The sequence below is a fragment of the Lynx rufus genome, unplaced genomic scaffold (genome assembly GCF_022079265.1).
Source record: "Lynx rufus isolate CCGP_SWC_20201006 ecotype Redwood Valley unplaced genomic scaffold, mLynRuf1.p SCAF_7, whole genome shotgun sequence".
Classification (NCBI taxonomy): Eukaryota; Metazoa; Chordata; class Mammalia; order Carnivora; family Felidae; genus Lynx; species Lynx rufus.
The window spans coordinates 79,174,950-79,243,802 of record NW_025814889.1 but is presented as its reverse complement, the minus strand read 5'-3'; the positions used below and the strand labels follow the sequence as shown (position 1 = coordinate 79,243,802).

Sequence of the window (68,853 nt, the reverse complement as noted above, 5' to 3'; positions counted from 1 at the left end):
GACGGTGGCCTGAGCTGAGTGGTGGTCCTGGCTCCAGCTTGATCAGCTGTGTGGGTGGCCCTCAGTCAGTGATGGGTCAAAGCAGGCTTAGAGGACATCTGGTGCCATCTCTTAGGTTACCCAAGGGTGCACAAGTCTCTGCACCCCGCCCTACACCCTATGGGGCCTCAGTCTTTAAGTGTAAAATGGGGGCATTGGTCAGATGCCCTTGAAGTTCACTCTGGCTTTACTATTCTATAACATTATAAATATGAGGAAGTTCTAGGGAGGTGGATTTGGTGCCATCCCACCGTGATCTCTGTCCTCCACCCTTAATACCAGGGGGAGGGGTGGTAGAGTCCAGTTCACAGAGATGTTTCTCAAACACATTCACGGAGCCCGGAAGGCAGGCATCTGGCTTTCCTTGTTGCTGCAAGGTGGTCCCCAGGGGGGAGGGTTTGGAGGTGAGTCCTCAGTGGGATTCAGCCCATTTCCCCGATTCTCTTTCTAGACCCCAGAGTGGCTCCACGCTGCCTCCCTCTCGATGGCACACTCGGATTTCCTGCTGGGATCTTTTCGCTCTTCTTCTCTTCCTCACCTGGCCCCTTAGCGCTTTGATCTCCTTTGCTCTCCCCACCGAAGGCCCCACTACTTCTTCCCCTTGAGGTCATCTGTGGTTCAGCTTCGTTCAGGGGTGTGCCAAGTGGGGCGAGAAGAAGGAGGAAGGGGCTTCTAATCCTCTGGAGGGAGGGGAGACTTGCTCACTGTTGTCTGGCCTGCGGGTAGGGCAGCCACAGGATGGTTCACATTGCTAGGACTGACTTCCTCATAGCATGTCCCTTGAGTGTCCATTATGCCGAGTCCCTGCTTATTCTTGCTTTGAGTTGCATTATCAAAGGCACAGTATCCTAGTATCAGGGGCCATCGGCTCTAGGAGCAGGTGGGGGGCGGGGAGGAAGAAATTGCCCTCCCACCATATAAAGAAGGAACTTTAGAAATTTCTAAAAATCCGAGCTGTCCAATGCTGCTCACCAGCAGTGGAGGAGCTTCAGGGAGCTTCAGTGGTGGTGGCTGGATGCCCCCTACCAGGCGTCCTGGACCTGGTGGGAGGCTCACGGAATACCAGAGGGCAGACACAGAATCTATCCTGGGGGGAGCCCCGGACTCCTGTGTCTGCTCCCAGTACCCCAAGGGAGTATTTTTCTTTTTCTTCTTATTTTTTTATTTTTTTTTATTTTTTTTTTTTTAAATTTTTTTTTTTTTTCAATGTTTATTTATTTTTGGGACAGAGAGAGACAGAGCATGAAAGGGGGAGGGGCAGAGAGAGAGGGAGACACAGAATCTGAAACAGGCTCCAGGCTCCGAGCCATCAGCCCAGAGCCTGACGCGGGGCTCGAACTCACGGACCGCGAGATCGTGACCTGGCTGAAGTCGGACGCTTAACCGACTGCGCCACCCAGGCGCCCTTTTATTTTTTATTAAAAAAATTTTTTTTAACGTTTATTTATTTTTGAGACAGAGACAAAGCATGAATGGGGGAGGGGCAGAGAGAGAGAGAGACACAGAATCAGAAGCAGCCTCCAGGCCCAGAGCCGTCAGCCCAGAGCCCGACGTGGGGCTCGAACTCACAGACCGTGAGATCATGACCTGAGCCGAAGTTGGACGCTTAACCGACTGAGCCACCCAGGCGCCCCTCTTCTTATTTTTTTAATATGAAATTTATTGTCAAATTGGTTTCCATACAACACCCAGTGCTCACCCCAACAGGTGCCCTCCTCAATGCCCATCACCCACTTTCCCCGGGAGTATTTTTCTAAATACATATTTTACTTCAGAGCCCAGGTGCCTCTGATCTGTAAGCTGATACACTCAGTGTGTGACCCAAGTGGATGGGCCTGGGCTGCGTGCCTGTGGAAGGAGCGGGGACATAGGCTGGGCTTGGAAATGCGCCACTTGCCCAGATCCTGGATGGAGATGCCTGGTTAGAGTGGGGTGGTGCCTCATGGATGATTGCTGGGTTGAGCAAGAGAAGGGACTTGGACACCCTGTTTTTCGGTTTCATTTCCAAATCCTGGAGCGTCTTTCAGCCAACGATGACAATAACACCTCTATTAACCTCGTAGTTTCTCCTAGTGCCACCAAGCGCCTTCCTTCTCCAATTATTGCAGGTAGATTCTCCCTCGAGAAGCTTCACCCTCTTCTGTCCAGTGTCTCCTGGGCACTCAGATGCTCCATCTGAACCCCGTCTCTCCTTTCCCACCCCCCCCATCTCCTTCTCTGGGAAGCCTTCCTTGAATGACCCACAGTGACTGCTCGGGGCCATCGCTCCCACCCCCAGCCCCGGGGTCCAGGTCTCCGGCTGCTTCCTTGTCTTTGGGACGGGCCCAGCTCTCTTGCTGGCCTGGGAGCTCTGAGGGCAGAGTCTGGGCCTCCTTCTCCCTTGGGCTCTGCACGTGTTGGGCCCCTGTTCTCCAGCCATGTCGGAATAGGTCAGCTGGAGCCAGTGACAGATACAGTCAGGCCAAGAACATCTTGCTCCCCAAGGCCCAGCCCAGGCATGGGAGGGGATAAAAGTCTCGTGCTGGGGCCTCGGGGCAGGAACTCACACACTTCGATTATTGTCCGTCTGTCTGCCTGCAGCTGTGTGACCTTCCGTCTCTACCATGTCTCACCCCTCCTGCCAGGCCCAGAGGGGCTTCAGTGTTCGCTCGGCCTGCTCTCCTCGCTCTGGGGGCTGTGGCAGAGGCAGCTTCAGTAGCAGGAGCTTTGGTTCTTTTGGGGGGCGCAGGGGGGGCTTTCGTGGGAGGGCCTGGGCATCAGGGGGAAGGCTAGGGGTGTGGCTTGGGGAGGGCCGCTGTGGGCCTGGGCTTTCCCTGTGCCCTCCGGGGGGCATCCGGGAAGTGACCATCGACCACAGTCTGCTGACCCCCTTGAAGATTGAGATTGACTCCCAGTTCCAGGCGGTGCGGACTCAGGAGACCCAAGAGATCAGGACCCTCAACAACCAGTTTGCTTCCTTCATTGACAAGGTGAGGGTCAACTCGGCTAAGCCCCTCTCTCTGGGCCTCCCTCGGAGGAACTGTCCTCAGTGGGTTTGGGAATGGAGAAGTTTCCTTGGCTACCACTTTTCTAATCACTTCTGCAGTGAGGAAGGCTTTCCAGTGGTTTAACTGCAGTCCTGATTAGGCTGAGGCCCTGCTGTTCTATGGTTGGGGCACAGGGACAGAGAACAGTTGTTCAGCAGTGGGAAGCCCCTCCCCTGTTAGCCATCCTGATCATTTTGATGTGCTCAGAGCCTCATGCGAGGGCGTGAGGCTGCCCCTGCCCAGGCTGGATTTGGGAGGTAGGGGAAAGGTGGGCTAAGTGGTGGTGGGGGGTTCCTGGGGCTTGACTTTCCAGAGCCTGTGGCCAGGGAGTCCTACCGGAGCCTCAGGGACCCTCTGTTTGTGCTGCAGGTGCGGTTCCTGGAGCAGCAGAACAAGGTCCTGGAGACTAAGTGGCACTTGCTACAGCAGCAGGGGGTAAGCGACAGTCCCCAGGGCCTGGAGTCTTTCTTCGAGGCCTATGTGGCCCAGCTCAAGAGGTGGCTGGAGCAGCTCCAGAGAGAACGAGGGGCCCTGGATGCTGAGCTGAAGTTTTGCCAGGACCAGGAGGAGGAGTATAAGGCCAAGTAGGCAAACCCCAGTGCCTCCGGGGGCCCGGGTGGGGTCCAGGAGGATTTGGATCGGGGCTGTTGTTTGGAGGGTCTCCCACATGCTGAGCTCCCAGAGACACATGGGTGGCCTCCCTTCTGCATCCCAAGCCCTCTGATTCTCAGGGTGCCCCGCTGTCACAGGTAAGGAGGCCCCACAGTGCCTGATGCCCAGGTCTAGAGAGCCTCAGTTCCAATAGATCCAGCTACAAGGGCCACATGTCCGGTCAGGGCTGGGAGGGGCCTGTTTAAACAATGCCGTAGTGGGTTTTTCCTCGATAAATCCTGTTGAGCAAGCTGTGGGCTAAAATGACTCAGATGTTCTCTGGTCTCGGTAGTGGAAGGGAATCCATTTAGGGGGACCATCCCCAGGCTTGTGGCATGATTCACAGCTGGGCTGTGTTTCTGGGCTCCCCACCTAGGTCACCTGGTGGTGTGGAGAGAGCCCTGGACTAACCAGAGGCTTGGGTTTGGCGACTGTGAGCAAAGGGGTAGCTGTGTGGCCTTTTACCTTTGCCGGCCTCAGTTCTTTACCTGTAGGTTGGGAACATGTCACCTGCTCTTCTCATCTCCCAGAGCCATTGGGAGGATGGCTTGTGAGGCGGGGTGGGTCCTGCAAAGAGCCCAGGATTGGGACCGGGAGAGCTGGTCTTAGATCTGCTCGCGCCACCTAATTATCTACGACTTGGGCAAAGTCACGTGATCTCCCTGACACAATCCAAAATGTCCCCTTCACATGACGATTGTGAGTAGTGAGGAGAGGTGTGGGAATGTGCCTTATAGACGTGAAGGAAAGTGGCCTCATGTGGTCGGGTGGACACGGGCTGAAAGAGTGGAGAGGGTCATAGCCAGATTGTGACAATGACCTCCTGATAGGGAAGGTAGGGGAGCTGGCTGGTTATGTGTCCTGCTTGGAAGCATCTAAAGGCAAGAGGGGCCTTTTCTGGGAGGCTGTGCTTGGAGGAGGGGCATGGGTTCTGATCTCACCACCTCAGGCATCATCCTTCTGTACGTATTTGACAGGTATGAGCAAGAGGCCTACAGGCACGCCACACTTGAGAATGACTTTGTGGTCCTAAAAAAGGTGAGGGGGGGGGTGTCCAGCTGCTTCCTGCGGATCCTGAGCACCCACCATGCACCTTTAAAGCCCAATTCAGGGCTGGGAGGGCAGGGGGTGGGAATCCTAATGCAGCACATGATCTCATGCAGCCTGTAGGGGGCCCCAGGGAAATGAGATTTCTATGTAGACAGAGGGACCACAGGACAAGATCGGATGGAAGGACTGCATGATGAGCTCTGGGTGTCACTGTGGGAGAGGGTGGGGAGGGAGTGGAAGAAGCAGAACTGGTTGAGAGTAATCCGGGAAGGCTTCCTGAAGGCAGTGTGGGTCAGTGTCAGGCAAAAGGGAGAACAGGGTGGGGCGGGGTTGGAGGAGGAAGGAGTGGGTCTGCGGGGAGAGCTGTGGATGAGTATTGGGCAGTGCGCGACCAGAATTCCTGAGCCAGAGTGGGACCCACAAGCAGGAAGTGGGAGTACATGGCTTCTGTCTTCCTGTCCCCAGGATGCGGATGGGGTTTTCCTGAGCAAGATGGAGCTAGAAGGCGCACTGGAGTCTCTGCAAGGGTACTTCTGCTTCTTGAGGCATCTGTATGAAGAAGTGAGGATCCACCAATGCGGGGTGGTGGTCTGCTGAGGGCAGGTGGGAGTGAGGGGAGGGGATGGGGCCGGCAGGCTCCCTGGCCACAGTGGGAGGGGCCAGGAGGCGAAGCCTGGTTAGGGTGACTTGGATCCAGTCATGCAGACATTTGACAAGCAAATACTGAGAATGTACTGTGTGGATTGCTAGGTCCTGGAGATGCACGGGTCAATAACCAGACACAAATCACAACGCCTGCTTTCTGTTGGGAGACAGGCAATAAACAATAGACCTACTAAAGAAGTAAATTGTAGAGTACATTAGAACATGATCAGTGCTATGGCCAATAGGAAAAATCAGAGCAGGGAAAGGGGGCTTAGGAAGGTGGGGAGGGGGAAGGCAGGTGGCAATTTCAGATAGGGTGGTCAGAGTGGCCTTAATTAATTTTTTTTTTTACATTTGCTTTTTTTTTTTTTTTAATTTTTTTTTCAACGTTTATTTATTTTTGGGACAGAGAGAGACAGAGCATGAACGGGGGAGGGGCAGAGAGAGAGGGAGACACAGAATCGGAAACAGGCTCCAGGCTCTGAGCCATCAGCCCAGAGCCTGACGCGGGGCTCGAACTCACAGACCGCGAGATCGTGACCTGGCTGAAGTCGGACGCTTAACCGACTGCTCCACCCAGGCGCCCCTACGTTTGCTTTTTTTGATAGACCGAGAGAGACAGAGCACAGGTGGGGGAGGGGCAGGGAGAGAGGGAGACACAGAATCCGAAACAGGCTCCAGGCTCTGAGCTGGCAGCACAGAGCCCGATGCGGGGCTCAAACTCACAAACCACGAGATCATGACCTGAGCCGAAGTCGGACGCTTACCCGACTGAGCCACCCAGGCACCCTGAGGGGCCTTATTTGGAAGACAAAGTTTGAGAGAAGATTAGAAGGCTGGTGGGGAAGTTAACCAGGCAGGTGGAACCGGGGAATTGCAGGTGGAGCGCAGGGCCCCCAGTGGAGCACTGGTATCTTTGTGGAAATGAAGAGGCTGTGGGGGTTGGAGCAGAAGGAGCGAGAGGGAGGCAGGTGTGATAAGAAGTCAGGGCAGTGATGGGGACCAGGCGATTTCGAGCTTGCAGGACATTTACCTTTAATGTCCACGCTGCAAGAGTCATCAGACATCACCTCCTACAACCCTCCTTTTCAGGAGAGGAGACAACAGAGGGCATGCTCAGCACCACCCAGGGGAACGAGGGCTGCCCCCTGACGGAGTGTGGGCAGAAGTCAGGCATCCTGACAACCTGCCCGGGACTCCAAGGGGGAAAGGGAGCAGGGGCAGGTGGACACTGAGTCAGTCTTCCCTGCAGGAGCTGAACCAGCTCCAGACCCAGGCCAGCGACACGTCCGTGGTGCTGTCCATGGACAACAACCGCTGCTTGGACTTCAGTGACATCATCGCTGAGGTCCGTGCCCGGTACGAGGAGATTGCCCGGAACAGCAAAGCCGAGGCCGAGATGCTGTACCAGACCAAGGTGCCAGGGCCGGGGGCAGCACCGGGCTGGAAAGGGCTGTGTCTCCATGCCCATGCCCCAGGGTGGTCGTCCCCCTCGGTCCCCTTGGGGCAGTTCTGATAACCTCCTTGGGGCTCCAGGGCTGGGTGGGCATGGCCACTTCCCCTCTCCAGGAGGGGGGCAGTGAGGGAAACCAGGGGACACCAGCCCAGACTGGCGTGGGCTCATCCCACCGTGTCCTGCCTTCAGCGTTTCACCTGCATTCCGAGTGAGGATGCGAGGAGGCGAAGAATTGGGGACACGATGTTTCTCATGGTCTTGGGGTCAAAGGTGAAGGTCCTCTCAACTAATGGTGTCACCTCTGTCCCTCTCAGTACCAGGAGCTTCAGGCGTCCGCCCAGCTTCACGGGGATAGCATGAAGGAAACCAAAGTCCAGATTTCTCAGTTGCAGCAGGCGAGTCAGAGGCTGCAAAGTCAGATTGAGAACCTCAAGAAGCAGGTAAGGCTCCCAGAGCTCCCCAGGCCCTCCCGGTACTCTCTTGGTGCCAGGGTCACTGCTAGGTTTGTGTCCAGGTTTGAGTACTGGCTGAAACTTTGGATAATTTGGGTGGAGAGAACCTCAAGCCCCATTTCGGAGGAATTTGACCTCCTTCTGAATTCAAGCCTGTGTGTGTTTTGCACTGAACAACTCCAGGGGGCGCTGCTCGCGCTGCCTTTCACGGCCAGGTGTACATTTGGCTTTTGGCTCCTTGGGGGAGAGTGTTAATCCATCTGTTTTCTAGTCTTTTCGTTTGAGTCTTACTCCTCAAGCCCAGCGGAGACTCTAAGGCTAGGTGCTGACTTTCTGGGTCCCGCCTTGGGGAGTGTGAGAGCCAGGAACTCAGGGGGCAGGTGAGATGGGAAGTGGAATGGGGGTGCATGAGGGGGGCGAGCCCTCCGTAAGCAGATGCTTTAGATGCTTTGTGTGGGTTGGAGGTGATGCTGTAGGTGCCTGGTGTGGGCTGGCAGGGGGAGAGGGAGAGGGCAGCAAGGAGAGAGACATGGTTTCCTGCTAGTCCCGGAGACCTCACTTCTAGACGTGAAGGATTACAGACTCTTCAGCTCTCAGTATCTTTGCACCCACTTTCCCCAAACCCGAAGAATCGGTTTTGGGATCGGCAGAGGGTTGAGAACCGAGACGGCAGATCAGGCGGGCTCCTCACGCGCTTCAGCTTGGCAAGCAGGGCGCGTGTGACCCGTCCACTCCCCGGTGGGGCCCCCCTGGGAAAGCCCTTGGAGCTCAGGCCATTCAAAGCCCAGACGCAGTCTCCACCCATCCTCACCTGCTCTCCTGTGGGATGTGATTCGGGACCCGAGATGAAGGTGACCAGGTCCTATTCAATTTGCTGCCAGTGTTTTGTCCATAGATTTGAATTCCTTGCTTGCGAATGCCTCGGCAATGTCTATTAAAATGCAGATCCCTGGGCCTCTGTCAGACTGAGGGAATCAGTATCTAAGGGCAGAGCCCAGATACTCTCTAAGCTCAGTTCGTTTACCAGGGTGACTGAGGGTGCGGAGCCTCAGCCCAGCAGCCAGTACTTAGGAGTGCTACTCTGTCCCCACATCTGGGACCCACAGCTTCTGCCACACAGCAAGGTGCCTGTCCTGCGAGAATCCCTCTTGGGAATTCTTCCCGCCCGGCCCCATTTTCCTGCACACACATGGTGGACTGGATATCCTTGTGCCAGACCTAGGGCAGAGCCCCGCGATCTAGGACCAGACATCAGCTGTCCGGGGTTAGGGTCCCAGTTCTGCCCCTCACCGCTTTTCTGAACCTCAGTTTCTTCATTTGTAGGATAGAGATGATATTTCCCAACAACAAGGTGCTTGTGAATAGAATACAAAAGAAAAGAAAAGAATAGAAAAACATAGAATAGAATAGAATAGAATAGAATAGAATAGAATGGAATGAGACTATGCTGGGATTAGAATAATGAGAGCCTTTAGGGAATGCCTTCTTTCCTGACCCAAACAGGAAGGTAAACCCACTGGATGGCAGATTAGATAGAGAAGTTGTTCCCCTTCTGGGAGTTTTCTATCAGATCAGAGAGGTAAGCACAGAGAGTGCACATGGTTTGATATATAGTAAAACCTTGGCTTGCAAGTAACTTGTTCTGCGAGCGTTCCGCAAGGCGAGCAAACATTTCTAATATATTTTAACCTGACAAACGAGCGATGTCTGGCAATACGAGTAGTATGTGACACTGAACGTCACATGATCACAACGGAGCCAATGGTTCTTGAAATTCGCTTTGATATAGGAGTGCTTTGGATTACAAGCATGGTTCCGGAATGAATTACACTCCCATACCAAGGTTTTACTGTACTTTGATAACAGGACAAAGTGTTTGAAATGGGGCTGTTCTCAAACCATCAAGGATGGTGGTCACCCTCAAGATGAGACTTGTAGATACTGCTCCATACAGGACAGGAAGGGCATTAAGTGCCTGGGTAGAGGTAAAGTGACTCGGGTAAGGAGCTAAGGGGCAGGAGTGGGAAGAAATAGGGGAAGATCATCGGAGGAGGTGAGACAGGAAGCAGATGAGTTTGCTGTGGCTGCCGTAACAAAGTACCACCAACTTGGAGGCTTGAAAACACCAGACCGTGTATCCTCTCAGTTCTGGAGGCTAGAGGCATGCCATCGGGTGTTAGCAGGTGCACTCTCTCTGAAGGAGCTGGGCGGGGGAATCCTTCCTCGCCTTTTCCTAGCCTTTGGCGGCCCTGGGACTCCTGGGCATTCCTTGTCTTACGGTTGCATCACTCCAGTCCCTGCTTCCGTTGTCACATGGCGTCATCTCTCTGTGCTTGTCTCCGTGTTCTCTTGTCTTTTTCTAGGGACACAACTCATTGGATTTAGGGCTCATCTTGCATGCAGGATGCTATCATCTTGTGGTCCTTAATGCATTACGTTTGCAAAGACCCTCTTTCCAAATAAGACCACAGTCTGAAGTTCTGGGTGGACATGACATTTTTGGGGACACTATTCGACCCACTCGGGGAGTTAAGGAAGCAGAAGAGGCAATGCGTTCCCTTAGGATGAGAGCAACGGGGAAGTGGGGGTGACCATGGATACTTTGAGCTCATGAGATTGTGGTCTACCCTGGGCTTTAAGCTCCATCCACAGCAGGTGACTTGGGAGGCTGTATTGGGCTTGCAGCCACTTTCTCCCTCATTTCTACACCCATCCCAGAATGCCGACCTGCAGGCCACCATCGCTGATGCTGAGCAGCGTGGGGACCTGGCCCTGAAGGACGCCCAGGCCAAGCTGGAGGAGCTGGAGACTGCTCTGAGAGCGGCCAAGCAGGACCTGGCCCGGATGCTGCGGGAGTACCAGGAGCTCATGGGCATGAAGCTGGCCCTTGATGTGGAGATCGCCACCTACCGCAGGCTGCTGGAGGCCGAGGAGTGCAGGTGGGGGGCCTGGGAACTCAGCTGAGGGGGCAAAGGGCGATGGACTGCCACCGCAGTGCTCTCCTTGCTGAGGGGGATTCTGAGATTTCCTGGCACTCCGAGCCACTAAGGGCAACCCATTCTGCTGGGGGGCGGGGAGGCAGAGATTTAAAATCGGGACTGTGGGTTTTATCTGCTGATTGGGTATGTGAGCTGCTCCAAGAAGCTAAAAAGCATAGGGAATGCATTCTTTGCAGCCCTTCTTAGCATTTCCTTCTCTTGTCCTTTCTCCATCAGGATGTCTGGGGAATGCACCAGCCAGGTCACTGTCTGTGAGTATCAGGGGACTTGGGGAGAGGGGTCCCCGTGGGGAGCTGAGGACCCTGCCGTGACTCTGGCGCATTTCTTGGCAGCTGTAGGGGGAGGCAGCACCATTGTGTCTGGAGGAGCTGGTGGTGACCTGGGGGGCGCTTGTGGACTCAGAGGCGGGAAAGGCAGCTTCGGGTCTGGCTGCTCCAGCATCGTGACCGGAGGCTCCAGCGTCACCCTGGGCTCTGGGCAGGGCCCGGTTTGGGGCCCCTGCTCTGTGTCCGGCTCCGGCTTCAGCTCTGGCTCCAGCTCCGGCAGCCACACCATCCTGAAGAAGACGGTGGAGTCAAGTCTGAAGACGTCCGTCACATACTGAGTGACTTGGCAGCCGCTTGCTCCTCTTGCCTTCCAGAACCTTCTCAGCCCAGTTCCCACCTCCACTGCCCTTCCTGGCCAGCTCTGTGTCCCTTGCCCACAGCCTGAGCCAGCTCACAGGGGACTCTGCACAAGTCAATAAAATCATGCCTGCCCGCTGTTCCGAGTGTTTGCCCTGTCTCCCTTGCTCTGCCTGCTGACCCACATCTCCTTTGCCTGCTGTCCACCCCAGGCCAAGTCCACAGCACCCTGTCCTCTAGCCAGCCAGCCTCGTCCTCTCCTCCCCGCAGCCCTCAGGAGGAGCTGGGAAACCCCTGATGGGCTTGGCCAGCCAAATATTGTCCTTTGTGGGGAGGGGAGGGGCCTGAGGCCCACTGACCAGAGCCTGCGGGCTGGAATCACGGGCCAACCTGCCTACTCCTCTTCCCCTGTCTCTGGACCATTTCTCTAGCTCTTCTGTGACATGAAACAGCACCCACTTCTCCCTGAGGGGGCATCTTCCCTTCTCTCTCTCCCCTCTCCCACTCTTTCCCTTTCACGAAGTCTACTGAGTGCAAACCATACTTGAGGCACTGTGCCAGGACTGGGCTATGCTGGCAAGCTGGATCAATCCCACCCTGCCCTCCTAATGGGTTCAGTCTCTCTTTCTCTCTCTTTGAGTAAATTCTATGTCCAATGTGGGGCTCAAACTCATGACCCCAAGATCAAGAGTCACATGCTCCATAGACGGAGCCAGCCAGGTGCCCCCGGGGTTCAGCATCTTCTCCGTCCCCTTCAGTTTCTGGGTTCTCCAACATAACCCCTCCCACCCGTGAGAGCCAGATCGTCCTTCCAGAGGCCTTGGTTACCAGGGCCAGAGGCCAGCCTCCTGTAGCTAATTCAGACGGCCTCCGTTGGGGGATGGGGGTTTCTGGTGAAGTTCCCTGTGTGTCCTGCCCCTTTGTACAGTCTCCTCCAGGGACACGCTGGCTCCAGCTCCATCCGAGGTAGCAAGCTGGGTCCTGTTGCCTCAGCCCCACCTCATCTCTGAGCTTTAACCTGGCCCTTCTCCTGGACAGCAGTGCCCCCAGGAGATTAACAATTCAGCAGTGATGCTAAACACTAGCTTTAAACAGGTGATCCAAGGGCATTTAGAGGGGAGGCTGAAGGGCAGAGATGAAGGTGCCCTGTGGCGGTGTGCAGTCTCTCTGCCACTCCCTCTGGCAATTCAGCTCGGCCCCCAGGCTTGCACCTCACCCAGTAAAACAGAAGCAGGCCTGCTGCCCAGCCCATGCTCTCCGCAGAAGTCAACCTGGGAAATATAGATCACTGGGAATATCCAAAGGGCATCCCACACCTCATCCCAATCAGCTCATGGGGGCTCCTTCTAGCCCTCTGCTCTGCTCCCTGGGATGTCCTTCATTCCCTCCATCTCTGGTGATGTTTCAGTATCTCTTCTAGCTTGTTCCCTGGTAAATTGGCTGTACTCCTGACTGAACACAGCCCCTCATCCCTGTTCTTCCTTCTTCCCATGTCTGCACCGGATTTTTCTCCTCCTGGAAACCTTCTCTAATTCCCTCAGTCTGAATGCGCCAGACCCTTTCTGTCCCCGGCCCAGCCTGGCTGTACCCGTAGCTATCCTTGGCTCTGTCTCTGTCTGGTTCTTGCCTGGGACCCAGGTTTTCCCATTAGCCTGGGACCCGTGGGCAAGTTCTTCTCCTGCACCCAGGATGGGGACCAGCTGCTCAGCTTGTGCAGGGGGGCTCTGGTGGGCACTTGGGACTGAAACTCAGCCCATCCCCTTACCTCTTGACTCTCATCCCACCACCGGGCCTGTCTCAACATGAGACTGGAAAAGTCTTCTTCCCTCTTCCGTGGGAAGCTCTGCAGGAGGCCAGGAGTGTGGGCATCAGGGCCAGGTGCTAAGACGGTGGGGAGGGTCACCTTCTCCACCCGGGCCCCTACCCCAGCAGCCCGTCGGCTCCTGCATGGCTCCTCTTGTCTCCTCCCTCCCCATGTGGCTAACACCAAACTCCATGGTCTTGGCCACAGGAAGTCAGGCCGTTCCCCAACCCCCGTCCCAGTTTTAAGGGGAGGTCAGCTCTTTTCTCAGACCTGTGGATCTCTCCATCAAAAATGTCTGAGAAGGAAGCTTTTGAGCCTTCTTTAAGGGAGACAGGGGTTGGGGGTACACGGCTCAGGAGCCAGGATTCCTGGGCTTGCATCCCAGCTCTGCCACTTACTAGTGGTGTGACTTTGACCAAGCTGTGGAACCTCTCCAGTTTCCTCATCCGTGGAAAGAGATTAATAACAGCGCTTGCCTCACAGGGCTGGTGGAGGGGCGTGCCATTTGGCGTCCCAGCAGGAAACGAAATTCACCTAAAAGGTCGGCTAAATGGACTTTAATGAAAGGAGTACCTATGGAGGTGTGGGCGTGGCTAAGGACACAGAAAGGATGGAGGGGCCCAGAGGCTGGGAGCAGTGGGAAGCCACTGCCATCCCCAGAGGTAGCGAGGCTAGTGGTTTGTCCAGGACTGAGCCTTCTCCCAAGACGTGGGGCTTTCAGTGCTAAATAAGGACAATCCTGGAAGAACCAGGGTGAGGAGGCCACCCGGTGTAGAGCCGAAAGACAGGAGGAAGGAGTGACAGATGAGACAGGAGCAGGGACTCTTGGGGGGATCACTTGGAAGAAGCCATAATCATGGAAGAGGCTGGGGAGAAATACCAGTCCTCCCTTCCTCTCTCCCAGATCTCCTACTGACCCCGCCTCCTGCCCCCCATCCCCTCTGCCTTGGCCAACCCACCTGGAAGCCGGAGAGCAAGGGAGCAACCTACAAGGGTCTAGAAGGTAGATGACTGGTCTGGGGCAGGAAGGAGGTGGACGGAGCCTACCCGTCATGGACGTGAGATGTGTTACTGCACTGATGTGTCTGCCACGTAGGAAGTGCTCAGTAAATGCTGATTATAAGAACCATTGCTGTTAGTTTAGAAACTCCTATCCCTGTATGAGGGCTCCCAAGGGCAGCAAGTGTTTTCTTTACCCCGTATCTTTCCTTTTTTTTTTTCTTTTTAAAGTTTGTTTATTTATTTTGAGGGGCACCTGGGTAGCTCAGTCGGTTAAGTGTCCGACTTCGTTTCAGGTCATGATCTCGCGGTCCGTGGGTTCCAGTCCCGCATTGGGCCCTGTGCTGACAGCTCAGAGCCTGGAGCCTGCTTCGGATTCTGTGTCTCCTTCCTTGTCTGCCCCTCCCCGGCTCACGCTGTCTCTCTCTCTCTCTCAGAAATAAACATTAAAAAAATTTTTAAAAAAAGTTTATTTATTTTGAGGGGGGAGGGGCTGAGAGGAGAGAGAGAATCTGAAGCAGGTTCCCCACTATCAGCCCAGAGCCCAGCCCCACGAACCATGAGATCATGACCTGAGCCAAAATCAAGAGTCAGACACTTAATGGACTGAGCCACGCAGGTGCCTGGCACCCGTATCTTTCCTACCGCTCTGTCCCCAGCCTGGCCTATGTTGGGTGCTCAGCTGACACCATCAGCCATCTTACCTTGTCCCTCCTGCGGCAGCCTGCCATCCCCTCTGCTCTTGTGTCCTGCCACAGCGGGGGGGTGGGGGGGGTGGGACCCCAGGCAGGTGACAGTCTGCAGACACAGAAGCCCTTGGTTGGAGTGGCAGCAGAGGGGAGGAAGCGATTCCTAAGCCACAGAAAGAAGGTCTAAGCTTGGGTGTTCGGTATGAAAGCAGAGAGGACAGTCAAGGCCCCAAGAAGAAGGTCCCGGTGGCTGGGTTGGGACCCGTGAGCCCCCCATCCCCCCCACTGCCTAGGAGGGAGCATGTCTCCAAGCAGTAACTCAGAGAACAAGCCCTGGGCGGCCTGTGCCGCTGTCTGTAACCAGCTTTCAGCACAAAGCCTGGCTCAGCGTGCCAGGTCAATGACATGAGGCTGTCGTTCCTGGGGAGCGGTGGAATGTTTGTTTGTAGCCGACGCTACTCCCACCTCCCGGGCTGCCCTGACTCAGACGGCTGACATCACTCCCCTCCCCACCTTCCCCAGAAGCCCCACTCCCCGCATCCCCTCCCGCCTTCCCCCTCCCACACCCCTGCAGGGAGAGATAAAGGAGGCTGAGAAAGTGATCACAGCCTCGGGGACTGCAGGCAAAGGTCAGTGGGAAGTAATGGCTCAGTCCTGGGATGGCTGGCCAAGGCTTTTTGAAAGGATTTCCCCTGCGGGCTCTGCTTATAGGCAGAGGCAAAGGAGGCCCAGAGAGGTTGAGAGAGCAGCCCCAGGACACACAGCTCAGTGGAGATTCCGTCCCAGCCTGGCTTGCCCCAGTGCCTTGTATCCGAGCTCCTAGCAGGGAGGAAGAGCCTCTCTTGGGCAGTAAGGGTCTAGTTCTCTGAGTGCCCTTCACCCCATCCCTCCTGGGTGTTAGGTTTGACCTAACTTGCAGCCTCTCACGGTGGTCCTGGGAAAGAGTCCCACAGCCTCCCCTGGGCCTGGAGTGGGCCCGCTCTCCGCCTGACTTCCTTGGGTTGTGGAGCAGGCCATGTCCTTTCCTTTGGGATCCTGGGGACACAAGTGGCCACAGCCCCAGCTCCCTGCCCAGCCACTGTGGGAGAAGCACGGCAAGCACTGTGTCTGCTCCTTCCCTCAGGCGAGTTTCTCTCACCTCTCTGGGCCCATTTTCCAGTTTTCCAGCTAAAAGCTCAAGCGGGGAGGAGGGACATCTCTGAAGTTACCCCCTCAACGTTGTCTCAGTCCTAACGGCTGACACCTCCAAGTCTTCCTTTGGGGCTGTGCCTGGGACTGTGTGAAGTGATTGAAAAGCCTCCGGCCCTTGGGATTCAAGCATCAGGATCCTTGGGGGCTGGGAAGATGAGAATGTTGGGACGCCCCGTGGGCCTCTTGTGGTCTTTGTTGGACACGTACTTCTCAGATCTGTACTTATGTCCAGTCCGAATGGGGCCTCCAGCCCCCTCCAAAGTGGCTGGGCCCTTCTGGGGGTGCTCAGCTGCAGGGCAGAGGGTTGGGGGTCTCAGGTGATGGTCAAAGCCCTCCATCTCTCTTCGGTCCCTAGAAGAATGTGCTTTTCCCCACTCATCTCCCTGGTCTCGGGGACCCCACCCAGCAGACCATCTGCCCGTGTATGACTGAAGAGCAGACTGTTCCCGCCCCCGCTCTGTCACCTGTGCCCCCCACCCTGGACCTGCCAGGAGGCAGTGAGGCCGTGGGTTGGGAGGCTGGGACTGGAGCAGGCCTGGGCACCCTCTCCCCAGCCCATTGCTCAATCTTCCTTCCCTTACCGCCTGTGCAGCCATGGGCCCTGGGGCCTTGGCTTACGACAGGGGCCTGGGCCAAATCCCACAGAACAGAGCCCCATTGATGGCGGCCATCAGAGCTGAGTAGGAGGAGACCAAGCCAGCCACTGGGTGGTGGGGGTGGCCGTGGGAGACTGTATCATCCTGTTCCAAGTCAGGAGAGCCCCGGGGGGAGAAGGTGGCATCCTGCCCCACACAGTCTCGGCTCAGCCCCAGCTCTGGAGCACAGGTGATAACTGGGCAGCCCCTCCCTCCCACTGGGGGAGAGGGGACTCCCCTGGCCCCCGGGGCCCCTCCCTCTCTTCCTGGGGCAATGGGGCAGGAGTGTCTGTGGAGCCCAGGAGCCAGCCCAACCGGGAAAAGATAAAAAGCCCTTCAGTGTCACAGAAGCTCACTGCGTTCCCTCACAGCTCTCTCAGCCTGTGCTCCGGCCCCCCTGACAGCCATGAGGTCCTCTATGTCTCGGCAGACATACTCCACTAAAGGAGGCTTTAGCTCTAACTCTGCAGGTGGAGGAGGCGGGGTCCCGGGCCCACACCAGCTTCAGCTCGGTGACGGTGTCCCGGAGCAGTGGCAGTGCTGGGGGAACCCGCTGTGGCCCCAGCAAGGGGGGCTTTGGCAGCCGAAGCCTCTATAACTTGGGGGGCAGCAAGAGCATCTCGGTCAGTGTGGCTGGAGGGGCCTCCTCAGGGAGGGCCCCGGGGGGCTTCGGCTTTGGCGGTGGGGCCTATGGGGGCCTGGGCGCCGGCAGGCAGACATTCGGGCCTGCCTGTCCTCCCGGAGGCATCCAGGAGGTCACTGTCAACCAGAGCCTGCTGACCCCTCTCAACGTGGAGATAGACCCGGAGATCCAGCGGGTTCGTACCCAGGAGCGGGAGCAGATCAAGACCCTCAACAACAAGTTCGCCTCCTTCATTGACAAGGTGAGCCTGGGTGGAAGGAGGCCGGGAGGGGCCCTTGGAGTAGAAGCAGGGTCCCTAAGAGAGGGTGGGCTGGGCAGAGGCTGATGTAGCCCATGTGCAGTGTGGCGGGGTTGATGGAATGACTTTTAGAGCTCTCCCGCCTGCGCCTGGGATGCCCAGACGTGGATGGCTGGAGACAGTCTTCTGGATCTTACTGTCATTGCTCAGGTGAATCTCAATTCTGCTCAGGAGGTCTGCGGCCAAGCCCACCTTGACTGTGGTGCAGCCTTTTCTCTGGCCATCATTAACACGGTCACACAGCAGCCTATCACACAGTGAAGGGGCAGACTGTCCTCACTACTCCTCTTAACAGGGTGGTCCTTATTGCCTCTTGTCATTTCACCGCTGGGAAAACTGGTTCAAAGGTCACACATGTTATCCAAGGAGCCCCATCTGTTTCCTGTTCTCTCAGTTTTGGAGAAGGCCTAAGGACAAAGATGTGATTGGGCGTGATAGAGGGGGTTGTCCTGGGAGAAGTCACCTTTCTCTTCTATTCCCACTTGCTCTTCTGGCCAAGAAGCTCAAGTGGGGATGAATGGTGAAGAGGGTGGTCACCAGAGCTAGGGGTATAGAGTTTGGTCTGTTCCAGATCGGGGGCGTCCTGACTCTTTCCCTGGCCTCCAGGCTGACCACGTGGCTCTTGTACTGCCCTCCGGCATTTTCAGGTCCATTTCACTGTATCGTCTACTTCTACTCCAACCCCCCAGGTAGAGGGACCATGATGGGGAAAATCATGGCAGATGGCCACACCTTGGTTCAGTGATGTGTGGGTTCCCAGAGAACATTCATGTCCTTTTCTGACGTGAAACCTAGTGTCCCATGAGGAATCAGAATAGGTGATATTGTGTCTATTTTAAAGAAGAGAAAACAGAAGTCTAGAGGGGTCAAGAGATTTCCCCAGGCTCACACGGATACTTGGAGGCAGAGGTGGGCCTGAAACTCAGGTTCATGGGTCCTATGGTCCTTGGCATTAAGAGGCCCTGTCACCGCTTGTGGCAGGTGCACCTGATGCATGGTTCCCAGGCCATGTGATTTAGGGCCTGGGGTGCTGTGGAGGTGGGACCTGGAGAAACCAGATGGTGGAAGGTGAAGCAAGCTATTCCGCCCACCTCCTCACCTTCTCCCCTAGTGACTTTTGGTCCTCCTGTGGGACTGTCCCAGAGGTCAGACAAGCAAAAACCTCTCCCAGGCTCTCAGCATCACAGTCTAGGACGTGGTCTGTGTGGTTGTCCCTGCCGGCCGGGCAGAGAAGCCCCCCAGAGCCCACCCCTGAGCTCCCTTCTAAGTCTTTAGAGATAGGACTGGGCATCTAGAGTTAAAATTTTAAAAAAAATGTCAAATTTACAGAAAAGTTACAAGCACAGTACAACATATTTCTAACTATTTTTTCACCCAGATGCACCCATTTTTAAAATTTAATTTAATTTTATTTCCAATACAGTTAACCTACAGTGTTATATTAGCTTCAGGTGAACAGTATAGTGATTCAACAGCTCTACACATCACCCTGTGCTCATCATGACAAGTGCCCTCCTCAGACCCTGTCCCCTACTTCACCCACCTCCTCTCTGGTAACCATCGGCTTGTTCTCTCGAGTTAAGAGTCTTTTTCTTGGTTTCTCTCTCTCTCTCTCTCTCTCTATTTTCTTTTCTTTTTTGTTCTTTTTCTTAAATTCCACACGTGAGTGAAATCATATGGTCTTGTCTTTCTCTGACAGACTTATTTTGCTTTAGATTCACCAATGTTTACATTTTGTCACATTTGCTTTCTCTGTATATGTGTGCGTGTCCACACGTCCATACATACATGTTTGTATATATGCATACATACATTCACATACACTATATACGCATTTGCATTAAAAAAATTTTTTTTAATGTTTATTTTTGAGAGAGAAAGAGACAGAGTGCAAGCGGGGGAGGGGCAGAGAGAAAGGGAGACACAGAATCCGAAACAGGTTCCAGGCTCTGAGCTTGTTAGCACAGAGCCTGATGCGGGGCTTGAACTCACAGACCGCGAGATCACGACCTGAGCTGAAGTCGGACACTTAACTGCCTGAGCCACCCAGGTGCCCCCATCATCTGCATTTTTAACAGTTGATTTTGATGCAGAATGAGAGTTCACAAACATTGATCTAGTCCAGTGTAATCAGTGTAAGTAGGAAAGGGAGATGCAGAGAGAAGTGACTTGACCATCACCAACCACCAAATGACTGAGCTGGGGCTTTGATGGTTTATTAACTCTTTAGAGTCTTGTCATTGGCTTGGACTGTCTTTTTCCAGCAAAGAATGTTTTCTCAGGAACTCCTCCCCTTGGCAATGTGTAGTCTGCACTGGCCCTGTGATGTCCTGGTCGGGGATGGGTGGTGGTGATGGGCCCAGTCCTGGGTCCCTCCTGGGGCCAGAGGAATGGTACCAGCCCACCACCCTTCTTGCTCTGGCTCAGGTGCGGTTTCTGGAGCAGCAGAATAAGGTGCTGGAGACCAAGTGGGCACTGCTGCAGGAGCAGGGCCAGAACACGGGTGTCACCAGGAACAACCTGGAGCCCCTCTTTGAGAGCTACTTGGGCAACCTGCGGAGGCAGCTGGACAGCCTCCAGAGCGATCGGGGGAGGCTGGACTCAGAGCTGAGAAATGTGCAGGATCTCCTTGAGGACTTCAAGAGCAAGTAAGGAGGACTGGACAGGCTGGGAGCTTGTGGGGGTGGGGAGGGGACAGCGTGGGAAATCACCCCATTCCCAGGCTCCTGGGACCCACCCGGGGCAGTGCCCAGACAGAGCTACTCCCCTTGGGTGTCCAGGCTCTGGACCCATTGCGTCCTGGAGAATTGTCCCACTTACTTGTGTATTGTTCCTCATTGTAAAAACTCTAAGGTAGGGAGGACAGTGCAATGAACATTTATGTCCTCATTACTCAGCTTTAATAATTCTTAACTCGTAGCCCATCTTGTTTTATTTCTACATCTACTTGATTTTTCCCTTACCTTATTGTCTTGAAGCAAATCCCAGCCATCGTGTGATTCCATTCACAAATATTTGCTGGCTATATTCGTAGAGCCTATCTGCATAACTTGACTTAATAAAACATAAACACAATGCCATAATCACACCTAAAACTTTAAAATTAAAAAAAAATTTAATGTTTGTTTTATTTTTGAGAGAGAGACAGGGACAGAGTGCTAACAGGGGAGGGGCAGAGAGAGAGAGAGAGAGAGAGAGAGAATCCAAAGCAGGATTTGAGCTGTCAGCACAGAGCCCGACATGGGGCTCGAAATCATGAACCGCGGGATCGTGACCTGAGCTGAAGTTGGACGCTTAGCCAACTGAGCCACCTAGACACCTCACACACCTAAAACTTTCAAAAGAGTAATTCTCCAATATCATCTACTGTCCGTTCATTATGAATTTCCAATTGTCCATACATGTCCTAAGTTTTAAAAATACAGTTTGTTTGAATCAAGACCCAAATAAAGTTCACATATTATGATCAGTTGATATGTATATTTGTCATTTTAGGGCCCAATCTTTCATAACTTTTCCAATAACTCGATACTGGCAATTTCTAACCCTTCAAGTCTCAGCAAAAGCAGTTGGAGAGAAGTTAGTTGTTTTAATTTTTTTTTTCAATGTTTATTTATTTTTGGGACAGAGAGAGACAGAGCATGAACGGGGGAGGGGCAGAGAGAGAGGGAGACACAGAATCGGAAACATGCTCCAGGCTCTGAGCCATCAGCCCAGAGCCCGACGCGGGGCTCGAACTCACGGACCGCGAGATCGTGACCTGGCTGAAGTCGGACGCTTAACCGACTGTGCCACCCAGGCGCCCCGAGAAGTTAGTTGTTTTAAAAGATGTCCCGTCTGTTGAAAGTGAAAGCAAAGATGAGCCACTGTGGACACATCTTTGCCTGTTCTTATAAAAGCCTCCTCAGGGCTCTGATCCAAGGAGATAGTTGTTCTTGGTCGCCATATTATTGCACAAATTCTGTGTCCATTTCCTCAAAGGGGGGCGGGGCAGGAATATTTAAAGACTGTACCCCAAGTTTCTTCACTGGTGGGCTGTATCACAGAACTCCTTCTCAAAGGTGTTCTTAGATAACGTGGGACCCAACGGGGCTTAAAGCCGAGTGGGTTAAATGTCCCAAAAGGCAGAACCTGGCTGAGCCTGGCCTGAGTCTTCCTGTGTAACAGGTATGAGGATGAAATCAACAAGCGCACTGCAGCGGAGAACGAGTTTGTGGTGCTCAAGAAGGTGAGCAGGGTGGCAGGGAGTGGGGGAGGTGGTTTTTGGGCTTGCCAGGGTGCTGGGCTGACTCAGAGGGAGGTGAGAGTCCTGGGGGCTGAGGCATCTGCCCTGCTGTCTCTCTTGCCCCCAGGATGTGGATGCTGCGTACATGAGCCGGATGGATCTACACGGCAAAGTAGGCACCTTGACCGAGGAGCTCGACTTCCTAAACCACCTCTATGAACTGGTGAGATGGCAATGGACAGAGACAATTACATTTACATATGGCATTGGGGATTCCCCCGCAGGTCTGATCTGAATTCACCAGTGCAATTTAATTGAGGGAATATAGAACCTGGGCCTTTAATTAATACAGGCTTCCATGTATCAGGTGCTAAGGATGGGTCAGACACTGGGCTAAGCTTTATATGATCCTCTCAACAAAGCCACAATATAGATACCATTATTGTTTCCATTTTATAGTCAGGGACACTGAGGCTCAGAGTAGCTTCCTCATGGTTACATAGCTAGTTAGATGCAGTGCTGGAAATAAAGCCTGGTTCTTGGACTTCTTCAAAGTCTGACTCTTATCCCTGTGTTAGACCGTTTTCCTTCTAGACCATTTGTAATGGAGCAAGGGTTGGAGGAGCAGAGATGGACAGAGAGGGGATGGAGATTCCAGGTTGGCTTGGGAGTTGAGGTATGGGTAGTGGGTAGATTGTAGAATCCAGGCCGGGTCCCAGGAAACAAGGGGCTTTGAAGACCAGGCTAAGAGGGCTGAAGTTAACCCGAGTTGATCCTAGCATCTCAGACTCAGACTTGGAAGGGACCTTGTGGCCCCCCTTCCCCTCCATGCTGGAGCCCTTCCTCAAACATCGCTGATAGGAGTCATGTAGTCTCGACTTGAATGCTTTTAGTGTCAGGGAACTCACTATTTTTTAGGGCAGGCATTTTCATTGTTGATCAAATTAGAAAGCTGACTTCAATCTTCTTCCCGTGACTTCTGTTCTTGATTGGGCCTGCTTCTGCCCTCCAGGCTGCACACATCCGTGTGGCATGTGCTTTCCTATGGCAGCACTTTAGAGGTCAGGATGCTTAGGTGACTGCCATCTGTGGCATATGAAGAAGCTGAGGAAATAGGGTTCTGATCTCAGACTTTGGAAAACAGGGGAGGTAGGGAGGGCGGTTACAGACTTGCATTCCTGCAGCCTAATGTCGCACTAGTTTATGTGTCATCTTTAGAAGTCACTTCACGATATTTGATCCTTCATAAAAACCCTGGAGTTTTTCACATGAGTGCTTCCAAGTGAGGTATGTATCTGTTTGCTTCCAGCTTCCAAAGACAGGAAGTTGGCCGTTGAATTTTTGTAACCGAAGAGTTAATGAGTCCCATTTCTCCTGTGAAATGTCATTGTGGTTTCATCCCATTGTCTGGGCAACTAGACACTATTGGGCACTTTGAAACTTGATTTCCCCCATCCGTATGTTGGAGATACCCAGTTGGGTAATTGGATATATTTATTGATGATGCCCCAGCTTTGGGTTCTCTCTGGACCTGGTCAACTTTCAGTTCAGTGGGGTGATAACATTTCAGTGTAAGTGACTGGTAAGCACATTAAAGCAGACGGGGCCAAGAACGGAGTCCTAGTGCAAGACCTAGGCCTTCAGTGGTGCCTTTCTCCCAGGCTGACCTCATTCCACCAATCAATAATTTATGATTCAAGTGGCTCAGCTACTGTAAAATCTAGGTGACCACATCATTATCTGGCCCACATCTTTCTGTCTTGTGTTCAAGAAGTTGTTGGTCAAGCAATATCTGTGACGGTCCCTTAGCATTTTAGTAAGACAACCATAGTAGAAAGTGAAATCCATTTGGCTTGGCCTTTCCTTAGGGAAGTCTTGCTGGCTCCTTGCCTCTTACTTATATTTTGTATTTCTAGAGGTTCATAGGAAGATGACATCAAATTTAAGTTGAGAAAGTCTAAATATCATCCCCTCAAAGATGAGGACATTTGCCGTGTCTGGGGTTCTGGAACCTGTCCTACTCTCCATATTTCTCATGGATCTCTGGGAGTGTTCATCCCCTTGGCAATGCCATGGCCTTCTAGGATATGCTCCTTTGGCCTGGACCCCTGAGATCCCCAACAAGGCCAAGGCCTCTCATACTCTCTGTGTCTCTCTTGGTTTTCCATTTCTTCTCCAGCATGCTGCTCTTTCTAGGTTGATGATTGTTCTCTTTGATGGGAAAGAGGCAAATGACGTAGCAGTTGAGTTATTGGTGTTTTGGGTTAGTCCAATGCTGCCTCTGTTCTTTTCACTAGAGCTTACCTACAGCCCTTGTCTACTGGCCTCAGCATTTCCCCTGGCTCATCCATGGCTGTGTTTTTCTCCTTCCAACATCTCCATCTGCCCTGTCAGAATGGAACTTGTTGGGGAGTGTTCTGTGCCATCATGATGATTTCCTAGGTGCCTCCCCACTTTTTTCCTTGCTGGACCACTGATGGTCATTCATTGCTTGCGGATTCCTCATTCTCCTCTCTTAGATTCTTTTTGCTTTTGGGCCAGGTCAACGGTGCCCACCCCCTCTTCTCTGAATGGACAACAATTGGCTTTCTTACTGTCTAAGACCCATGTCTGCATGCTCAGTGTTTCTTTCCTTTGCGGTCCCTTATTCATTTAACACATATTACTGAGTAGCTTCCACATGGCACCAGAAGGACAAAGTCCCTGCTTTGGGGGCCCTGTATCTCCAGTTACCATGTGGTGAGGCTGTGCTGGGACAGAGACAAGGTATATGGAGCAGGTTGAGCCTGATTCTTCCTGGGAGAGCTGTGGGAGCTTCAGAAGAGACAGGATTTGAGACGAATTTTGAGGGAAGGGCAGGAATTCTAAAGGAAGAGCAGGAAGGGCCTGCTAGCCAGGGTCCAGCCTGCACAGTGACACGGAGGCAGCATAGAGCGCCTTGTGTTTGGGGAGCAGCATGGATGTTCACCCCTTCCTCTTCACCCATCCCACATTTTTTTTAATTTTATAGAGAGAGATAGAGTGAGTGGGGGAGAGGAGAAGAGGGAGAGAGAGAGAGAGAGAGAGAGAGAGAGAATCTCAAGCAGGCTCCACACTCAGTGCAGAGCGTGATGTGGGGCTTGATCTCATGACCCTGGGGTCACGACCTGAGCCAAAAGCAAGAGTCAGATGCTCAACCTACTAAACCACCCTGGCGCCTCTGGATGAGATATTTGATTGGCGCTGGGGTTTGGGCAGTTTGTTGGCAGCCCAGGGCAGGAAGGACCATGGGAGAGACGGAGGCAGACCTCAGCTGGGAGCCAATGCACGTGGTGTAGCGATAGAGTTGAACCCAAAGCCAGAACACAGAAACTAAGCTGCTGTTCATGACATCTTTAAATGCCTGTTTCTATGTCAAAGTTGATGGTCCTAGAAACCCAGGAAGGGTCCAAGAATATCACCATGGTCTATAAATGTCAGTATATTCTAGAGGAAACGATTTGGGATTTGTCGCTCAACTGACTGGTTCCAGTTGGGCTCCAGGACAGGACTGGATGACCTTGGATGTGTCACTTCTCTTCTCCAAGACTCTTTCCTCACCAACTTCCGTCAGGACCACCATGAATGATGCTGCAGGTTGTTAACTGGCTGAGTGGAGAGTGGGATTCGAATGAGGCCCACGGTCAGCTCCCTGGGCCCCACCAGCTGCTTCCACTCAGAGGGGAGACTTTTCCCAACTTGACAAAAGCACCCTGTGCGCCAGTCATGGCCTTGCCTGCCTCCCAGGGCTTTCTGATGATGAAAGGGACTGGTGGACGTGCTGGCTGAATGCCTGGCACCAGGGTTAAGGGCAGTGAGTATGCATTCTTTCCCCTTCTTTAATCTCTTGGAAACTTGTAAATGCACAAAAAGAAATGTCTTTACCAAAATGAGAGCGCCATTTCACAGCCAGGGAGAATGATGCTTTTCCTTCTAGGCTGGAGCCTGGGGCAGAGCACAGGCCTCCTGATGCCACCTGGGGACCCCGTCCTTCACCCTTCAGCTGTCTCCTGGGGGCCTGGAGCAGGGGCACCGCTGGCAGCTCTCTCTTTTTCCGCAGGAGCTGAGCCAAGTGCAGACCCACGTGTCTGACACCAATGTCATCCTTTCCATGGACAACAATCGCAGACTTGACCTGGATAGCATCATTGCTGAGGTCAAGGCCCAGTATGAGCTGATTGCCCAGAGGAGCAGGGCTGAGGCTGAGGCTTGGTACCAGACCAAGGTGAGGAGAATGGCCGGTCAGGTGTATGGGCTGGGACTGGACACAGAACATCCCCCATCGTGAGAGGCCTGGGGCCAGACACACCCAGCCTCCTCAGGGCCCCTAGTCACCCAGGAGGGCCGGGAACTGACAGCTCACAACAGCCACCTTTTTGGTCTCTAGTATGAAGAGCTGCAGGTGACAGCTGGGAAGCATGGGGACAACCTGCGGGACACTAAGAATGAGATTGCTGAGCTCACCCGCACTGTCCAGAGGCTGCAGGGTGAGGTGGATGCAGTTAAGAAGCAGGTGAGCCTTTGGCTGGGAGCCTGGGGGTCAGGCCTGGGTTGGCGGAGGTGGGGACCTTCTCACTGTCATGCTGAGGGGGTCAGAGCTGCTCTTTTCCTGATGGATGGGACACACTCAAACACTGGATCAATGTACTCCTTTTACAGGACAGGAAACTGAGGCCTGGGGAAGGTCACATGGCATATTAGTGGTAGAGCAGTTGGGACAACGTCCTCCAAGGTGGTTGGTCCCATGTCCAGGGGGTCAGAGCAGGAGGCTGAGGGTTCAAGTGTTCAGGTCCTAGATGCTGATTCCATTTAGGGCGTGGCTAAAAAAGCAAGGACTTTTCCCCGTATCAGGGTGAAGCACCTGGTGAACGGTGAGGTTACATTATTTATTTTATCTCTTTTGAGGCACTGGGTTGAGTTGCAGCAGGAAAGGCTAAGGTTAGACTTCAGTAAGGACTTCCCCAGTGGTGCTACAAGACCCTGCTTATGTAATAGTATCTCTTCTCTCAGAGGAATATTTCTGCTTTCCTTCCAGCTCGGTTAGTCAGGGTGGGTGGGGTGGGTGGGGGATGGTGACGTCTGGTTTGAGGGCAGAGAGGTGGATGTGATGACCCTGGAGGGTGTCCCCAACCCCTCTCATCCCCTGGGCAGTGCCAGCAACTGCAGAATGCCATCGCAGAAGCGGAACAGCGTGGGGATCTGGCGCTGAAGGATGCTCAGAAGAAGCTTGGGGACCTGGACACGGCCCTGCACCAGGCCAAGGAGGACCTAGCCCGGCTGCTGCGTGACTACCAGGCCCTCATGAATGTCAAGCTGGCCCTGGATGTGGAGATCGCCACCTACCGCAAGTTGCTGGAGAGCGAGGAGAGCAGGTGGGGGCCCCTCCTGCTTCAGAGGGCTTCCCAGCCCTGCCCTGGGGAGAGCTTGACCGCCTCTGCCATGCGTTTCCTCGGTTAGCACAGCCATCGGTAATCCTTAGGGTGTCTGGAATCCCTGTAAGAGTGAGCCTTCTCCTTCCAACACCAGGTGCCACCACCTTTGGAGCTTCGAGAAAAAATGAATCATCTCTGTCCTTGGGAAGGCACGAGATGTAAAGAAATTCCCCTCAGCCAGAAACTGGGTGTTTTTTGGCATGGGCTGTTTGCTGTCTGTGGTGTGTGTGCAGAGGGAAGTGAGGACGGCGCAGGACGGGGCCACTTGGCTCGCCCTGGCTCTGCTTTCTCTGCAGCAGTGGCTGGAAGGGCCACGACGTGTTTCTCGTGTCTCCTGGTCTTGTCTTGCGGGCCCTGGCTCGAGAGATGACCCACTGAGTTGACCCATTGTAAAGGCAGAGAGAGGGAAGGAGGGAGTCGGGGAGACAGAGGGTTTTCGCTTGGGCTCCGGGGACACCTGACCCTTCTCCTGGTCTTTCTGCTTCTGCAGGATGTCTGGAGAGTGCCCCAGTGCAGTCAGCATTTGTGAGTATTTTGCTGCCTTCCCCTGCCCCAGGCCCAGCCCCGTCCTCTGCTCAGTCCACTCAATCTATCCTTGGCCGGGAGCCCATGTTCCCCCCGCCTGAGCCCCTGGAGACCAGTTGGGGGGTTCCCAGAGAATGAGCTTCCCGCCCCACCTTCTCCATCAGTGTTCCATGGCTCCACGGCCTGCGTTTGTTGCTGTCCCTCACTGGTTTCTCCAAGTCCCCGGCCCTCCTCCAGCACGGCTGCCCTACCTCACCCAGACCCTTTGTCTTGCAGCGGTGACTGGCAACTCCACCACTGTGTGCGGAAGCGGTGCCGCCGGCTTCGGGGGTGGCATGTCCCTGGGCGGGAGTGGGGGTGCTGGCAAGGGCGGGTTCAGCACCAGTGTGGGCTACAGCACCAAGGGAGGGCCCGTCTCTGGGGGTACCTCCATCCTGCGGAAGACCACCACGGTCAAGACGTCCAGCCGGAGGTATTAGCTGCCCAGCCTCGCAAGCGGGGCTCCTGCCGTTTTCTCCTTGCTCTACTCACCGCACCTCTGCTGCCCTCCCTGCCTACCTCCATAGGAGCGGGAACAGCTCCTGGACCACAGGTCCAGTGTTACTTGCATGCCAGACTCTTTGCACGTGATCTGCATTTTGGGAAGGCTCAAATCTGCCCAGGTTTTCTCCTTGCTTCTGCAATGTGATGGGAGGGGGGCGGGGGTTAAGGCTACCATCTTGAGTGATGTATTTGAGTGCTTTGGGAGTGATTTTTGACAACCGAGAGGAGGCTAGATTTCCCTCAGTTCCTCTGCTTGTCTGCTCTGCACTCGGGACAGGCTGGGGGGAGGAAGGAGGGAAGTTGGGAATGGTCCCCGAAGGCCTTTCAACCTCCCCGGGCTCCCACCAACCCCCAATCCCTTTCCAAATTTACCCACCCCACCTCCCCTGTCTGTGCCTGTGATGTATCTCAATAAATGGTAACTGCAGCTAGATGTCTGTGGCTCCAGTCTCTCCTGCCCCCGGGGAACTGAAATTGTCAACCACATGCTCATTATGCCCCCATGCTAATTACCGTGTTAAAAGCACATCCACTGATAACCATCACCACTGTAGGCCTGGCTCTTACTCTCTCCCTTGTGGAATTCACAGGGGGAGACTTGAGGGAATATCTAAGTTGTTCAAGGCAGAACCCAGCCACTGAGCATCTGCCTATTACCGGCCCATCCCCTGATGCTGTTGAGCCCTCTGTTAAGGGGCTCAACTTGGCCTTCAGAACTGGGCCGACTTGGCTTCAAATCCCGGTTCTGCCACTTACTGTGTGACCTTGGGCAAGTCACTTAACCGCTGAGCCCCAGTTTCCTCCTTCATAAAAGCAAGGTGTGATGAGGACATGTGTAAATCACCTGGCTAATGAGGGTCTTAACAGGAACCAGTTCTCTTCACTTGCTTTCCCTCTGGCTCCTGGTTTCCCAAGTAATTCATCATCGTGGCCTCAGATAGCTTCTCTCTCAGCCCTCATATCTGGTCATTAAGAAAAATCCACATTTTTCCAACAACAGCAGAATACACATTTTTCTCAAGCACACACAGAACAATTTTCTAGGGTAGATCATATGTCAGGCCACAAAACAAGTCTTGGCAAATTCGGGAAGATTGAAATCATACCAAGTGTCTTCTCTGGCCACAATGGTATGAAACTAGAAGTCAGTAATAGGAGGAGAACTGAGAAATTCACAAACACATGGAAATGAAACAGTAGTTTCCTCAACAACTAATGGATCATAAAAGAAATTCAAAGGAAAATAAAAAAGTATCTTGAGACAAATAATAATGGAAAAAAAAAACTTATGGGATACTGCAGAAGTAGTTCTCAGAGGAAATTTTATAGCTATAAACACATATGTCAAGGAAATAAGAGGGGCTCATGAGTGGCTCAGTCGGTTAAGCATCTGACTTCGGGCCAGGTCATGATCTTACGGTTCATGAGTTTGAGCCCCATGTTGGGCTCTGTGCTGACAGCTCAGAGCCTGGAGCCTGCTTCAGATTCTGTGTCTCCCTCTCTCTCTGCCCATCCCCTGCTCACGCTCCGTCTCTCTCCCTCAACATTAAAATAAACCTTAAAGAAAAAAAAGAACATAGAAAGACTTTAACTAAACCACCTAACTTTACACCTTAAGTAACTAGAAAAAGAAGAACAAACTAAGCCCAAAGTCAGCAGAAGGAAGAAAACGATAAAGATTAGAGTAGAAACAAATGAAATAAAGAATAGGAGAACAGTAGAAAAGACTAACCAAACTAAGAGTTCTATCTTTGACCCTTCAAACAAAATTGACAAACCTTTAGCTGGACTTCCCAAGGAAAAGAGAGAGAGGATCCAAATTAACAAAATTATAAGTGAAAAAGGAGGTACAATAACGGATCCCATGGAAATGCAAAGGATCATAAGAGGCTCCTCTGAACACTCATATGACAAAAAACTGGACACCCTGGAAGAAATGGCTGCATTCCTAGAAACATACAACCTACCAAGACCAAATCAGAAAGAAATACAAAATCTGAACAGACCAATTACTAAGTAAGGAGATTGAATCAGTAATCAAAAATCTCCTAACAAAAAAAAGTCCAGGACCAGATGGCCTCACTGGTGAATTAAACATTTAAAGAAGAATGAATGCCAGTCCTTCTCAAACTCTTACAAAAAATAGAAGAGGAGGGAACACTCCCAACTATTCTACCAGGCCAGCCTACCTTGATACCAAAGGCAGACAAGGGCACTACAAGAAAAGAAAAATACAGGCCAATATCCCTGATAAACATAGTTGCCAACATTCTCAAGAAAATTCTAGCAAACTGAACTCAGCAGCACATTAAAAGGATGCTACACTATTGGGGCTCCTAGGTGGTTCAGTTGGTTAAGTGTTTGACTCTTGATTTTGGCTCAGGTCATGATCTCATGGTTCAGAAGATCAAGTCCTGGGTTGGGTTCTGCACTGACAGCATGGGGCCTGCTTGGGATTCTCTCTCTCTTCCTCTTCCCTGCTTGTGCACATGTGCTGTCTCTCCAAATAAATAAATAAGCTTAAAAAAAAGGGCCTTACATTGTGATCAAGTGGGATTTATCTCTGGCATACAAGATTGGTTCAAAATACACAAATCAATAAATGTGATACATCACATTAATATAATGAAAGATAGGGACGCTCGGGTGGCTCAGTCAGTTAAGCGTCTGTCTTTGGCTCACAGTTTGTGAGTTCGAGCCCCACAATGGGCTCTGTGCTGACAGCTCAGAGCCGGGATCCTGCTTCAGGTTCTGCCTCTGTTCTCTCTGCCCCTCCCCTGCTCATGCTCTGTCTTTCTTTCTACCTCAAAAACAAATAAACCTTAAAAAACTAAAAAAATATATAATGTAAGATAAAAATCATATGATCATCTCAATGAATGTAGGAAAAGCTTTTGAAAAAACTCAACACCCATTCATAGTAAAAACTGTCAGCAAACAGGGCCACATATAACAAGCCCACAGGTAGCATCATACTCAATGGTGAATAATTAAAAGTTTTTCTTCTTGGATCACGATCAACACAAGGGTGCCCTCTCTTACCATTCCTATTCAACAAAGTACTAGAAGTCCTAGCCTGAGACATCAGGCAACAAAAAGAAATAGAAGCTGTCAGAATTGGAAAAGGAAGAAGTAAAATGGTCTCTCTTTGCAGATGACATGGTTTTATATATAGAAAATCTTAAAGACTCCACCAAATAACCGTTAGATCTAATCAATGCATTCAGTAAAGTTGCAGGGCACAAAATCAACATACAAAAGTCAGTAGTGTTTCTACACACTAATGATGAATTATCTGAAAGAGAAATTATGAAAATGATCTCACTTACAATAGCATCAAAACCAATAAAATACTTAGGAAGAAACTTAAGCAAGGCAGTGACAGATCTGTACACTGGAAGCTGTAAGACATTGATGAAAGAAATTGGATAAGACATAAATACATGGAAAGATATCTGTGTTCATGGATTGGAAGAATTTAATATTGTTAGAATGTCCATACTACTCAAAGCCATCTATAGATTCAATACAATCCCTATCAAGGTTCCAATAGTAATTTTTTTTTTTTTTTACGAAAGTAGAAAAAACAGTCATAAAATTTGTATGGAACTACAAAGGAGTGCAAATAGTCAAAGCAATCCTGAGAAAGAAGACCAAAGCTGGAGGCATCACACTTCCTGATCTCAAAGTATACTATGAAGTTATAGTAATTAAAACAGTATGGCACCAGTGTAAAAACAGACTCAGAGACCAATAGAACAGAATCAAGAGCCCAGAAATAAACCCATTTATGCATATACAGTCAACTAATATTGATAAGGGAGCCAAGAATACTCAATGGAGAAAAGACATTATCTTCAATAAATAGTGCTGGGGGAATTGGGTATTCACATAAAAGAATAAAACTATCTCATAGCACCCACAAAAGTGAATTCTTTAATGGATTAAAAACTTAAAGGTAAGACCCGAAACCATAAAACCATAAAACTCCTAGAAGGAAAAACAGGGAAAAAGCCTCTTGACAGGGTCTTGGCAATGATGTTTTGTGGGTTTGACACGTAAAGCATAAACAACAAAATAAAAAATAAACAAGTAGGACTCTATCAAACTAAAAGCTTCCACACAGCAAAAGAAACAATCAACAAAATGAGAAGGCCACCATGGATTGGGAAAAAATATTTGCAAATCACATATACGATCCAAATTATATAAATAACCTTTACAACTCAAAAGCAAAAAAATCCAAATAACCCAATTAAAAAATGGCCAGAGGACCTGAATAGACATTTTCCCAAAGAGGAAATTAAAATAGTCCACAGGTACATGAAAAGATGTTCAATGTCCCTTATCTTCAGGGAAATGCAAAGCAAAACAACAATGAGATATCACCTCCCACCTGTTTGAATGGCCCCCATCACAAAGCAAGAGATACAAATGTGGGCGAGGATGTGGAGGATAAGGGAAACCTCGTGCACTGTTGATGAGAATGTAGATTGGTGCAGCCACTATGGAAAACAGTGCGTAGTGTCCTCAAAAAATGAAAAATAGAACTCTCCAGATGATCTCGTAATTCCACTCCTGGGAATGTATTTGAAGGAAACAAAATCACTATGTGGAAGAGATCTCTGCACTCCATGTTCATTGCAGCATTATTTTTTTTAAGTAAATGTTTATTTATTTTTGAGAGAGAGAGAGAGAGAGCGCATGGGAAGGGCAGAGAGAGAGGGAGACGAGAATCCCAAGCAGGGGAGGCTATTAAGGCTCAGGGAAACTAACTCTCACACCAGCAGCCATATGGCTGGTTAGTGGCTTCTAGGGCTGCTGATATCAAGCCGTATGTCCCTTTCCTGTGAGGCTATCTCTGTCCCACCCCTGCTTCCCTCTCTCTCCAAATCTTCTCGTCCTTCCCCTATCGTGGCTCTCAGAGTCACCCCTTTCCCTCTTCATCTCCACAGCTCCCTACTCTGAGCTTGGACCTCACTCCTCAATCTACACCCAACTGGTCTATGCCCTCCACCCCCCCAAACCTTACTACCAAATCAGGAGAGTGGCCTCCTGTGTTGAGGCTATCATTGTATCCACCCCATCCCGGACAACCTTAGACCTCCTGATGATTCATCTGAACCCCTCTTGGTGGATGTCCCCTGTACTCTGAGCCTGGTCACCCCATCCTCCTTGGAAGAGCCCAGACATGCCCCATGAAAGCTTCCTCTAGGGTTACGGGAAGGTCTGCAGACGGGCTGTGAGCCAAACCCTAAACCACAGCTTAGGAACACAAAGACTTAGTGCTCGGCAAAACCAGTTCCACCTTACCAAACTGGGTGGTCTCCAGCTTGGGAAGACAGTCACACTTTCAGAGTGATGTTTCTCGTTGCAGGGGTGGATCGTAGGCCACCCCTGATGTCCAGCGCCTTCTAGGAATAACAGCTACTGTCCCCTGAGTGCTTACTGTGGGCTGGAGCCACTGTCAACGCTCTAGCCGATCCACTCCCAACAGCCTCTGATAGAAGTACTGTTATCATCTTGATCTTGCAGATGAGGAAGCTGAGGCACCGAATGGCTAAGTAACTTGTCTAAGGGCACTCAGCCAGTAAGTAGCAGAGCTGGGCATGGAACCTAAACAATCTGATTCCAAACCCCAAGTTCTTAACAGCTGGGTTATGCTGCTTTTACGGAGAAAGATACAGAGGACGGGATGCCGAAGCTGGAAGGGGACTTTGGATGCGATCCAGTCCAAACTTTTGATTTTATATGTAAGAAAACTAGGGTTGAGAGCTGGGAGGACTTGCTAATGGTTGAATAGAACAAGCAAACAGTTTTACTGAAATTATATTTACAGCTTAAAAACTCGAGATATTTGGGTTATCATGCAATAAAGCACAAGGATTCTATCACTTGTCCGGAAGGTCCACTAACAACAACGTGTTCCTTAGAAATACTTGTTGAAGGCTGGGAATGACCAGCACACAGGGGTTCCCACACAGAGCTCCTGGAGCCTGAAGACCCCAGGGACCGTTTGGGGTGGGAGTGGGGTGGGGTGGAGGCTAGCCCGTGAGAAACCCACACTTCCCTGCTCCTAACAGCAGTCGGTCAGAGTATGTCTCCTTTTGTCTGTTTTACAAGTGGGGCTATGCAAGTCTTGGATGGCAAGAATGGTTTTGCCATCCATATGTGTCAGGTCGTCCCTGCTTGCACGTGCCCAGGGTGGGAAAACCTCCCCTCCCCCATTCTAGGAGTCCTCACCTCTCACTGTTCTTCCTGGCCCCTTCCTTGAATGCCGACTGCTCCTTTCCTACCAAGTCTCTGATCCCCAAGTTGACTCTGGCTGCCCGAAGGGTGACTCAGGCCCAGTGTGCGGCCGAGGTCCAGTGACAGTGACTGCAGGCACAAGGGCACGGATCGGCCAGGAAGGGCGGGGTACTTTCTCACAGCGCCAGCCAGCTTTGGGGCTGCGTGAACGACCTCGGGATCTCTGTAATCCCAGGCTGAATTCGAGTGCACACCTGCCTCACTCAGAAAGCCCTAAACAAACACACCCTCCTGCCCCTGCTCCACACCCCTGTCAGCGAGCCATCCTCTTTTTAAGTGTTCTCTTTTTTTTAAAAAAAAATTAAAGTTTATTGCTTATTTTTGAGAGAAAGAGAGAGAGAGAGAGAGAGCAAGTAGGGGAGGGAGGGGCAGGGAGAGAGGGAGACACAGAATCTGAAGCAGGCTCCAGGCTCTGAGCTGTCAGCACAAAGCCCGACGCGGGGCTCGAACCCACTGACCCTGGGATCATGACCCGAGCTGAAGTCGGTCGCTTCACCATGGTTAAGCGTCTGACTTCAGCTCGGGTCCTGATCTCCTGGCCCAACAACCTCTTTGATGAGAGTGGGAACAGTGGCTGGAGGACAAAGGGTCACCGAGGACAATAGCGGAAGCTGGGGGGTGGGATGGCAGCCAGCTTTTAGACTTCGCTGTCTGGTAGAGTCACCTTGCTCCACCTCCTGAGTCCAGCCTATGTGGGCAGCAGCCGTCTCTCCCTTTTCTAGGGAATGACCCTCATGTGTGCTTCTGTCACTCCAGGAAAAATCTGCCCCTGCAGACGGGAGGCATGTCTACCTTCGGTTTCCCATGTTACAGTTTGAGGGGCTTGTGAACTTCTGGCAATTCTGACTTAATAAAGGCACAGACTATGGCTGTAGTCTAGAACTTTCTTCCTGTTTGGCTTGGGTTTATTGTAGGATGTGTAATTAAGTTAATTTGCTTTTAATGAAAAAAAATTAAACAATTTTTGTAGGTGCATACCTTATTTTTTTAATGCTTCAGGTTTTTATTTAAATTCTAGTTAGTTAACATATAGGGTCATATTGGTTTCAGGAATAGAATTGAGTGATTCGTCACTTACATACAGCACCCAGTCACAAGTGCCCTCCTTAATGCCATCACCTACCTCGCCCACCCCCATCAACCTTCAGTTTATTCTCTGTATGTAAGAGTCTTTTATGGTTTGTCTCTCTCTCTTTTGTTTCTTTTCTCTATGTTCATCTGTTTTGTTTCTTAAATTCCACATTTGAGTGAAATCATATGGTATCTGTCTTTCTCTGACTGACTTATTTTGCTTAGCATAGTACCTTCCAGTTCCATCTAGGTTGTTGCAAATGGCAAGATTTCATTCTTTTTGATTGCGGAGTAATATTCCCTTACACACACACACACACACACACACACACACACACACCACATCTTCTTTATCCATCAGAATGGCTAACATGAACAACACAGGAAACAGCAGATGTGAAGAAAGGGGAACCCTCTTACACTGTTGGTGGGAATGCAAACTGGTGCAGCCACTCTGGAAAACAGCGTGGGGTTTTCTCAAAAAGTTAAAATAGAACCACCCTACTACCCAGCAATTGCACTATTCACCCAAAGGTTACGAAAATATGGATTCGAAGGGGGCACGCACCCTGATGTTTATACCCTGATGTTTGTCTACAGTAGCCAAATTATGGAAAAAGCCCAAATGTAATTACATTAATTTGGATCTGGTTAATTGAACGACACAGAATCGCTCCCTTGGGACAATGTCTTACCTAATTGGATACTTGCAAGGACGAGGTAATGTAAACAGAACAACCAATCATGTAACGAGAGAAAGGGCAGAAGGAGCAGAGACAGCTCTATAGAGCATGCTCGTTAAGGACCCTGTTGATGCCCTGTTGGATTATAAACTATGGTTCTGTAGAAGTTGCTGTATGTTTGTTTTTCTTTTTTCCTGCAGGTATTGTGTGAGGCAGAGTCACTGATGTCAAGTGGTATAGAGGTTAAGGTCATTAGACTTTGCAGTTAGACGGATAGGACTGGTTTCCGACTGCCATCACTTCCTAGCTGTGTGACCTCAGGCAAGTTGCATAACCTCTCTGAGCCTCAAATGCCTGCAGCCCTAAACTGAGCATAGCAACACCTCTTTTACAGGGTTGTTGTAAGGAATGGAACTGTTATCAGAAAAGCACCCAGTGTCCCGCACATAATGGCAACTGTAAATGACAGTCTCTTCTACCTGGAAAGCATTAAGCCCTTTCCTTTGTTTTATTTTTTGTCTCAGGGTGGTGTGTGCCTTAGCATTAGCTTCATGAGCAGTACCTCAATTGAGAAGCACCCACAGGCACAAAATAAGTTGAATGTTATATATCATCTCGCCCCAAATCCCTTCCATCCCCACTTGCGTTCTCTTCTAGGCTCTGGGCACGAGTGGACACAACTCCAGGTGCAACACCACATCATTTTCTCCTAGCATGGGAGTGTCACAGTCACAGACGACAAGGCACAATGGACATCTCAGGAGCCTCCTTGGGGCTTCACCTCTGCAGATATAAACCTTCCTCCTAGCCAGGAAGGTTCTCGTCAACCGTTCAGGGGCAAGAGGATGGAGCTGTGAGTGGGAGGTGTGGAGACCCAGGTGAGGCAGCCGGGGTCTGAGCTCAGGCTGCAATCCTGGTGGCCTTCCTGTCTCCTCTCAGGGCAGGACAGCCGAGCATCAGACCTCAGCTCCACAAAGGGGGTGGCGCCAGATCTCCTCTGCTCCTATAGCTGCAGCCCCAGACACCTGGAGTAGCTCTGCCTTCCTACCCAGCCATGCCCATACCTGCGGTCAGGGTGGAGGGCAGTAGACCCTGGGATACCAGTGCCCTCAGAGCCCCCTTGACCTGAATGGTCGGGTCAGCCAGGTTTGTTCAGGTGACCAATTCTGGACTGGCTGCTGTAGAAATTAGACAAGCGGCTTCACGCTGGGCAGGGTGATATGGTGAGAGGCCAGGGGCACCGAGCCTCTGGGATGAGACTGATGCGGGTTCCAGTCCTGGCTCCACCACGTGCTACTGCGTGACCTTGCGGAGACCCTTTAGGAAGACAGAATGGTGCCCTGTGTGCAAAGCACTCAGCACAGGGAGGGCACGAAGCTGGCGTTCAATAAATACTCATGGAAGGAGGGAGTGAAGTGTCAGCGGCATCCCTTGTAGGAAGTGGTCCTCGCTCTAGGGTGCTCACTTACTCCAGGGGGATGGACTACCCAGTGGGTTTTCTTCCGTGGACCTTCCATGGAGCCTGGGAGCCTCCTGTCTTCACGGCCACGGCTCCTCCACCCCCCTTCCACCTGAACCCTGACAGGTGGAGCTCCGCAGAGGCTGAGGTAGGTGGGACTGAGGGGGGGGGGTGTTACAGATCAGAAGGAGAGAGGGGATGGGGGAGGGGAGGGGGAGAGGAGAGAGCCCCCCGCCAGTCCATTCTTCCGTGCAGCCCCGTCCCTGGGAACTGGACCCACCGCCTCCTTCTTTGCACCCCACGGGCCCTGCCCTTTCTCTCTGCAGGGAGGGAGCTGTTCATTTCTGCCGTGGCCAGCTTTCCGTAGGTCATGGTCAGCTCCGGCCTGTGGGAATTACCCAGGCCCCAATCACTGCTGTGCCTCAGATTTGCAACGGCAGTCTCATCAGGGCTTTAGAAGAGGAGGAGGACCACAGATTTGTCTAATTTCTCATCTTAAGTGGCAATGGCAAGGTCTGGGCCGGGTAGGAATGAATGTCCACTGACCTACTACGTGCCAGGCCCCGTAGGTACGTAAGAGGCAGGTGTCGAGTTTCTAGATGAGAAGATGGTTTGAATGCATTCAGCTAAAGTGAGATAAGTCATACAGAGAAAGACAGATACCATATGTTTTCACTCTTATGTGGATCCTGAGAAACTTAACAGAAGGCCATGGGGGAGGGGAAGGAGAAAAAAAGAGAGGGAGGAAGCCAAACCATAAGAGACTCTTAAAAACTGAGAATAAACTGAGGGTTGTTGGGGGGGGTGGGAGGGAGGGGAAAGTGGGTGATGGGCATTGAGGAGGGCACCTTTTGGGATGAGCACTGGGTATGGTATGGAAACCAATTTGCCAATAAATTTCACATTAAAAAAATAAATAAAAATAAAAAAAAAACAATGAATGCATTCAGCTAGTTAGTGGCACCAGGTGGGATTTGAACACAGATCCATGTCACTTAGTGGGGAAGAGTTTAAGTTAGGGCTTAAAAACTAGGATTTTGCACTTATTTTCACTCATTTATTTCTGTTTATTTATTTTTGAGAGAGAGAGAGAGAGAGAGAGACAGAGTGCAAGCAGGGGAGGGACAGAGAAAGAGAGGGAGACACAGAATCCGAAGCAGGCTCCAGGCTCTGAGCTGTCAGCACAGAGCCCCCGACATGGGGCTTCAACCCTTGAACCATAAGATCATGACCTGAGCCGATGTCGGACGCTTAACTCAGGCACCCAGATGCCCCTGGGATTTTGTGTTAAAAACATTGCTCTGAGAAGGGGCTCACGGGCTTCACTGTTCTGCTAAAGGGGTCCTCAGCACCAAAAGAGTTACAAACTCCTGCCCCGAATGCGGGGGTCATTACAGGAAAACAGAACATGCCCTGTCCCGGTGGAGTGGAGGGAACAGCTGGGCAGCAAACGGAGCAGTGGGGCACACGCCGTAGGGATGGGACCCAGGCTGGAGAGCGCTGATCTAGAACCCCACAAACACAGACACGAACAGAGGCCAGAGAAGGAACCTGAGTCTTGAGGGCCAGAGACAGAGTTCTGTCTCCTCAGTCCCCAGCTCCACGCCTGGCACATAGTAGGGTCTCGACAACCGTGTCAAGTTGAGGTGAGTCTTGATCTAGGTTTGGAAGGCCATAAGGCTGGAATAGGGGTTTCTCCTTTTGTGTGTGCACGTGGGCCCCAAGTGTGCGTGGAGGAATAATAACGAGGAGAATAAACATGGGGGCAGCTTCTGACGGTGTACGATTATCATCTCGTTGCATCTTGAGAGGAGCTGCAGGTAAATGTTTGTATTATTTCCAACTTCCGGGGGAAGCATCTGAGCCCAGGGCAGTGACTCGCTCCAGGTTTGCGGAGCAGGGGAGGGCGGGCCCTGCACTTGAACCCAGGCCCTCGGTTTCCAAAATCTGTGGAATGAGAGAATGGGCAATGGGCCATCTTGTGTGGAGCCGGGGGGGAGCCCCTGAGAGGCTGTTGAGATGGAAGGGGCAGTGGGTGGGGGCCCCTAAGGGCTGGGTCCAGGCAGGGGCCTGTGATTCAGGAGGCCCTGGGGCACCGGTTCAGGTTCTCCTGGAGGGGAGTGTGTTGGGATCCTGTAACCTGTGCCCTCCGAATGACATCTGTAGGTGTGTTTAGTGACATACTCAGCAGGTACGGGAAGGATGGGCCTGTGCCAAAGGCCAAGCCCAGAGATGTTTCAGATTTTTCCCTTTATGCCCCTGCAACCAAGCCCTGCTGCTTCAGCACATATAAGAGACCCAGACTGGGGCTGCAGCATTCACGGGCCTGGCCCCTCGAGTTTCTCTGAGAAAGCCAAGCTCGCTCTCCTCTCCGCAACCATGATCTCCAGACAGCAGTGCGTCCGAGGCGGGTCCCAGGGCTTTAGCTGTGTCTCGGCTGTCGTCGGCGGGGGCAAGAGGCCTGCCTTCAGCTCAGTCTCCACGTCTGGGGGCACGGGCCGCTGCTCCTCTGGGGGCTTCGGCAGCAGGAGCCTCTACAATCTTGGGGGGAGAAAGAGCATCGCCATCAGCATGGCCGGGTCCCGGCAAGGCGCTGGCTTCGGGGCTGCTGGAGGTTTTGGCGTTGGCAACTTTGGTAGTGGATTTGGGGGTTCTTTTGGTGGACGGGGTGGTCCTGGCTTCCCCGTCTGCCCTGCTGGGGGGATTCAGGAGGTCACCATCAACCAGAGCCTGCTGACTCCACTCCACGTGGAGATCGACCCCGAGATCCAGAAGGTCCGGACTGAGGAGCGGGAGCAGATCAAGACCCTCAACAACAAGTTCGCGTCTTTCATCGACAAGGTGAGCCACCCCTTTGGCCAGACACGGTGCTAGAAACCAGGGGTCCTGTGTCCTGGGCTTCCAGACCTGAGCCTGCCACAGCGTTGGGAACCACTGAACTTCTCTGGGCCTCTGTTTTCCAGCCGTTAAAGGGGGCTCATTCCTCCAAGTCTTCCTCTTTTGTCCATGGGGGTGGGAAGACAGGCTACTCAGAGCAATGCAGTGTTGGGAGTCTTCTTAGACGTGCTCTGTGACACTGGGCAAATTGCTCAACTTTGCTGAGTCCAGGCATCCCTGTTATACGGTTTCCCTGGGTGCATTGTTTCCCTGCTGTTTTCTCAGGTTTGGTTTTGGAAGTAACGTGGCTAATAATCTAATGATTAGCCAAAATTAGTTATAGTTAATATAAGAATTTAACTATTGGCACTTTTGTTGTTGGAGCAGAAGAAAACCACGCTGGTTTCCCAAAGGCAAAAGGGACCAATGGGACCCTGGAGAGTCATCTTCTTCATCCTCCTGACTCTGGGCAGACTTGCTCATTTCTGGGTCTGTTAGAGAGGAGGGGTTGGGTCTCTCCTTTTCTCTTTGTACTTTAACTTCCTTTTCCATGCAGGGTCTAGAGATTCAAGTCCCCCCCCCTTTTTTTTTTAGATTTATTTATTTTTGAGAGAGAGAGAGAGAGAGAGACGGAATGTGAGTGGGGGAGAGGTAGGGAGAGACGGAGACACAGAATGCCGAGCTGTCAGTACAGAGCCCGATGCGGGGCTCGATCTCATGAACCGCGAGGTCACCACCTGAGCCAAAGTTGGATGCTCAACCGACTGAGCCACCCAGGCACCCCTAGAGATTCACGTCCTTGAAGCTCAGTTACAGCCAAGTATGATGGATGATAGCAAGCAGATAAGCCCAGATTTCTAAGTCATCTGAAGATTAATGATTTAGTGGATGAGTGTAGTACATTTAGTCAAGGGTGCCTTGATTGTCTGTGCATCGAAATCTCAATCCTCTTAGAACGTACAGGGCAAGAATGAACAATCTTGGAGTAGACTGAGTGGGAACGTTTTCTCTTCTTACTAGTTGGATAAGCCGTCAGTAGCTTAAAGAGGCTTTATGGTGACTCTAGGACACGCAGATATAAAAGCAAGGCCCAGAGTTCGGTGCTTCCTTGTCTCATCTCCCCTCATCGCATCTTGTGGGTTCAGACTGTGATCAGTCACCCTTACCTGCTTTTCTTTCAGCTCTGAAGCACATACAGTGGGAATATTGTGCCAAACTGCTACCTTGGCTTATCTTGTTGGATCTCTTCGTAGAGAGAGGGAAGGTTCAGGGAAGTCCCCTTGGAGAGTGAGCCTGGCCGAGACTGGGAATGTGTCTAGGGCCTTGGTGCTAACTATTGATACTCAGTTGTGCACAGGTTTAAAGAGACACCTCAGGCCCATTTATTCCAAAAATCTTCAGCGAACTTATCGTGCCTTTGCCTTGGGTCAGCATCACTTTGAATGCAAGAGTTCCCAGACTGTGGTTTTATCTCCTAGTTTTGTTTATTTTATTATTGCATAGAAGTTCAATGTTCTTCTCAGCAAGTTGCCTCAGGGCCTCTGGGTCCCTGTGGTCAGGAAGTGGTGCCTGCAACACATGCGTTCCATTGTTGCCATGGAGCAGGGCCGCCATGTTGACCCCAATGGATGGTGCCTGGAGTTGTGACATGGTGGCCCTACTTGTATGGCTTTTGGGTCACCTGGGTGGCTGTGGCCAATCCTCCTGCCAAAGCTTCATTCAGGCCCTCATGGGCTGGCCGGTGCCTTTTTAACACAGGTGCGGTTCTTAGAGCAACAGAATAAGGTCCTGGAGACCAAGTGGAACCTCCTCCAGCAGCAGACGACCACTACATCCAGCAAAAACCTTGAGCCCCTCTTTGAGGCCTACATCAGTGTCCTGAGGAAGCAGCTGGATACCTTGGCCAATGACAAAGGACGGCTGCAGTCTGAGCTGAAGTCCACGCAGGACAGCGTGGAGGACTTCAAGACCAAGTATGTGTGGAGCACGGAGGGACACCGCCTGCCAATATCTGCCCAGCCACACCCCAGGGTCCCTGGGTTCCAGTCCAGTCATTTAGAATCTCAGCCTCTGAAGAGATCCCAAAAGCGTCAGGAAGGTTTTGTAGTTTGTTCCCCTGCATCCACATGGTCCCATTAAAAAATGGTGTGAGGCCTTGTTGCCCCAAATAGAAAATGAGTGATGCATTTGGGGAATTGGGCTTGCTGCATACAAACAAGATCAGAAACTGCACAGATGAAAAGTAGTAGGACATGGTCAGAAGAATACAGGTTGTAGAGACAGACAGACCTTGTTTGAATACTGATTCCTCCACTTACTAGCTGTGTGATCTTGGGTAACTTGTTTAACCTCTCTGAGCCTTAGTTTTCTTCATCTTTAAAATAGGTTAATAATCCTACCTTTTAGCTTTTGAGAATTAAATGAAATTAAATAAGATCGAGAAAAGAGGTAGCATAGCAATGGATATAACATGAACATTTAATGCAGTACCTCTTACTATACTTACTATGGTGTAGACCTGAGAAAATACTGATCCGCTCTCTCCATTCGCTCTCACACCAAACAAAGAGAGCTGGAGCACTGGCAGCATTCCTGAGAATTTAATCCACCAAAGGGTCAGCCCTTCTATAAAGATAAAACCAACCAGACCATGCGGGGTTCTCCTCTTCACGCCTTATTTCTTGAAGACAGTCTTTATAAAGTTTGCTTTTTCACTTCTCTGAATAAACCAGGGTCTAGACTGGTCTCTCATACATGGTAATTAACAAATGTAAGTTGAATGAGCATTTGCATGAAAACAGCAAAATGCAGCCAATTACTTGGATATTTCCAAAGAGTTAGATGTTTGAAAGCCATCAGCAGAGATCGGGGAAACACTAGCTCACTGTGCGGCTTTTGTCTTTTCCTTCCCACCCCTCCCCCCAGGTATGAGGATGAGATCAGTAAGCGGACGACTGCCGAGAATGACTTTGTGGTCCTCAAGAAGGTAAGAGATGAAGGGTGGGAGGGGCTATGAGGGTATCCCTTCCCTCGAGAGTGGTCTTTGGCTGGAATCATGGGTTTGGTTCATCTCGGCCTCATCTTTACTCCACTTGGTACTCTCCAGATCTATGTGGTCAAAGGAGTGGGTAACTGCACCAGACCCTAAGGAGCTGAAGTTGGGAATAAAAGCCCACTTGGATAAGTAGTTTCCATTTCTGCAGCTGGCTTTAGGGGCAGAGTATGTCAGACGATGAGTCCTTTGTCACCTCACCTGTACTGAGAAGACTTCCCTACATGCTTCTTTGTGTGTCATCTTTGTGTGTCACTTGACATTCGTTCCCTTGCCCCGCTTGTGATTTCTGTACCTTTGTCTCTTATCCCCCACCTCTGCAGGATGTGGACATCGCGTACATGACCAAGGTGGAGTTGGAGGCCAAGGTGGATGCTCTGAACGATGAGATCAACTTCCTGAGGGTCCTCTTTGCTGCGGTGAGGACTCCATCCCCGTCCATTCAAAGAAGGCAGTCCCTCATGTGTGAGGCTGCTGCAGGCATTCACAGTTCTTTGAAAGGACTCCAGCTCCCTTACTTGCTGAGGGCACTCCCAGCAAGGTCATGGGTAGAAAGAATTGAAGTGAGAGACTCAACTCGGAGGTTTTTGAAACCAGATGTGGTCTTAGGAGGAGTGATTAGATCCAAGATTGCATGGGATGGAATGTCTTGCTGTCCAGCGTTTCCCTGGTGAAATGAATCCATTCATTGATCACCTGCTTATGGTTCCCAGAGAGCAGCAAAGACCAGAAGCATTACTTTTTTTGTCTTGAAATGTCACCACCAATCACCTGATTTCTACATAAAAACTTACCGCTCTCCCTACACATTGGGATGCCAACCCTACTTCCATCTGAGTCTGTGGCATGGCCATTTCCATCACCGCAGTGGATTTCTGGTGTCAGAGATTAAGGAAGACTCTGGGGAAACTGACACGAGACATTTTCCCTGCAGGAGCTGTGCCAGATGCAGACTCATGTTTCAGACACGTCCGTGGTCCTGTCCATGGACAACAACCGGAACCTGGACCTGGACAGCATCATCGCTGAGGTCCGCGCCCAGTATGAGGAGATCGCCCAGAAGAGCAAGGCGGAGGCTGAGGCGCTGTACCAGACCAAGGTGGGTATTGGGGACCTCTCAGGAGCTGGGGGTGGTTTCTGGGACTCTGCTTTTGATGTTTGTGAGCAGGTGATCACCACTCAAGCCTGAGAGATGTCAGAGATGAACTCATGTCCCGGGCATCACTGGTCCTGGTCTAATTTGAGATTACATGATATTTTGTATTATCCTTGCCACCTATTCTTGCTGACTTCACTTGAGAGTAGACCCTACCCAAACAGCCCTGACCCTTCATTCCCTGTGTTTTCCTGGATATTAGGTCCAACAGCTCCAGATCTCAGTTGACCAACATGGTGACAGCCTGAAGAACACCAAGAGTGAGATCTCAGAGCTCAACAGGATGATCCAGAGGCTGCGGGCTGAGATTGAGAATGTCAAGAAGCAGGTAAGTGTCACCACCTTCTAGCCATGGAACAGGGCCAGGGCAGGTGTCTCCATAGCAGACAAACAGATCTGGTAGCAGGCCAGGAGATCCTAAGCTTGTGTGCAGGGGATTTGTGACTCCTTATGTAAACCACACTCAGGTCTTCTTAGCAATGTTCTACTTAACCCGACATGACACCCTGGTAAATAAGGTTTCTTGGCTCTTTTTCATTGGTTTTTGCTCATCTTTATCTAATCAGTCTGGTAGGGATGTTGGCGGGCCCTGGTGGTAGTAAAGGAAATGTATGAATAGGACAGGTGGGGAGAAGGACAGAATCCTGACATCTTAGCCCAAGTGAAGCTGGCACAGCAGAGGGGCAGATAGAGAAGGCTTGACATTAGGGCACTGATGATTGCCTCTTCAATGCTGTTGTCTACAGTGCCAGACTCTGCAGGCATCCGTGGCTGATGCAGAGCAGCGTGGGGAGCTGGCCCTCAAAGATGCCTACAGCAAGCGCACAGAGCTGGAGGCCGCCCTGCAGAAGGCCAAGGAGGAGCTGGCCCGGATGCTGCGGGACTACCAGGAGCTCATGAGCGTGAAGCTGGCCCTGGACGTGGAGATCGCCACCTACCGCAAGCTGCTGGAGGGCGAGGAGTGCAGGTGGGACGGGCAAGGCAGAGAGGGAAGGTGAGGGACGGAGATATTCTGGAGCCTTGAGTTTGCACCTCTGCTGGGCCACCTGCTTCAGTGCTGCATGGGTGCGTTATGAAGCAGGGCAGTGTGGACAACAGGTTCACATTCAGACCTTCAACTTGGCTACATAAGGATGGGATATGTGTTTGAGACCCGCTCATTGAACGGAGCCTGGCTCCGGGCTCTGCTGTGACTCACTGCTCTTTCTCTCCCCCACAGAATGTCTGGAGAATGCCAGAGTGCCCTGAGCATCTGTAAGTACCTTCCACCCCTTCCATGGCCTTTTGTTCACCCTGGTTCGGGCGAGACCCCTGGGTGCCAGTGTTGTTGGAATAACCATACCCTTTGTGTCTCTCCTGCAGCTGTGGTTGGTGGTGGCGCTAGTGCTGGGACCATCGGCGGAGGATTAGGAAGCTGCTCTGGGTTTGGCCTGGGCAGTGGCTTTGGCTCTGGCTCCGGAAGTGGCTTTGGGTTTGGTGGCGGTGTCTGTGGCAGTTCTGGCAGCAAGATCATCTCTACCAGCACCATGATCAAGAGGTCCCACCGATAGAGGAGACAAGGTCCCTGCAGCCCTTGAGCCCAGCTGGGCCCAGCCCTGGTATCTCTGTGCTTCTTTCACCCCTGCCTCCACCCTCCCTCTCTGGGGCTCATCCTCCCAGTGTCACCTCAGTGTGGACTCTGCCCTCCTGGAGTTTGGTATCTTCCTCTCGATTTGGTCCTGGTTACCACCTGGAATGAAAGGGGTGTCAGCTGATTCTTCACCTCCTACAGGCAGAGGAGAACACAACCAGGGTCACGTATGTCCCCTCCCAGCCCGTGGCCCCAGATATCTCTCTACATCAGGACCAAACTCCTCTGTTAGTTGGCAGCAACCTGGCCTGCAAGGTCAGGACAGGAACCACTCAGGGTCCCATCCACCTCTTCTCCTCCCCTCTATCCATTTTGGGTGAATCTCTAATAAAACGCTTTTGTCATTCACTCTGAGTCATTGTCCTTGTTCCCTGGGGAGAAGTCTCCAGAATTCAGGTGGGAGCAAAGGAGGCTGGGGCCTGAGGGATATGTCTGCACAGATCAAGGTCATCATCTAATCTGGGGAAGACGTGCTGTGTGTGGAGTCTGAAGGCTGCTCCAGAACAGGGGCACAGACTCCCAACAACCAACAAGTACACAAAGATGGAAGACAATCAGAGCAGGTCCATCTCAGTGTGGAGGCTGCAGTGAGCCTGAAGGGAAGGGGTAGAGGAGAGGCAGTCAGGGGGTCTCCAATGAATATGGAATGAGAGGTTAGGGAGCTTATGGAGAGTTTATACTCAGTGTCTAGCAAGGCCTCCCAACTTTCATGAAACTCCACGCATGGGACTCAATCTAACTGGACCAGCAAGGGTTTCTGGAACTTCTTCCAAGAATCAACAAGATCCCGATTGCTGGATGGAGGGATGGAAGCATGTTGTTCTCGCAGAGCTTTCATGCCCTGCCCACTTTCCCATCTCAGGTGATTATGTCTAAGGTTATGTCCATACTGCTGTCCCTGAGTGGTGAGGACGTGGGGGACGGGAGGCAGTTCTGCTAGAGCGGTAGAAGGCGAGGCTGCCTGATTGGGCCAGCCCTGGAGAAATGAAGATGAGGTGAGGGCAGTGAGAGGTGGGGGTCTGGTTATAGCATTTGTGGACACCCTGTTTCTATATTGGACCAATTTCAAGCTATGCCGAGGAGCATAATTTTCCTGCACCGTTCCCCGTGTGGTCTGACCTAAATCCCTCCGACTGCAGATGCAGGAGGCACTCGTTCCCTTGGCCACTCAGTTGGAGCTTCCCACCCTGGACTGCCAGGCAATTCATTCAGACTCCAGTCCCCGCAGCACAGTGCCCATGGGGCCCTTATTGCATGCAGACAGAAGGGCACACGGGTTGCCCAGGGCCTGTCCCTGCCCAAGTGGCCTTCACACAGACCTGGAGGTGGGCTCAGGGCAGCATGGGCAGGCAACAAAGCATTAATCTCAGGGGCTTGTGCTCCCTGGGCTGGAAAGGCTGGTCCTTCTTCAGCCCTGCCCTAATCTCCCCTTTGTCTTGGGGCTCACCCCCATGTGTCAGACCAGGAAGTCTTTGACTTCTTCCCACCACTGAGCCCCTCCCCTGGGAACATGCTGAATTGGCTCTTTTCTAAGTTCCTGGAGCTGGGAGGAGGAGTCAAAGGTTAGCAGTAAGAGAGGGACTTCTCAAGTTCACCCACCAGGAAGGTTCGGGTTGTAATGGGCCACCCTGAGGAGCTGGGGGCAGATTACCGAATTTCTCATACCCGCTGAGCAAGTCAAGTGTGGGACTAGCCAGCCTGAGTGGCACCGCTAGGCCTCCAGGGCCTCTTTAGTTGGATATAATGGTTTACACAGGAAACTCAGGTCAAGTGCGTGTGTGTCTTTGAATAAATGTGTTTCTGCAGGAAAGTGGTTATGTGAGTTTGTTTGTGTTTCATTTCTGTAAAGAAGACTCCTGGTTCACCTACAAGAAGAAAAGCATTCCTGTTGGTCTCTGTTACCAGAACAATCCAGGGGAGTGGATCCTGGCCATGAGCCATAGGTCTGGAGCTGGCTGGCTATTGAAAGGGGATTATTATTTGTGGGGAAAGTCCAACTCTGAGATGATAGGCACCGCTCTTCTCTTAGATCTTTGAACTGGATCTGGCCAGCTCTTTGTGTTCAGGGAGCTATGGAGACACAGACTGTATTACTTACCCTTTGGAAGGCCCTGCAGTCTCCACACCCTCCCCCCACCCCCAAATGCTTTAACGTGAGGAGTACTAAAACCACTTCTCACATTGTAATGGCCCAAATGTGGGTTGGCAGATGTTTAACTCATTATATTTGGTTCATCTGCCTTGACCCCCACTCTTCAAGCTCTTGACCTCCAGCCTTGGCTGCAACCTCACTGGTGGTTTGGCTCAGGCTCCAGGCTCACAAGCAATGACCTTATTTGCATAGATCCCTCCCCCTTTGCCAAGACCCTCTGCTCTGAGTCCAGCCCTCCCAGTTTCAGAAAATTCTTGCCAACACTTCTGAAGTCTTCCTGCCTTGTTGCTAGTAAAACTGAAGGATATAACAGAGAGGGATTTATTTAGTGTTGCCCCCTTGTGGGATTTTGGTCTTGCCTGCTATGGGGACTCAGGTTTTGGATTCTAGGACCAGAGGACCTCAGAATAAGGCAGGTCCACTGCCATGTCTTGAGTGATGGTCAAGGTTTAATGAGACAGCGATCTAGGGAAATAACTAAGGGAGCTGTGTCCTCCTTTGTTAGCCCTTGAGGCAAGGGAATAGTGGGTCCAGCCAGGGCAAAGAGAAGGAGCAAGCTGAAGGAAGAAGCCATTTTAGCACCTGTTCCACCCTTTTGCTGTTTGAAGGTAGAGACTTAACAGTCATCTTTCTATCCCATGGAAAGAAGGCTGGGAGTGTAGGACCATGGCCATGAAGGGTCTTGGTGGGAGCCCCAGGACTCAGGCTTGTTGCTGCCCATGGTTTCTTGCATCTGTGGGGTTTTTACTTGAAGTGCTGTGGATTTGGTCCTCAAAAATTCAAAGGAGAAGCTAGATGAGCTAGGAAGAGGTTTTAGGGAGAAAGAGTTTGGATTGCCATTTGCCATTCACCTGTCCGTCATCCACCATCCATCCATCTACTGTCTATCCAACTGTCCATCCAACCATCCACCCATCCATCCACCCATTTATTAGCTTTTCAATTTTCTAGGGCAAGGACTGTGTTTATTCATTTTGATATTTCAAGGCCAGTGTGCTTGTCACATAGTAGATATTTCACAAATGTTGGTTTAATGAACCAATGTGAGTTGGTTTAATGAACGGATGTCCTAGGCAATGTTCTAATAAGAATTAGACGATTCTTTCAAGGAGTTTTCAATCAGGGTAATGATGTCTAGATAAAAACATGCACATATATAACCTGGAAGAGATGGAGAGGGAACTCTGGGCCACTTGCTTTTGGGGTGTGGCCTTCAGGCCCAGGGTGTGCTTTGGATTCACATCTGGGAAGTGCCACATGTGCACCTCTCTCCCCTTCAGGCAGCTATAATGCTAAACCTTGGCCCTGCTCTGCCTCCTTTCCCACTCTTGTTTACTGTGAGCAAACGTTCTGGGGCCCAGCAGGTTTGTCGTCACTCCCTTATTTCCTGGTAGAATCGTCTTTCCCCTAGCGACATCCATTCCTTCGATATTTGCTGCGTGCTTTCCTTATGCTGGGTGCTGTCTCCTTGGACTAATTACATAGTATCCTGTGGTCCCCTTATTTCCCACCGTGATAGCACCCTCTGCCTGGTGTCCAACTGGATTCCCTCAAAGCTGCAGCAGAGAGGAGAGCCCTGCTTTTCAAATCATTGCCCGGAAAAATACATTTAAATTTCCTGTTAACTTTCTCTTTCCCAGGTTAAACGATCACTTGACCTTCCCCCCCCCCCCTGCCTCTTTTAGTTTTTGTTTCAGGAAATTTATTTCATAACTTCCTAAGTTGTTTTTGGAATCTCCCATGGAGGACAAGATGGGATTTCTGCTACTGACAATCTCCAGTTTGAGAAGCGTACTGGACAAACACGATTCAGCACAAACATGGTGGAGAGCTCCTATCACTCAGGACAATCTTGCTTAGATAAAGCATTATTGAGGGCGAGCCTCCCTCTCGGTTTTATTGTCTTTTTTATCTTCTCTGTAAGTCTGCTTTGCGGCCATTGTTCTTTCAGTTTATTCTTACAGCGGGACGTGGAAGTGAGTTTTTTAAAATCAGGATGCAAGTTTCTGTCTTGGAAGGTAAAGAAGGTGAAATGGGTCTCAACACAGTCTGCCTTGACCTCATAACCTACTCTCTACACAGCTGCCAGACTCATCCTTTTACAAGTCACCTCACGTCGGGGCACCTGGGTGGCTGTCAGTTAAACGTCCAACTTCGGCTCAGGTCATGATCCTGCAGTCAGCGGGTTCGAGGCCTGAGTTGGGCTGTGCGGACAGCTCAGAGCCTGGAGTCTGCTTCAGATTCTGTGTCACCCTCTCTCTGACCCTCCCCTGCTCATGCTCTGTCTCTCTTTCCTGAAACCCTTCAGTGACATCTCCTCTCACCTCTTCCCTCATTCTGCTTCAGCTCTGCTGGCCCCATGCCGTTCCTCAAATGCTCCCCATTCTCCTGCCTCAGCCTCAGGGCCTTTGCACTTGTGGTTCTCTCTGCCCAGGACACCCTTTACTCACATGTTTGCATGTCTTGTTCCTTCACTGTGTTTGGATTATCTGCTCAGGTCCCCTTAGACCACTCTCTATGAGATAGCACCCCTTGTCATGTCTACCCCCCTTTCCTGCTGTATTTACTTGGTAGTGCCTTCCACTGCCTGACAAACATGTATTTATTTCTTTATTGTCTGTTTCCCACTGGCATTGTGGACTCTAGAAGAGTGGGGACTCATCTATTGTGTCCACTATTGCTTTCCTGGTGCCTAGAATGGTGCTTGGTAAATAGTTAAGTGCTCAATAAGTATTCATTTTATAAGTAGACAGAGCCCAGGAAGGCTGATTAGAGCTGATGTTTGCATCTGTGGAAGAAGAAGGATATTAAGTCAAGAATATGATGGAGAATGCAGGGTGCTTGGGTCCTTGCTAGAGCAATTAATTCATTGAATTAACCTGTGAATGTTCCAGAGCAACAGAAGGGGCCCTACCTATTCTCACATTAGGACAGAAGCACATCTCAAAGTGACACACAATGACAAATGGAAAATAATAGTGACTGTTTCCTGAGTACTCAGTATGTGTAGGTACCATCCTTAGAGTTTGCCATGCATTATTTAATTCAATGCTTGCGACAACTGTGGAAGATTAATTTGCTGTTATTATCATCTTACAGAGGAGGAAACTAAGGCTTGGAGAAGCTTAGTAACTTGCCCAAGAACACAAGTGAGAAGCAGAGCCAGGATTCAAGCCCAGGACTGCCTGGTTTACCTGGGCAAAGCCCCTATCTTATCTCCAGGTGGGACCCACATGAGCCAACAGTTAAAGAAAGGGACAGAACCTTAACCTGCAGTGAAAGAAGCACAGCGTCCACATCACAGACAGTGAGGGTCCTCCTAGGGGTTTTGCCACACACCACGTCACCCCTGAGCATTATATCTTCATTAGGCACTGTGATTTTAAGAGTTGCGTGGACAGAATGAAGAGTCCTGGAAGGCACGTGCACAGAAAGAAGACTGGGAGGAGGGTCTGGGTGTATTGAACCTAGAGAACAGCTTCTGGAAAGTCAACAGCATTTTCTAATATTGGAATAGTCGTTGTGCAGAAGTCAGGGAGCTTTGTGTGTATGACTCTGGAGGGTCAGACAAGAGCGAAGTCATGTCAGTTCAGTTCACATCCGTTGAAGGCCTGATGGGACCAGATGCTGATGGACACAAAGGCAGGGAGGGCTGGCAGTGACAGCACACAGAGGGGAGTGGTCCCGCGGGGAGCTCCGGCAGGGGACAGTGAGCCCTGCGTAACGGACAGTGGAAGAGGCTGATCGGTAGGAGTTTGAGACCTGGGGCTTAAAGATCTCAGGTGGTTGTTGGGTTACTGCCAGGGTTCTGACCCTCCAAATGCACACACGTGTCCGTAGACTGAATAAATCAAATGTCTTTCACACACGTGTGTTACCCTTTTGAAATGTAGGCGAGTATAAAAGGCAATTTTAATGTTTATTTATTTTGAGGGAGAGAGGCAGAGTTGAATTCACAGTAAAAATAGATGTTCTCAAATGACCCTGAAAGGATAGAGTCTAACCTACGTGAAGGTCAATATAATTTTTAAAAAATGTTTATTTATTCTTGAGAGAGAGAGAGAGACAGAGCGTGAGTGGGGAGGGATCAGAGAGAGGGAGACACAGAATCCGAAGCAGGCTCCAGGCTCTGAGTTGTCAGCAGAGAGCCTAACATGGGGCTTGAACTCATGAACCGCGAGATCATGACCTGAGCTGAAGTTGGACGCTTAACCAACTGAGCCGCCCAGGTGCCCCTGTCAATATAATTTTTAATGTCAAAAGGGGCCTTCAGATCTGGAGATGGGTGGGTGCCGTGGTGGTATGGTGGTCAGGTGGGTGAGACCCCTGCCAACCCCAACTTCACTGATTCCATGAAGAAGAGGTAGGCTCCTACTGGAGTAGAGGGCATTGAAACTAGAGCCAAGAAGAACTTCCTCAGCTCAGGGTGATGGCTTGCTGGCCTGGGAAGACCAGAAGATTTGATGAACAGCCTTCCATGGGGATCCCGAAGAGCAAAGAAAGGCTGCAGGGAAGTGAGGGGACCACCTGGAGGCAGAGGAGTGCTCTGGCTGGCTTCCTGGGTGCAGCACCCTATGAGGCTCTGATTTTATACACTGTAACACAGTGAGTCACTCATTTTTCTAGGGAGAAAGAACCTAGGGTATTTAGTTAAGCTTCAAATAATCCAGGTGTTCAGGGTGAGTGTAAACCAACAAGTGTTTTCTCCAAATATTTTTTGGGTCCCCAGGTCCAGAGGGCTGGGCTGGACCATCATAAATTTCAACTTGGGATTGCTTCCTCCCCTGGCATCACCTGTATCACTCATGACTCTCCAATCAGAATTGACGTTCTAGTCATACTAAGGCACTCCCAATCCCTGGTTTACTTCCGGTTCCCTCGTGAGCGATGTCCGCTCTGAAACCCTGGCTGTAGAGTAAGAATAGATTAAGCCCTTCCTCTCACTCCTTCTGCCCCTGGCTGGGGAGGTCCCAGCCCTAGTACTAGGTGATGACTGTGGTGGCTGTGGCTTTGCTTCTCAAAGATTCTTCTCCAAGCTAATTCCCTCTGGAGGAATGGCAAGTATGGCTCAGGATCAGCGGGCTCTGGTCATGGCTGCCCCCAGTGGGGGGCAGTTGGGGATCTTGATTCACTGGGAGTTTTAGAATCCCAAGGATCCATTCCCTAGACTTCAGGGCTGGCACCTGGCCATGCAGCAGCCTTGTTCTGTCTGGCACAAAAGGCAGGCCTTCCATCCGTTCTGCCTTCCAGGTCTATCTCATCACTGAATTGATCAAGGCTCATGCTTGCAAATATGAGCATCCATTCTGTCTTATGTAAACTGAAAATAATATATGAAAGGACATTATTGCTCGTTTGCTCTCTGGGAGCTGGGTAGCTTGGAACCATGCACAGCCGCACCTGGAGGCGTCTCTGGTGACAACAGTGTGACCACTGTTGCTGCACCGATGATGCCTGAGGCAAAACGACAACATCCCACCTCTGCCCATGGAGGCCCAGATGTCTCCATCATTGCACCCTCCAAGAAGCTAAACTGTTCTGTCTGTCCATGGCTGTCTCCTTACATTGTCTATATCAGAATCCAAAATCTCACGAGGGTCTACCTCATTGGAACACTGTAGGTCACAGTCCTGGCTTCCAGGTGCAAAGCAATTTGGGAATGTGTTTTCTGGATTTTGTCCTAGGAAGGTGGGGATCACAATGTGGGAAATGACTGAAACGTAGGAAAGGTGTTCACAGATGTTGCGTGGTCACAAATGACAAAAGTCCACCACGGTCTCCATTTTCTGAATCCAACTGTGCTTGTTTTCAACACTGAGCCTTGGCTCATGACCTCCTGGGATGAAATGCTTTTCCTTCTGTCTAATCCTGCCTTCCTTGAAAGCTCTGGCCCATGTCTCTTCAGGAAGCCTTCCCATGCGACTCTGTTTTTTCTGACTCTTCATGCCCTCAGAGCACTCATTACACAGCACGTAGTTTTACAGTCTTGCTTTGTTTGGCTTGCCTAGACTGTGAGCTCTTTGAAAACCATTCTCTCTGTCACATGGCGACTGAGGAGTCTAGGCTCAGTAAACACTTCTCATACTTGTTCACTGGTTTCTCTTTGGTAGGCTGGCAGCTGAAGTCCGCTTCCCCTCACCCCAGGTCATGGAGTTGATATCTATCTAGCTATCTATCGGGCCACAAACTGTGCTCACATCCCCTGTAGGGCCGCCATGGATAAGTGCAAATGGACTCATCATTTTATGGGGCCGGTTCTTTGATGGGTGCGGAGGCTGAAATTCTCTGCGTGGGTTGCAAACACAAACAGTTAACAATACTAGTGAACACCGCTTGAACTCAGGTAGTGTGCTAGGTACTTTCCAGGCATGACAATGACCTTATGAGAGAGGCATCATTAAAAACTTAATTTTTTCGATAAGGAAACTGAGGCACAGAGAACCTGCTCATGGATGTGCCATGACAAAGCTGAGATTTAAACACTGGGCCTGTGTACACCTGAACTAATATGACATTGTACGTCAGTTATATCTCATTAAAAAAAAAAACATCAAACAACTGGGTCTATTTGGCCTCAAAGTGCACACTCTTTAATATTAAGAAAAAGAAATATGGCCTAATTTTTTTGTGATATGCAGCTTTGGTCATGGTTAGTCATGGGGTGGGGCTGGCCCAACTCTGGGTTTGGTTCATTCTTTAAAGTCTAGTTCTTCGGAGGGAGCCAAGTGGAGGAGCATGTCTGTGTGCGGCCACGCTCTGGGCCGTGGGCTCACTTCACATGTCATTAAGCCTTGGGCAACAGCTCTGGAAGGTCAGGGATCTAGTTCAGACCTGCTAGAGAGGAAATCCCAGTACTGGGCAGGGGGCAGATTGTAGGACCTCAAATGCCCAGTCAACTTCAAGCTGATTCTGTGATTGATTGATTCTTTTTAAAATTTTAAATTTTTAAAAGATTTAAAAAAATTAAAGTATAATTGACATACAGTATTATATTCATGTGCAACATAGTGTACAACATAGTGATTCCAAAATTACATACATTACAAAACGCTCAGCACGATAAGTGTAATTACCACCTGTCACCGTAAAAAGGCTTGCAAGACTATTGACTTCACAGGCCCCAGGCTCGTTTATTTGATAACTGGAAGTTCATATCTCTTAATCCCCTTCACCTGTTTTGTTCATCCCCCCACCCCTCTGATTGAGTGATTGTTCTTTTTTTCCTTTTTTAGGATGACCATTTTTAAAAACATTTTTTTTCTTTACATTTATTTATTTATTTTTTTTTAAAATTTTTTTTTTTCAACGTTTATTTATTTTTGGGACAGAGAGAGACAGAGCATGAACGGGGGAGGGGCAGAGAGAGAGGGAGACACAGAATCGGAAACAGGCTCCAGGCTCCGAGCCATCAGCCCAGAGCCCGACGCGGGGCTCGAACTCACGGACCGCGAGATCGTGACCTGGCTGAAGTCGGACGCTTAACCGACTGCGCCACCCAGGCGCCCCTACATTTATTTATTTTTGATAGAGAGACAGAGCACAAGTGGGGGAGGGGCAGAGAGAGAAGGAGACACAGAATCGAAAGCAGGCTCCAGGCTTTGAGCTGTCAGCATAGAGCCCAACGTGGGGCTCGAACCCACAAATCGCGAGATCATGACCTGAGCCGAAGTCGGACGCTTAAACTGACTGAGCCACCCAGGTGCCCCTAGGATGACCACTTTTTAAAAAAGTTTTTATTTTAATTCTAGTAGAGTTAACATACAGTTAACAGATGTACAATATAGTGATCCAACTATTCCATACCTCCCCCAGTGCTCATACCGACAAGTACGTGCCTTAATTGATTGAGTGGTTCCTGATTGATTGATCAGTGATTCTTGATACTGTGATTCTACAACATTTTTTCCATTGGAAAAGAGGCGACACTCATTTTGCATGTATATTTTCTTAAGCTGTACACCAAATTTGAGGTGTCCAGATTCCTCATGTTGAGATGATCTCAATTAACTTGGGGTACCTCATGTAATGGGATTTGAATTCTTTTTTAGAAAGTTTATTTATTTTGAGAGAGAGAGAGAGAGAGAGAGTGCGAGTATGTAAGCAGGAGAGGGGCAGAAAGAGAGGGAGAGAGAATCCCAAGCAGGTTCTGTGCTGTCAGCACAGAGCCCAGTGCAGGGCTTGATTTCACGAGCTGTGAGATCATGACCTGAGCCAAAATCAAGAGTCAGGTGCTTAACTGACTGAGCCACTCAGGCACCCCATGAACCCATTTTTGACCAGTTTTATTTGGTTGTAATCCAGGAAAGGCTTAATTTATTCATTAATTCATCAGTTAATTGATTGACTCATTCAACCAAACAATTTTTTATCAGCACCTGTTATTGGCAAAGCACTGTGCTAAGAACGAAGGGATCCAGTACATTACCAAGACTATAAACTCCCGGAAAGCTTACGGCTTTATTCCGGGGAAGGGGCCAAGAGGATGCATAGCCTGGGGGCAACAAATGGGCGAGAGAAGGACAAAATAGGAGAACCAGGTCACTGAAGAAAATTTCATTTCCTCTGCACTCGGGCCATTCCCAGCCCCACCCAGCATTGAAACATCCCCTGTCCTTTCCTCCTTTTTCCTAATCTGAGACAGCTGCTGCCAAGGCTGCATAGGTTACACCCTTAGCAGGGCCTAACGTGCAGCAGACTGAACGAAAAAAGGCCTGTCCTGGAGAGATAAGCGGCTAATTTGGCAGGAAGGCTTTCCTCTTGGACAAGCCAAGCCCAGTACCTAAGCCTCTGAAAAACACCAGGCTGGCAGTTCTCAGGCTTTTGGAGTCAGACACGTATGGCAGTGCTGGGGCCCTGCCAGGTCTGTTTTCCCGAGGCCGGGGGTGGGGTATGGATGCTGAGGCCACAGACTTCTAGGAGCACAGCCCCTCAGCCCGAGGAGCGGTCTCACAGGGGATCCATGTATTTTGTTCACCAATGAGTCTCTGTACCTTGCACAGTGCCGGGCACGAGGTAGGCCATCTGTACCTATTTGTTGAATTGGTGGTAGAACTGGTGTTTGAATCTCTAGTCCTCTGGGTCTTGGGCTGAAACCAGAGAAGTGCCCAACATGTGGGGAGCAAGAAAGGAAGCTTTAGAGCTACACCAAAATGTGGAATAGTGTATGGTTCCTCTGGGAAGTTTTCAAAACAAACAAACGAGCAAACCAATAAACATTTCTCATACTGAATGTTGCTACCGGCTCATCAAAGCGCATAGGTGTTTACTGCCCCTTTTCTCAGAAAACAGTCATGAATCCCAATACCTCTGTCTCCTGAACTACAGCCTGGGATGGGCGGCAGGGGGCGGGGAGGCAGGAGGCAGAGTTTTCAGGGATCTGAGCTTTGTTTCCAGAAAGGGAGGCAGGGAGGTCATCCTTTCACCCCAAATCCAGCACAGAGTGGGGCCCGCCGGGGACACTCCATGACCATGTGTTGTCTGTGGAGTGAACTGAGTCACCCCTTCTGTTGAGATACTTCCCTTGAGTGCTTGGGTGGGCTTCATTGTTTCCACTACCCAGACAACCAGAACGTCCCCCACCCACCTTTCACTCCATTCTTGTCACAGCTGAGGGCAGACAAATGGCCGTTGGGCACCTGGCAAGGAGGAGTGTGCCTCTTGGGTCCTGTCAGACAAAGCTAAGGAGGTGGCCATGCCCAAGCATGGGGCAGTGCCGGGAGCCACCCCCTGCCAGGTAAGCCTGCCACCTTAGCATTTTTACCATTTCAGATTATTTTCAAGGTGTGTTTAGTAGCCTGGAACAAACTTATTGCCTTGGAGGCAAACCCAACCCATGACTATTTGGGATTAATTATCTCTCCTTCGTTTGAGCCCAGCAACCTCCTTGATGTATATAAAGGGATTTATTTTGCACAGGCCTTCAGTTCCCTTCCCTCTTCCTCTGACTCTCAGTGTCCTGCTTAACTCTGGTACTTTTCCTTCACCAAGCTCCCTCACCATGAGCAGACAAGTCAGCAAGACATCTGGCGGCGGCGGCCAGGGCTTCTCGGGTCGCTCTGCCGTGGTCTCAGGAAGCAGCAGGATGAGCTGTGTGGCCCGCTCGGGGGGAGCCAGCGGAGGGGCCTGCGGGTTCCGGGGTGGGGCGGGTGGCTTTGGCAGTCGCAGCCTCTACAGCCTGGGTGGCAACAAGAGCATCTCCATCAGCGTGGCCGGTGGCTCCCGGGCTGGTGGCTTTGGGGGAGGGCGTAGCAGCTGTGGCAGTGGCTTTGGGGGTGGCTATGGAGGTGGCTTTGGTGGTGGCTTTGGTGGTGGCAGAGGAATGGGAGGTGGCTTTGGAGGGGCTGGTGGCTTTGGAGGGGCTGGTGGCTTTGGAGGGGCCGGTGGCTTTGGAGGGCCCAGTGGCTTTGGAGGGGCTGGTGGCTTTGGAGGGCCCAGTGGCTTTGGAGGGCCTGGTGGCTTTGGAGGGCCCGGTGGCTTTGGTCCTGGTGGCTTCCCTGGGGGAATCCAGGAAGTGACTGTGAACCAGAGCCTCCTGCAGCCCCTCAATGTGGAGATCGACCCCCAGATTGGGCAAGTAAAGACCCAGGAGCGCGAGCAGATCAAGACCCTCAACAACAAGTTCGCTTCCTTCATCGACAAGGTGATGAAACTCTGACCGGGCCCCCATTTCCAGGCTGGGACTTTGAGTTTAACATTTAGGATCAATCTTGGATGAGCCAGGCTGGAGGGAGATGGTTAGGAAGAGTCTAGGATCTTGGAAGATGTTCAGGGCTGATGAGTTTGCTGACATGGTCACCTGAGTAGGAAAGACAATGGGCTCCTCTTTGGACCTGGACATCCTAAGTCCTACCTGTCTGGCTCCCTGCTCAAGCCTCCCGCCTATTGCCTTATCTATGCCCAGGCTGGCAGCATTGGGAACACATGGAAAGAGCCATGGCTACTGGCAGGAAAGGGTCTGACCCAGGAGTGGGCGTTTATCAGACATGAGGCTTCCCAGGAGACCTGTTCCCTCCACGCTGCTGTGCCGGGCAAAGGAGACACATGCCCTGGAGAAGGGATTAGAGGGGCTTACCTGGAAACTTTAGTCTCAACAGGGCTGCAGAGGAGCTAGCAACCAGTCTGCACCCCTAACTGACCAGGTCAGAAGGAGAAGGGTGCTTGGTGTCCCCCAGACCAGGGTAGCTCACAGCTGTGGGCTCTCTCCTGTGGTGCTGATTGCGGCATTTCAATCCGTATCAGCTCCCAGTGATTCACATCCTTTGAAGGGCTGAGCGTCAGCAAGGCTTTAGGTAGGAAGAATGCCGCTGAGGCTCAAGCACATTTCTGCAGAGTGTACTGTCATTTTGGACCTTGAGATAGAGTCACGAAGTCCCCGGGGAACACCGAGGGGTCATCTTTGCCATTCTGCTTCTGGACAGGGGCTACTTCCAGATTCCCCACCCATTTCTCCTCCTTCTGTAACTTTCCAAAGTGGTGCTGGATCTTTAACGGCCTGACCAGAGCGGCCGTCCGCCCGTAGCCTCTCCAGCTACAGCAGAAGCCTAGCTTCGCATCCCTTCTGGGCCTCTGTGCCGGGGGATGGGGGGATTCAGAGGCTCAGTCCCACCTGAGCCGGGGCCCCTCTGCTCCTCTGCCACAAGTGTTGCCTGATGCGGCTCCCCCCCCCCCCCCCCCCCCCCCCCCCCGACGCGCGGCAGGTGCGGTTCCTGGAGCAGCAGAACAAGGTCCTGGAGACCAAGTGGAACCTGCTCCAGCAGCAGGGCACAAATTCCATCACGGGCACCAGCAACCTGGAGCCCCTTTTTGAGACCTACATCAACAACCAGCGGAGCTACTTGGACAGCATCCTGGGGGAGAGGGGCCGCCTGGACTCGGAGCTGAGGAATATGCAGGACCTGGTGGAGGACTTCAAGAAGAAGTGAGTGACAGAGACAGGAGTGCGGCAGCCCTGTGTCAGAGCCCCGGCCCTTACTGCTCTCCTCCCACCCGCTGGCAGTGGTGCCAATGAGCTCATCTTCCTCTCCTGACCTTCGCAGAGGGCAGCTCGATTCGCTGGGCTCCCCACTCGCCCTCCTTCCCCAAGGACGAGTAAAGTCATGGCAAGTGGGATGAGTTTAGGGCTGAGGAAGCGCTTCCTCATGATCCCGGCTGGGGAAGATTCGGGTTCTAGGATCTGAAGATTGCCGGGACAACTCAGGGCATGCTGACTGACGGTCCGGTTTCCTTGGGACCGAGGGGTTTCCCAGGAGGTGGGACTTCCAGTGCTAAAACCAGGCCAGTGTGCTTGGACAGACTGGAGTGGCTGGTCCTCCTAGCTAATAAGGGGTGAGTAAAGAGGGTGTGTTCAGCTAAGAGGGGCAGCAGAGGGATGGAGAGATGAACTTTCAGAGTTTCAGACAAAAGTGTTTATGACTACCTCGAAACCCAAACTCAGCTATTTCTTTTTAATTACAGATATGAGGATGAAATCAATAAACGTACAGCTGCTGAGAATGAATTTGTGACCCTGAAGAAGGTAAGGCTGTGTGTGGGGTTCCCGGGGCTTGTGGACACGCACGGGTTTCCAGCTGAGCTGGGGGAACCTTCCCACTCCACTGCCACAGAGCTGCCGAGTTCCGGCAGTTGGAGCAAAAAAACAGAAGCCAGGTGCGTCGTAGTCTGGAAAGATCCCCAAGAGTCAGTTCATTGGTTTTTCATTTTTGAGTAACCATCCCAGTGAGACACGAGTCACTCCTTCACGTGGAGACCAGTCTCGGACAAGGGCCGGTCAATCACCAGCCTGTCCTGACCCTTTCCTGTGGCACGTGCAGTTTGTTGTTTGTTCCTTGTGGGGCACGAGGCCTTAATGCTTCTGTCTTTCTCAGGACGTGGACACCGCCTACATGAACAAGGTGGAGCTTCAGGCCAAAGTAGATGCCTTAATGGATGAAATCAACTTCCTGACGACCCTCTATGACATGGTGACGTTTCCTACTAAGAGGGGAGCCAGGGAGGGTGAGATATCCTCAGAGGCTGGGCTGCTTTGGTATCTAGGGCCCAGGAAGACTGAGCCTAGAGATAGGGCTGGCCCCTTGTTGGGGTTCCACAGGATGGACAATAGACACGGGTTCTCTGAGGGGCTGGGGGGCAGGGTGGGGCAGATGCACATTCAGAACTGAGCTGGAGAATGGGTCTATTGTTCAGGAGTCTCTCTGCAAGACTCTGCTTGAGAAGTAACAGGCCTCTCTGTGTTGGTAGGAGCTGTCCCAGATGCAGAGCCACGTCAGCGACACCTCCGTGGTCCTGTCCATGGACAACAACCGCAGCCTGGACCTGGACAGCATCATCGCTGAGGTCAAGGCCCAGTATGAGGACATTGCCCAGAGGAGCAAGGCGGAGGCCGAGGCCCTGTACCAGACGAAGGTGGGAGCTAGGCACCTCCCAGAGGATCCCTTGAGGGTCTCAGGGAGGCTGTGGCCTGTGGGGACTGCTGGGTGGTGGGTCCCTGGTGGTCACTGGGTGGACCCCTCTCGCTTCTGCCCTCTGGAGACATCCTTCTAATGGCTGTTTGGCTATCCCTGGAGGAAGGTGGTTCCACTGTCCCTTGCCAGGCCACATGGGACTGGTTCTAGCTTGTTCAGAGACTGCAGGGTAGGGGAATTCCTACCACGGTGACCCAGATATTCTCTTCCCTGCTGCCACAGAAGTGTCCCTGCTGAAATAGGGTTCAATGTCATTTTAACAAATGCTTACTAAGCACCTCAAGGTTGGGTGGGTGATGTTAGGGATAGAGAAACAAGTCAGGCAAAGCTGCGTTAACACCCGATCTTCCCTTCTGTTCTCCAGCTTGGGGAGCTGCAGACCACGGCCGGCAGGCATGGAGATGACCTGAAGAACACCAAGAGTGAGATCTCTGAGCTCAACAGAATGATCCAGAGGCTGCGGGCCGAGATCGAGAATGTTAAGAAGCAGGTGGGAGGGCAATGCATATAGGCGCCTGGGTGGACCAGTGGGGAGTGGGGCTGGGATCTCAGGACTCCTAGTCTGGAATGGACTGCTGGGGTCATCTCAGGCAGCATTGACCTCCGGCAAGTTCAAAGACTGAGCCAGTCCAGATGGCTGGTAATCCATGGGGAAAATATCTCCATAGATGAGGAAAAGATAGAGGTACTGGGGAGAGGGGGATGTTGCCTGGCTTTCAGATGCTTGCTATGGGGTAAGCCATGGTAAGACTCAGAGAGCCTGGGACCCTCCTGCTAGGCTCATCTCTTCCCCTGCCTCCCCCCCTGCCCCCATCCCCCAGAACGCCAACCTGCAGGTGGCCATCACCGAAGCTGAGCAGCGTGGGGAGCTGGCCCTCAAGGATGCCAATGCCAAGCTCCAAGAGCTACAGGCCGCCCTGCAGCAGGCCAAAGATGACCTGGCCCGGCTGCTGAAGGACTACCAGGAGCTGATGAACGTGAAGCTGGCCCTGGACGTGGAGATCGCCACCTACCGCAAGCTGCTGGAGGGCGAGGAGTGCAGGTGGGGCTTCCAATTCACTCTCCCTACCTTTCCTGACCTGGCGCACATGCTGAGGGTCAGATGAGTGACTAAGTGAATGGGAATGGAGGCCTTTTGTATAGAGAGAGGACCCATCATTGTCAGTAGGCCCTGAAGAGGCCTTCACCCGCCCACTCTCTCCATAGATGGCCAAAGTGCACTCACGACCAAGGGCGCACAGGGGTTCTGAATGAAACAGAATCTTTGGGCAGGGAGGCAGGTGCCTTTTCTGGCTGGCATCCCTCTGTGGACAAGGCTAGGGTACTGCTCTGCTTGGCTTCTGAATTCAGTTCAGGTTGCAATTCATCACCTTCATCCATGAAAAATTGCTGGTTATTTGCTTTGTGACAGAGCTATTTCTCTGGCTTTGTCCTGTAGGATGTCTGGAGAGTGCCAGAGTGCTGTGAGCATCTGTAAGTAGCCAGAATAACCATGACCGTGAGAACCGAATCTGAAATACCTGCAATCACACAGGGCAGTAGCACCTTATTTAAAAAAAAAATTTTTTTTTCTATGGAAGTTGGAGAGGTTTTCCGTGGGCAGAAGGGGCAGCAGACCTGCTTCTGTAATTATTTTGGGTTCAGGGCACTATTAATAGATGTCTATGGGATGCGGAGTATGCAGTAGGGAGCCTATTCATGGGAGGAGAAATTCTGGATCGTCTCCAGCGTGGGGGGCGGGGCATCAAGAGTTGACCACGAGTAGAAGGAACTATTGGGAAAATTCATAACCACTTAGCACTATGGGATGAGCACCCTATGCCATTAGAACGTGTCACAATGATCAAGCGGTGCAAAGCTGCCTTGGTCGCCTCCCCGTCATCCCGGGCCCCGTGGGTCATTAATTATGATACAGCTAGGAGGGCGAGGGGCGCTGATCGTGGTTCTGTCCTCTCCCCGGCAGCGGTGGTCAGCGGCGGCGGCGCTGCAGGTGGTTACGGCGGCGGCTACGGCGGCGGCTTCGGCGGCGGCTTCGGCCGGGCAGGCGGCGGAGGCGGCGGCAGCGGCAGCGGCAGCGGCTTCAGCTTCGGCGGCGGCAGCGGCAGCGGCAGCGGCATCGGCATCGGCATTGGCAGCGGCAGCGGCATCGGCGGCAGCGGTTTCGGCTTCGGCGGCGGCAGCGGCAGCGGCATCGGAGGCAGCGGCTTCGGCTTAGGAGGCGGCAGCGGCGGCTTCGGCTCCGGAGCTCGCTGCGGGGTCAGTGGCGGAGGCTTCAGCTCGGGCAGCAGCCGGGGCGGCAGCGTCAAGTTCTCCCAGTCTTCGCAGCGCTTCTCCAGATAAACACCGCGCGCTGCAGCGCCTCGCGCCCCCAGCCAGCCTCTGCTCCCCGCCCATGTCAGCGACATCCTCAGTGCCACCCCCCACTCCTGACCCCAGCCCACCCTCCCGGGGCCCGCTCTCTGGGGGCTGGAAGACCCGGGGCACTGGATCCTCCATCCAGACTCCTGGCCGAGCGCTGCCGTGAGAATTTCAGGCGCCCTCTCGGGCTCCGGTCTGTGCCTGTGATTGTCCACGTGTGGCCTCAGCCACCGCCTTCTCCTGCCCTTGGGGTCCCCCCCGCCCCTGGTGGAATGGTCACCACTGCTGATGTATATAACACAGGGACCCCTCTGCCAACCGTTCTGTCGCCAATAAAGTGCATTGTGTTTCACATCAGGCCTCGGGGCCTCCCTGGCCGCCTTTCTCCCCATTGGACTGACTCCTCTCGCTCCGTGCCAGTGGGCTGTGCTGTTCACAGAACAGCTGGAGTGCTCTTCCTCCGCGACTAAGGCAGTTACTCCCGACTGTCCTGTCCACTGTATCAAAACGGGCAAGAGCTGGCGGTTCATTTGTTCTTTGAGCGCTCGGGGCCTGGTGGGAGGACATTCCAGGAGGCGTTGTGGCCTCAGTTCTTAGAGGGGAAGGTCTGACCATGCACACATCGATTCACTCCTGGCCTTCTCTCATTTGGGGGAACCTAAGAGGACCTTGAGTGGCTGAGGGGTTTGGGGACAGAGGGTTTCTTTCCTTGGCCCTGGTCCCTACTCCAGCTGACATCCTGAAAGCTTTCTCCTTATCAAGGTGCACTTGGGAAAGTGTGAGCTGCTAGAACTCCAGGGCTGCAGGGATTTCTTGAGAGTCACCTATCTCAAAGTTGGGCCCAAACAACGCCAGTCTGCTGACAGAGCTCTGCAAAAAAAAAAAAAAAAAAAAAAAAAAAAAAGCCTTCTGTGTCCATTACATCTTTCCTCCTGGGAATACGTATTAGAGTTTCTGAGAAGTTTTGTAGCAAAGAATACCTGTTAGCTGTCTTTAACCAGGCATTTCCCACAGAGGCCTCCCTTCTGGGTAGACGACTACCGACCCCTCAGAAAATGTCCTGCACCCGTCTGCATGCACTCTGGGTCCTTAGGTGGTGCGCCAGCCATGGAAACTTCCAGCACCAGGAAGCCCTGATAAAGTGTTAGCTGGCCATGGCAGTGCTGTCTGGAAGGTCATGGCTGGAAGAAATTCAGGCACAAGGAGTCCAGGAGCTTCGTTTGCAAAGGAGGAGACTGAGGCTCAGAGAGGTGGAGAGGCTTGCTTAAGGTCATAGAGCGTCTGAGGGTCTGAGCCGGGAGTACAGCCAGGTATCCTGAGTCTCGAGCTCCTTCCACTGGCCCACACTGTCTCTGAGACTACAGTGGCTGTCCTCCTGGCATGGCCAGCTGCCTGGGTACCCAGAGAACACACAGGCAATGGAGTAGAAACATTTAGCCAAGCCAGGCCAGGGAAGCAATATATCCAACTCAGGCCAAAGCTGAATTTCTTTCAGAGAAGGGAAATGACAATTAAACAAAGAAAACCAGAAACTGGGGCTTGAGGATTCATATGGAAATCGCATGTTCACACTTAGCAGAGCAATCCAATGCCAGTTCTATCTGATCTCCCAGGAAGGCTGTTGGAGGAGGTGGGGTTTGGTAGCTATTGCTTCACCTTTGGGCAGGAAGGTGTCTTTTCTGGCTGGCATTCCTCTGTGGACCAAGCTAGGTGGGGAGACCCAATGCCTGCCCCAGCTCAGAGGGTTGGCCCGGTGGGAAGGTGCCAGGCCAGTGACAGGACAGCTGCTTCCCCTTGGATGAAGTCATTGTTAATGAATTCCTTCCTTCAGCCAATATTCATTAACACTTGTTGTGGCACGGGAGCACATCAACACAGTAAACAAACAAATAAAATAATTTCAAGCTGTAATAAGTGCATGAAGACGAGAACCCAGGGGCTGAGCTGGAGAAAGGCAGGGCTTGTGAGCAGGCTGGATGTGGGGGTAAAGGAGAGGAAAGGTGTGGCTGTGCTTCCTGGTTTCCTCCCACCCAGTGGGAGCAGCTGGGTGGCTGGGTGGGAGCAGATGGGTGGGGAGGGGAGGGCAGTGGAAGGGAGGGGTGGAGGGGTGGGATGGGTCAGACAAGGCCCTTCAGGAGCTCCACTTTAGACAAGTTTGAGCTGCTCATGAAGTAGACATCTGGCCTACAGTTGGAGCAGTAAATGTAGATTCAGAAGGGACACCTGTTAAGACCGGAGACTCACATTTGGATGTTGTCTGCATAAGGACAGTTAGGGGAGTTTCTAGAGCCATGGGAACTGATGAACTCTCCCAGGGAGAGGAAAGAGAAGAGGGACCAGGCTGAGCTCCAGCATCTAGAGTTAGGGAGAAGGGAACAGTCAGCTAGGCAGCACAGCCTGGTCTAAGTTTTCCAGGAACTTGGAAGCCTGTCCCTGAGAAGTCAAGGGGTTTCTAAATGGGCTCCAAAGGAAAGCCACAACAGGGCCAGACTTCGTTGGGACACTGTCCACTGGTCTCAGAGTTCACATTCAGCCAGTGGCCTCTTTCCTTTGCTGCTCCTCCCTGGATTCTGGTCTATGCCCACTGGCCCCTATGCATCCTGTGGGCATTTATAGGAGACCTCCCCTACCTAAGTAGCCTTCAGGTGGCAGGGAGGATCCATACAGCTTCTTAAAGAGAGAGTAGCCAGGGGTTAGTCTGGCTCAGGAAGAATGGCACCACAGAGAGGGCTATTTCTTGGAGATGTCATTGTCCCAGAGGAACCACTAGGCAGGTGAACTTGGTGCCAAGCCCTGAGACTGAAGGAGTTAACTCCATGCTTGGCTGGATAGTCTCCGCCCAGCCCTGATTATTTCTAATCTAGCCTGAAAACACTTCCAGGGAACTTTGCCTGCTCCCAAGTGCTCCTTCTTTTCCTTCTTGGCTTCAGCTTTCACAGAATTTCTTTGTGAAATTCTATGGTGATTTTTCAGGTGCTCTTAAGTCTCTGGGCTTGGGTTGGGTTTCTTGCCCTTGACTAGACTTTTTTATTCTTTGAGTAAGGAGCCAATTTGTGCTGTGCTGTCCATTCTTCTCCTGTCCTCTGAGGCATGCTTGTTTGCTCACGGGGAAGCTCTCAGAGATTGTTGAACAATGCTGACTTGTATGCCCTAAACTGGGATTTGGGGCCATTGGTCAGTGGTGAAGCATTTCTTTTGCTCTCTCTGCTTTGTTGCACGTTTCCTCCTTGGCTGCAGAATGATACATCCTCCTGAGGTGACACGGGGACCCAACTACTAACCCTCACCCCACTCCCATCCCCATCCACCCCTCTCTGCCTCCTCCCTCCCCAACCCCCACCTGGAAAGAATGCTCAAAACAGCACCTTCCTGTTCTAAGAGCTTCTTGACCCACTGGTTCACATATTCCTTGACGTTAAGGAAACCAAGATGGGTTTTTAGATTTCAGGTTATTTCATTCTTGTTCCTTCTGGTATGTAGGCTATGGGCCCGAGCAAGTATCAACAGTGATGGTAACACAGCCACAAAAGTCTCAGTTAAAGAAACCAGGGGATTGTTTCCCCCACAAGAATCTGCCTCCGGATAATCCAGACTGCTGATGATCCGGATTTGCATAGAAAGTTCTGGGTAATTTGTAGGAAAATCTCTACTTCTCTGTTTTGCCCAGAGCTGGGTGGGGGCTGGTTAGCCAACCATCAAAGATCTCGTCTATTGGGATTTGGGCAGCCCCTTCCCTTCTTCTCAACAGTTTCACCCATGTGGATTCTCCCTCCACCTCCAAGGCCAGAAATGTAGACACCCCACAACAATCTTGGGAAGCCTGAGAAAAACCCACTTGAGTTCTGAAAACACTTCTTCACTATTTTATCTATGTCCCTCACTAGCCCTTCTGGGATTCAGACTGCACAGTACACATCTCTCTTGTGCCTAAAATCAGGCTAACCACCACCAATAATACCTCCAGTGCCATTGGCACAGGCTGAAGGTTGAAGACTGAAGTCTAGTTGGTTCTCCCAGGAAACTGATGGAGGTAACGTGGGAACAATCTGATAGCCTTGGAATCCATGGTGACATCAACTTCTGGAGAAGACAGGGGCAGGAAGTGATGGTTCTAGATGGCAGTAAGGCATGATTTTCATTGGGGGAAATCTCCCCTCCTCCACCAGAGAACATATGGCAACGTTGGGTGACATTTTTGGCTTTTGCAACTGGGACAGTGCTATTGGCATCCAGAGGGGAGAGGACTGGTTGCTACTTAACATCCTACATTTCAGGGACAGAGCCCAAACAAAGGATTATCCAAACTGAAGTGTTAATAGGGCTGCTGTTGAGAAATTCTGGACCCACGCGAGGGGTCCTCTCGTTCACCCCTCTCCTTAGGGAAGGATACTTGTCTAGCTTGGTTGTGGTTATAGCTGAGCTGAATAGAGACCATTCTGAATTTGAGGGAGGGAGATAGTTTTAGAAGTTTGTTCATTTAAAATGGAAATGCCCAGGGGCCCCTGAGTGGCTCAGTCAGTTAAGCGGTTAAGCATCTGACTCTTGATTTCCGCTCAGGTCATGATCTCATGGTTTGTGAGTTCGAGCCCTGCATTTGGCTCTGTGCTGGCAGTGTGGAGCCTGTGTGGGATTCTCTCTCTCTCTCTCTCTCTCTCTCTCTCTGCCCCTCCCCTGCTTATTCTCTCTCTCTCTCTCTCAAAATA

General features: G+C 51.6%; 4 protein-coding genes across 5 annotated transcripts; all 4 read left to right on the top strand.

Moving 5' to 3' along the window:
• The first annotated feature begins 2,642 nt into the window (after positions 1-2,642).
• On the top strand, positions 2,643-10,922 carry KRT78 (keratin 78). The gene is made up of 9 exons (XM_047066289.1): positions 2,643-3,008; positions 3,435-3,649; positions 4,694-4,754; positions 5,232-5,327; positions 6,664-6,828; positions 7,182-7,307; positions 10,038-10,258; positions 10,535-10,569; positions 10,651-10,922. The coding sequence occupies exons 1-9, from the start codon at positions 2,643-2,645 to the stop codon at positions 10,920-10,922; spliced, it is 1,557 nt and encodes a 518-aa protein (XP_046922245.1).
• A 5,743-nt stretch (positions 10,923-16,665) lies between these two features.
• Positions 16,666-28,333, top strand: KRT79 (keratin 79). The gene is given in 10 exon segments (XM_047065998.1): positions 16,666-16,740; positions 16,742-17,143; positions 19,628-19,848; positions 21,368-21,428; positions 21,553-21,648; positions 25,504-25,668; positions 25,831-25,956; positions 26,595-26,815; positions 27,366-27,400; positions 27,677-28,333. Coding segments are annotated over 10 exon segments (1,605 nt in total). The 3' UTR covers positions 27,880-28,333.
• An 11,511-nt stretch (positions 28,334-39,844) lies between these two features.
• KRT4 (keratin 4) lies at positions 39,845-46,100 on the top strand. Its single transcript, XM_047066031.1, has 9 exons — positions 39,845-40,306; positions 42,101-42,315; positions 43,268-43,328; positions 43,718-43,813; positions 44,329-44,493; positions 44,753-44,878; positions 45,297-45,517; positions 45,770-45,804; positions 45,913-46,100. Exons 1-9 carry the CDS (start codon positions 39,845-39,847, stop codon positions 46,098-46,100), a joined length of 1,569 nt encoding a protein of 522 aa, XP_046921987.1.
• Positions 46,101-57,169: 11,069 nt separating this feature from the next.
• On the top strand, positions 57,170-64,502 carry KRT3 (keratin 3). 2 transcript variants are annotated; one of them, XM_047067064.1, is made up of 11 exons: positions 57,170-57,344; positions 57,939-58,065; positions 58,870-58,971; positions 60,029-60,249; positions 60,786-60,846; positions 61,196-61,291; positions 61,569-61,733; positions 62,157-62,282; positions 62,614-62,834; positions 63,231-63,265; positions 63,756-64,502. In XM_047067064.1, the coding sequence occupies exons 2-11, from the start codon at positions 58,024-58,026 to the stop codon at positions 64,130-64,132; spliced, it is 1,446 nt and encodes a 481-aa protein (XP_046923020.1). In that variant the 5' UTR covers positions 57,170-57,344; positions 57,939-58,023; the 3' UTR covers positions 64,133-64,502. The 2 variants fall into 2 exon arrangements, with proteins under 2 accessions (XP_046923020.1, XP_046923019.1); XM_047067063.1 differs by having other exon boundaries at positions 58,320-58,971.
• Positions 64,503-68,853: the final 4,351 nt, after the last annotated feature.

Excerpts from the sequence above, each read along its gene's own strand:
- KRT3 (XM_047067063.1), top strand. The coding sequence starts at position 57,953 with ATGGCCGTTGGGCACCTGGCAAGGAGGAGTGTGCCTCTTGGGTCCTGT. Across the intron at positions 61,734-62,156 it reads AGGCCCTGTACCAGACGAAG|CTTGGGGAGCTGCAGACCAC; the intron begins GTGGGAGCTAGG and ends TCTGTTCTCCAG. Across the intron at positions 62,835-63,230 it reads CTGGAGGGCGAGGAGTGCAG|GATGTCTGGAGAGTGCCAGA; the intron begins GTGGGGCTTCCA and ends TTTGTCCTGTAG.
- KRT78 (XM_047066289.1), top strand. The coding sequence starts at position 2,643 with ATGTCTCACCCCTCCTGCCAGGCCCAGAGGGGCTTCAGTGTTCGCTCG. Across the intron at positions 4,755-5,231 it reads ACTTTGTGGTCCTAAAAAAG|GATGCGGATGGGGTTTTCCT; the intron begins GTGAGGGGGGGG and ends TCCTGTCCCCAG. Across the intron at positions 5,328-6,663 it reads TGAGGCATCTGTATGAAGAA|GAGCTGAACCAGCTCCAGAC; the intron begins GTGAGGATCCAC and ends TCTTCCCTGCAG.
- KRT4 (XM_047066031.1), top strand. The coding sequence starts at position 39,845 with ATGATCTCCAGACAGCAGTGCGTCCGAGGCGGGTCCCAGGGCTTTAGC. Across the intron at positions 42,316-43,267 it reads GTGGAGGACTTCAAGACCAA|GTATGAGGATGAGATCAGTA; the intron begins GTATGTGTGGAG and ends CCCTCCCCCCAG. Across the intron at positions 45,518-45,769 it reads CTGGAGGGCGAGGAGTGCAG|AATGTCTGGAGAATGCCAGA; the intron begins GTGGGACGGGCA and ends TCTCCCCCACAG.